The following is a 72,089-nucleotide window of genomic DNA, read 5'->3' on the forward strand; positions in this document are numbered from 1 at the left end:
GGCAGAGGGCCTTCTCAGTGGTGGTGCCCGCCCTGTGGAACTCCCTCCCATCAGATGTCAAAGAAATAAACAACTATCTGACGTTGTAGGCAGCTGTAGGCAGCCCTGTTTAGGGAAGTTTTTAATGTTTGATGTTTTATTCGGTTTTTAATATTCTGTTGGGAGCCACCCAGAGTGGCTAGGAAAACCCAGCCAGATGGGCAGGATATAAATAATAAATTGTTGTTGTTGTTGTTATTGCTCCATTCCTGTCAGGAAGTATTATTTCTTTATGTTTTATGTATTGGGGGGGGGGATACCTTGCTGACCACATTTCTTCAAATGTTAGTTAAAAAGCACTTGGAACTCCTTTTTGTGACACTTTGAAGTCTATTCAAATGAAATATAATTTGGCTCTAATTTTAAAAGTCTTGCATCCCAGCAGGATCTGGGATCCCTCAGAATTTCCAAGCTGTCAAGTAAAAATATAGCAATACTAGTTAATATAAAATGTTTAGTGCTACCTATCTCTGAATTTTATTTCATCCATTAAATGAAAAGGTACCACCACAGTCGAAGTGTGTCGAGGGCTGCCATCAGGGACACAGCAAGATAGTTCGGAAGGGGGAACCACCTTGCTGTTATGACTGTGCTCTGTGTCCAGAAGACATGATAGCCAATGAGACAGGTATGTGACAGTGCACATTTCTTTAGCTTGGGAATATTTAACAGTGAGTGCTTATTTTTAACATTATAAAATCAATCTTTAAATTGATCTGTAATCTCATATCGCTTGAACCCATTAGAGTGGATATTATCAAGTGGTGAACTTAATGTTACATGATAATACACTGAACATTTGATTTGTGGTCATGTAAAATAATACTCACATCTGGGTTAATATATTCAAAAAAGTGGATGTAAGTAATTACACTTTCTATCAAAGAATGGTATTGCAGCATGCCATCCCTGATCTCCAAGTGGTGTAGATTCTAGGGGTTTGAGAGATTTACACAGGATTTTGTTTCATCAGAATGAGGGACAGTGGAGACTGTAGTGTCTTTAGAATTTATGCTTTATGTTGGTTTAATGTGAATGATTTTTTGGAGCCTGAGGTTTTGTTTACTTCTTAACTGATGGTTCTGAATATTTCCTTGTTTAGTATTTGATTATGATTTTTTTTTTCTTAATGGATGTTATGTTATGTGAAATATTAATGAATTATATTATTCCTCCCAATTCCCCTCCCCCAAGGTATGATATACTGTGTATATATATATATATATATATATATATATATATATATATATTGTAATAAGTCACTTGGAACCCTTCAGGTAACAAGCAACTATTAAGTCTAAGAAATGAAAGCAATCACACACACACACACACACACAACCTGAGCCTACAATGGAGTGGCTCACAGCATTCACAGCAATAAGGTCTTGCTTCTCCCATAGCCACAGACTTGGGTGGAAAAAGAAATCAAGCACAGTTCTCCCTCCCAGGCTTCTGCCTGCTTCTTGTTTCCAGATTCTAGCTCTCACTCACACACAACTAGGGCCTTTGTCCTTCTCATCAATAGCCAGATGAGGGAAGGGACCCACCCATTTGTCTTCTGGCATAGAGCTACTTCCTCTGTTACCTTCATGATCCCTATTTAGGCCATTACTTCACCTAGAGGTTGGCCTGGCAATTCCAACAACAGAATGCTTGCTAGATCTAAGAATTAGAAGGCACTTGGTCATATAGCCTATCCCTCCCACTGCAACCACACACACAAATCCCCCAACAACCTCACAACAGTATGGTAATGACTAAGAATTTTCCACACTGGCAAAAATGACTTGTTATCTTAGAAGTAAAAAGGGCAACAGAGTCAAAGCACCTTTATGATGAAGTGGGTACATTGCATTCAATGCAACAGGATTAGTATGTGTGTTTACATTAATATGAGTTTGCAGTAGTCTGAATATATTCTGAATATAGCATTCTGAATATAAATATCCAAGATGTCTTCATAGATCTGTCTATTTAATTTTAACTCAGTTTTTTATTTTATTTTTATTTGTATTCATATAATAAAGAAATGGGACGCGGGTGGCGCTGTGGGTAAAAGCCTCAGCGCCTAGGGCTTGCCGATCGAAAGGTCAGCGGTTCGAATCCCCGCAGCAGGGTGCGCTCCCGTTGTTCAGTCCCAGCGCCTGCCAACCTAGCAGTTCGAAAGCACCCCCGGGTGCAAGTAGATAAATAGGGACCGCTTTATAGCGGGAAGGTAAACGGCGTTTCCGTGTGCGGCTCTGGCTTGCCAGAGCAGCGATGTCACGCTGGCCACGTGACCCGGAAGTGTCTCCGGACAGCGCTGGCCCCCGGCCTCTTGAGTGAGATGGGCGCACAACCCTAGAGTCTGTCAAGACTGGCCCATTCGGGCAGGGGTACCTTAATAAAGAAATAACATGTTAATAGTAATAAGAGTAATAGTAATAATAACCATACCATGCACATGTACCTAAATTGTCAAATATATTAATAAATTAATCAATGTTCTAATATAACCCATTCAGTACATAAGATTGCTTCATAAACTGCAAGACCTGTGCTCCTTCACACTCCCTTTCGTATAGTCACTTTTAACTGTTTGTCCGTTTCTATATTTTAAAGTATATATGATATAATCACCTTTTAATTCCTAGTTTTTATCCCTTACCCCTTTTGGGTCGCATGTGTTCAGTTTATCTGTATGTTTTATCTTATGCTGGTCTGGAACCAAATTAAAGTTTGATACCGATACTGATTGCTTCATAAAAATCATTCTAATTAGATAAATTGCATGCATTTACCAAGAAGGCAGCTTATATGTTTCTAAAGTGGCAACCCCATAAAAGTGAATGGACTTTGACTATGAATAATGTTGTATCTCTACAAAAGGCAAACATTGCTGTATGGATGAATAGAATATATCAAACTGTTTTGGTTCTTTTAGATGCAGATAAGTGTGTCCAGTGCCAAGAAGATCAATATTCCAATATGAACAAAAATGAATGTATTTACAAGTCTATCACCTTCCTAACCTATGAGGAGCCATTGGGGATTGTTTTAATTTTCATAGCTCTTTCCTTTGCTGTGGTCACAGGTATGGTGATATACACCTTTATGAAGAACTGGAATACCCCCATTGTCAAAGCCAACAACCAGAACATTACCATCACTCTTCTCATCTCCATCCTGCTTTGCTTCCTTTCTTGCTTGCTCTTCATTGGCAAACCTGGGAAGGTGACTTGCCTTCTACGGCAAACAGCCTTTGGCATTGTGTTCTCGGTTGCAGTTTCTTCTGTGCTGGCAAAGACCATCATTGTGATCCTGGCCTTTCTGGCCACAAAGCCGGGCAACACAATGAGGAAATGGCTAGGGCAGAAGGTAGCAAATGCTGTTGTTCTCTCCTGCTCCCTCATCCAAGTAGGCATTTGTACTGCTTGGCTGACAGTCTCTCCTCCATTCCCAGATCATGACACGCACTCTCTGGCTGGACACGTCATCGTTGAATGCAATGAAGGTTCAATCACCATGTTCTACAGTGTCCTTGGCTACCTGGGCTTTTTGGCCATCATCAGCTTCACTGTCGCTTTCCTCGCCAGAAAGCTGCCTGATTCTTTCAACGAAGCCAAGTTCATCACATTCAGCATGTTGGTGTTTTGCAGTGTCTGGGTCTCCTTTATTCCAGGTTATCTGAGCACGAAAGGGAAATACATTGTGGCAGTGGAGGTGTTTGCCATCTTGGCTTCCAGCACCGGCCTCTTGGCTTGCATTTTCTTCCCCAAATGCTATATCATTGTTCTAAGACCTGATCTAAACAGCAGGAAGCAACTAACAGGAAAAGGGAATTGATGATCAATTCTTATTCTAACCTTTAAATGCATTTTCGTACTGTTTTCCTTTGGTCCATTTCTCCATTGTCCAATCCAATTTTAAGGCACTTTAATCACTGAGCTATATTTGTAAATTGAGGCTGGCTAGTGAGGTTGGTTCTGGGCAATGGGTGGGCTTAATCACAGTTGACATTTGGTTTCAGCTACAACCATTATGGGATGGTGCTCTTATGAACAGTTAACAAACTTCAGTAATTATAAGATTACTCTTGCAGCCCTTATGAATATATGAATTCCTTTTTATATATTTTAAATCTTTTTTAAACTAATTTTTATAGAAGTTCATTGAAGATGCTACTGAATATCATATAACAAATGAATACCCTATAACAAGATTTATGCTTAATAAAATAAATTGTCAATAAACAGAAAAGATATATACTGTCATCAATCTCATTACTGGAGGTAACCCCACATTGCTGTTTGGGATGCTGGTAGGATTTATTAATGTATGTTGAATCGAAATAATGCAACACCAAATAATCCTATTTTGCTTTACCCTCAATGACTCACCTATGTTAGGTCAAATGTTAGGATAATGCTATGTCTTGGGAAAAAAGTACCACCCCACCTCTGTTGGCATTGAACTCCACTTGCTAGTTCCAGCCACACTGCAGACAGTAAGATCGCTAATAATTCTATTTATCGGATTCTGTGATTATTACCACTTCCAGTTGAAAAGAGTGTCAAAATCAGGTCTAACTGGAGGATTTGCCTGGTAATTTTACCTAGCACAAAACAAAACAACACCTCCTTCCAAAAAAATTGAGCTATAGGGCAATTCCTCCACATAGCATATGGCAGGGACGTTCAACTCCCAAGGGACTGTAATCTACTCACAGAATAAAAAAATCTGGCAGTGATCTTCCCCTTTTTTTGGGGGGGGGGTTGTTTCAGTTGTTGAGCTTTATTTTTTAGGGAGGGGATACTAAAAAATTGAACTTTGTTAAAGGGGGATGGGAAACAATCAGCCTCAGAGCGAAATCCCCATCTTCCATTCTAGCAACCATGCGCGAATGGAGGATGGGGTAAGTGGGGAGGGCCAGATGCTCTTAGGCGACTGCAAAAGAAAAGGGTGACCTGTTGGACATCCCTGGCATATGGAATTGCGGTCATCCTATCAGTCTGTCCTCGGGTCCATAGCTGCTGTTGCTGAAAGCCAGGTCGGCTCTGTGTAAGACCTCCCTCATCCATCTGATTATTGATGAGGAGGCCAATCTGTTCCTTATCTCTGAGGCCTGGGTGGGTGAGCAGGGTGGAGTTGCCCTCCCCCAAATGTGCCCACCCGAGTAGTTGGTGCAGCATCAGAGCAGATTTGAAGGTTGGGGAAGGGGAGTTACCATAATCCACAGATATTCCTCCTCTCTCCCCAGGCTTTCTGTTCATTTTGGAGCAGGGAATGTGTGTTCCTGGCATTGGGCAATTGGGACATATTAGGGATTCTGGTGGTTTACCACCAACTTTGCTGCCCATCAGTCTGTTTGCCAGAGGTGGTCTTGGAGATGGTGTTAAGAACTTCTGGACTTCTGGTTTGGGAGACTTCAGTCTAAAGGGTTTGCAGATTACTCAGGAGGATTTTCTGGCTGATATGAGAGATGCTCCTGTTGAAGCTCTGGCTGACCTCTGGGACATATGAATGGCTTGGGCCATTGACACAATCGCCTATGAGCACCCTCTTCCACTTCATTGAGCCTGTTTGGCTCCTTGCAATAGAAAAACTTCAGTCAAATGCAATCAAACACTGGTCTATACTTTGCTGCTCCCAATGCATCCTCATTGAGTCCAGCAGAGCTTTTCTGGTTATTGCGGTTAATCAGAATTTGGGGGTTAGCCAGAGTTTTGGAGTATACTGACATCAATATGCTGATGGCACAGAGCTCTGAAATTCATTTACATCTGCAGGTGTGGCAGTTGGATGTGCTCCAAGTAAAAAAAAACCTCCTTTCTCAGATGCAGGCTACTATTTTTACAGCAAAAGTTTTAGCTTACAACTCCTTTTCTAGACATTAGGCCAAATGTCAAGTACCAGAAACAAAGGTGTTCAGAGCAATGCAATAGAAGGGAACTTTCCCCGTATTTCCTTAGGGTGGACTTAAAACTTTTCTGTAATGATCTTGTAAACATGATTTTTTCCCCTAGAAGCAAAGAAAGAGATTCAATGAGATCAGGGAGCTGCTTAGCTAGGCTGCAATTTTCAAAATTACTATGATTAATTCCAATTCTTGTAAGAAGAACAAAGAAAAAGCTCGACTTAAAATGATGGGTGATGCAACACTGAATTGTGCTGAAGTCTTTGTTTATCATCAGTTCATCTCCTTCAAGGCTGGGCTAAATATGACTCCTGCTCTTTGGTCCCTTTCTCCACAGTTCTGCTTGTGTGTCTCATATGAGAAACTTTAGCTGTGTGTCTAATCCTGGGAACCGCTATAGCTTGGGGTGTAGTTCAGAATGTTAGCATGCTACTGTGGGCTGATGAGGCACATCCTTGCCCTTCAGTGGGTATTGCTGCTGCTGCTGTTGCTACTACTTTTCCCTTCTATTGTATCTAAAGACATAAAAGATGGATGCAGTTATGACAGAAGCATCCAAGACAATTTCTATCATCCAGGAGATGCTGTAATTGGTGGGATCTTCTCTCTCATATTTCCTCAATTTGATTGGCTCAGTTTTAAAAATCTTCCAGTTAATCATCACAAAGCATATAGGTAAGTTTGTCTTCACTGATTAGAAGTACAAATTCAACATGGAACTTGTGCCAAATATCTAAAGGATCTACTACTCTCTTCCCATTGAAGAGCCTTCATGCTTGTGAGACTAAATGCTTTCTCTTCTCCAGTGACCAAATGCCGATTCTCACACACCCCATATCAAACCCGTTTGTGTGTCTGGAATCAAGAAGTGCCTGATTCAATGGACCACATTCTCTTAGATTGTTCTTTACACAGTAGACTTCACCAACTGATGCTGAGCAAAATATTGGACCTCAAATGAGGGTTCTCCTAGCAGACTGGGACAAAGATATCACTGCTCTAGTAGCTTCCTTTTTAGCCACAATCTTACCCGAAAGGGTTCCCAACAAACCATTTTTTCAGGAAACAGGGTGTAGCAGCATATCTAAGTGCACACGATCAGTGTGATCTTATAACCCTTGACAGCTTCACCCTTGAAACGTTTTATACTGTGATGCCAATAAAAGTATTTGATTTGATTTGAATTCAATTTGCCCAGTTATGATTATGGTTGGCCATTCACAGAGTGATCTGCGCATGACCGCAGTTCATACAGTACACATTTGCATCACACTTGCATTTAAGAAACTCAGAAGTGCCCTGAATACTTTTTTTCTGAATTCCTTTTTGTTTTTTAAGGAAACCTAGAAGTGCAGTGACTATCAGAACATATTATATCAATGCCCAACTCATTTATGGAAATTATGAATAGAAGTGGAATTGCATAAAAATGACTCTTTTTGGGGGGGGAGGGGCGTGGATGAGGGTGGGTGGGCGTGTATATTACATGAACTTTAAGGTTAGCATGTTGTATGCATTGCTGGGAAATAACACTGCAGCAAATAAATGCTATACATATTGACAAATGAATAACAAACATAGTTCGAGTAGATACAGTTGCTAAGCTTTTAAAACAAGATTGAAAGGTGCATTAGCTGCCACACACAAAAAAAATAACTTGCAATTAAGTTTAAAAGTTGGGAGGCAAAATGGTAAGCTTTCGCTGAGAAATGGTTCTGTAAATATACATGAGTCATATACATCTAAATGCTGCAAGTTGAAATGGTTTCCAAGAGAAAAATTGCCATCTATATGCACAGATATCCTGCAGTTTAAATGCTTGTTATACATAAGTTCACTTATTCAAACATGACAAATTAGTACCCAAACCTTGCTATACAAACTGCAGATTCAGATATACAAGCAGCCGGATATGCATCCGGTACTGTACAAAAATAAGCAGTCTTAAAGAAGCCTTACTTTGTGTGTGTCTGTGTGTTGGTCTGCAACAGCCATTTTGCCAGAAGCCATGATGGATGGGAGAGAAGGGGAGGAAAGGGGAGAGACTGGACAAATAAGATAGCGTTTTTTCCCCCTCCTTGTTTGCCGTGGGAAGGTTTCAGAGGGTTCTCGTAGTTTGTCAAGCTTTTCTTCATCATTTTGGGGTCAAACACCTGTGGTCAGGAGCACATTAGAATGGAATTCATCAATGTGTCATGCAGAAGCTCTCCTAACAAGCCACCCTTAGCTCAGTTCGTAGAGCATGAGACTCTTAAACTCAGGGTTGTGGGTTTGAGCTCTGTGTTGGTTGAAAGATTTCCATTACAGGAATTTGGACTAGATGATCCTCGTGCTTCCTTAGAAGTTTACAATTCTACGAACCCCTGATTTCCTAAGAACACATTATATATTCCTTTGTGTATATGTATATATATATATTAGAATAAAAATAGGGTGCACATATGTCTGGGGAAACCTGGACATGTCCTCTTTTGGGGGGCCAACATGCCCATCCAGGTGGATTTTTACATTTTAAAGGAAATGTCTGGGTTTTTAAAAATCATGCTTGCTCATGCTGTTCAGACTCGGGTTCATTTGAGCTCAAGCTTGCTCAGGCTCAGGCTCGCTGGACTCAGGCTTGCTGGGGTGGGCTCACTCGGGCTGCTCTGTACACCGCAGCTGTTGCCAGCCCAAGCAGGGAAAAGAGGCTCACAGGCACAGCAGCAGCAGCCCTACATGCACCCATGTGCCTCTTTCCCCATCTTCGGCTGGCAATGGCTTGGGTTGTCCTCTTTTTTGCTCTTCAGTATATGGCAACACTAATAAAAATGTTGTTCAGTAACATGTATTTGTAGCAGATGATTTAATCTGTAGCACAATTTCATCTGTTATTTTTTTGCCAGTCAGTGTGCTGTCATCTTTTACTTGACATTCATTAATAAAACAAGGGGAGAACAAAGTTCAGTGAAGGGAATGCCAGAGATGATTTGGTGTTTGGGATTTGTAAGAAAAGCATCTGTTATAATTATATTAGTTCCACTTGTAGACTATGAGCCAAAGAAAATTGCCTTATCTTGTAGATGATATATTCCAATTTATGGATGTCTGAACACTAGTAATGACTTTCATGTTGGGCTTTGATTAATATTATTTCCTCATATAATATCAAACCATGAAAAACAACAACAATAAGAGCACAGTTCAGTCACTAATCTCATGGGGAATAGTCAATGCATGCTTATATTTATTTTAGATACCACTTTAGATATACCACTTGATACTAAAGAAAAACCTCAAAGTGGTTTCCTCAAAGGGATTCAATTTCGACAAGCTCACACCTCATCGAATATTCTCCCTATCACTCATGTTTCCACACCTACAGCCAGATTCAGAGAATGATAGAATAGTAGAGTTGGAAGGGACTGCAAGGGCCTTCAGGTCCAACCCCTTTCAATGTAGGAATTTCAGCTGAAGCATCCATGACAGATGGTCATCCAACCTCTGCTTAAATACCTCCCAGTTCCTTTTGTTCCATAACAGCCATTTCATATTCTCATGTGGATCAGGTGGACAGCAAACTTTCTGCATGAAACTGAGAGTGAAAATAATCTATATAATAGCCTATGACTGCTTGTCTATTTCATTGTAGTGCAGTGCTTCATAATTATCAGCAGGTCCTCTCATTGATTTTTGCCGTTCATGAGATCAATAAGAATCCCAGACTGTTGCCCAATGTCACTTTGGGTTTCCACATCTATGACAACCTTTTTGATGCAAAAAGTACATATGAGACCATCCTGGACCTATTGTTCTCAAAGCAAATGAATGCAATTAATAATTATGATATGAATAAGGATGTTTTGTCTGTCATTGGAGGTTTCAGTGTCGAAGATGCCTACCAGATGGCCACCATCTTGGATCAGTACAAGATACCACAGGTGTGTTTATGTGTGTGCATCTCAGCTTGTGCATGCAGGAATGTATAAATATAAATAAGGGTAAGCAATACACTACAGCTCCCAACCTCACACAAATACCACAGAGACTGTGAATTACTGTAATCTTGCTGAATCATGCCAGTTAGGATAGGAAAATTATACCTCATCTTCAAGGGTACTATTTTAACAAAATGTAAAAGTTTCATGTTAAAATAATGATTAAATAATGTGGATGGGGATGTATGGCTGTGCCAGTTACCCTCAAACCCACTAACTATGGGTAGATTCCACACATGTGCAGCTGTCTCATTTTTTTTATATTGCATGAAGGGACAATGGGAATATGCCAACTGGGGCAAAGCCTGGGGCACTGTCTCCAGTCTCCTTATCTACATCTTTTCATGGATGGAATCTGTGACTACGCCTAAGTACAGTGGTACCTTGAGTTACACACACCTCACATTACAAACGCTTCAGGTTACAAACTCCACTAACCTGGAAGAGTTACCTCGAGAACTTTGCCCCAGGATGAGAACGGAAATCGTGTGCCGGCTGTGCAGCAGCAGCAGCAAGAGGCCCCATTAGTAAAAGCACGCCTCTAGTTAAGAACAGTTTCAGGTTAAGAACAGACCTCCGGAACGAATTAAGTTCGTAACTAGTGGTATCACTGTACTGTGAAAACTGAAGATTAGCCAGTCCACACATACAAGTAAGCTTATGCAATTAGTAATTAACAGCACAAATCTTTGTATACATTTACTCAGAAGTAATATGTACTGCATTATGTTGAGCTTAGTCTGCTAGAGCAATAGCTTAGTCTGCTAGAGCTTAGTCTGCTAGAGCAATAGCCAAAAATATTAGGTTGGAAATCCCATACTATGTGTACTTTTGTCTGTGTGGAAGTAATACTGAGAGTATTGAAAATGTTATTTCTAAAGAATATGCTGGAGGAAAAATAGTATTACTAAATATTTGATGGGCATTGTATTGTTATTTCTCCAAGTTCTAATAAGCCATGTTTCCTGCATTAGCTCACTTATGGAGCCTATGACACAACACTGAACAGTAAAGCTCATTTTCCTTCATTATATCGAATGGCACCAAGTGAAACAATTCAGCCTATTGGAATTGTCCAGATACTTCTTCATTTTCAATGGACATGGGTTGGCATCATTGCTTCAGATGATGATGATGGAGAAGGCTTTGTGCAGATTTTAACACCTCTGCTTACCCAGAATAGCATTTGTGTTGCCTTATTGCTCAAGATTGAAAAAGTGGAACTTGCCTATGGTGGGAAACCTACTACACAAATGTCAAGGATTGATGCAGCACTTGAGTCTGAAGTCAGTGTGTTTATTGTCAGTGGAAGTTACCATTCTCTATGGGACTTAAAACTTAGATTACGAGTACGTAAATTGTTTGAAACTGTTGATTTTAGGAAAGTTTGGATTACAACAGCTCGGTGGGATTTCACTAAGGAAACAAGTGTATTCCGTGGTTTTGATGACACATTCAATGGCACCTTGTATTTCTCAGTACAGACAGATCCCGTTCCCGGATTCGAGAATTTCCTGAAGAATTTAAAACTTGATGAATCAGTGATGCCCTTTCTCTGTTTATTCTGGCAATATGCATTTAGCTGTTCACTTTCTCGTGGAAAGTTTTCACGTTGCAAATATGATCGCAGATGTAAAGGAAAGGAAAAAGTAGAACGATTACCTGCATATATGTTTGACATGGATATTACTAGTAAGAGCTATGCTGTCTACAATGCTGTCTATGCAATAGCTCATGCTTTACATGCCATTGATGTGTCAAGTCAAACGCTAATGATGGATAGAGGCAAATTCAAACACTTGAATCTTCAGCCATGGCAGGTAAAGCCCATCATTCTGATGAATTTCTTGCTGCAGGTGGAATTAACTCTGACGCTTACAATTTTAGAACAATCTTGTAACTAAGTTATCTTCTAGAGATCATTGAAAGATCTTCTAGAGATCTTTAAATACTAGGGGTGCACTTTGTATCTGTGTATCTCCAGGTTAAAGGTTGACCTTTTTATGTTCCCAGATTGGGCTATGCCATTAACCAGCTCCTTGAGTTCAATCAGCAATTCCCTGAAGTCCTGTTTTGCTCTGTTTCACAGACTCCTAAATGGCCCACCACACACACACACACAGAGAAAATCAAGCTGACTTGGAAAATGCCCTGAGCTCAAGTGTAGAGGGGCATGAGAGTTGCAGTGTCTTCCATTTGGGTGGACATAGCTAACTTTTAATCTGGTGAACTATTTTCCCATAGCACCTCAATTACTGACATGACATGCCCTTGGGCGGGGGTGGAGGGGAGCTGTGTCCACACAATTACAACATTGGAGTAGAAGTCAACTCCCACCAACACCCCTTGGAATAATGCGGTCTTTTTTGGGTGTGACATTTTCGAACGCAAGTGCTCCGTGAAGATTTGTGCTATTTCCCTACGCCATTTCCTATATGCAAGCTAACTGAGAGATACATCCCAAGAGAAGAGGGTGTATTCCCCAAAACTCCATGGCTGGGGACAGAATCCCATGCCAGCCAATGGCCCAAGGTGTAACAGGTCCTTTGCCGGGTTTTCAAAAATTTCCCCACCCAGTCTTACCTGAGAATCTGGAGGAGACTGCCTTTGTGTGACTGCACTTAAAATACTGTGTACAGTTCTGGCACACTCACCTAAAAGCAGATATTGTAGACTTTGAAAAGTTACAAAAGGGGGGCAACCAAAATGATAAGTGAAGTGTAGCAACTTCCCTATGACTAAAGGATACAACATTTGGGACTTTTTTTATTAGAAAACAAAGGTTAGCAAAAGGTGGCACAATCAGTATCAGCATCAAACTTTATTTCAGTCACAGGCCAGCATAAGATAAAACACAAAGTTTAGAAAAATTATGCATAGTCTGGAGGAAGTGGATGGAGAAAACATTTTGTCCTTCTCTCATAATACTAGAACTCAGGGACATCCAATGATTCTCAATGCTGGATGATTCAAAAAAAAAAAGTACTTCTTCACACATCACATAATTAAATTGTGGAATTTACACTAAAAATAGTTAGTGATGGACTCCAATCTGCATGGTTTTGAAAGGAAATAAGACACATTAATAGATGATAAAGCTATCAAGAGATTGTAGCTATGATGGTCATGTTTTGACTGTGCAAAGGGAGTGCCTCTGAAAATCAGAGAAAAGGATGCTGGACAAAATGGGTCTTTGGCCAGACCCACAGGCCCTTCTTACAATATCATGCTTTAATTGAAAAGTATTTCTCTCTGACTGGATGCTAGTTTAAACAGATTCAATATAATATGCTCAAATTTACAGAAACACAATAACATTTTTCTCACTTTAGGTCAATTCTTTATTGAAAAATATCCACTTTAACAATGGTGCTGGGCAGGAAGTCTTGATAGAAAATGGAGAAGTTTCAGCTGGCTATGATATCATCAACTGGGTTCTTTTTCAAAACCAGTCATTCCTCAAACTCCAGGTTGGAAAAATTTCAGCAAGTCACAGTTTCACCCTCAGAGACGATATAATTAGGTGGAATAGCAAATTGAAACAGGTATGAATTTAACTATTTTTTAAAAAAAATCCCAGAAACACCCCCACGCAAAACACTACAACCAAAATCCTATTTCATGTGCAACACTTATAAAAGTGTGAGTTCTGCAGATCTGCACAGTGAGTGAACATTTATGGAGTAAGGTGATCTTTAAAGCTTACACTATTTGATGGTTGTTGGGTTTCAGTATTTTTAAATGCACAGCTTCAACTCACTTTTCAAAATTGCATCTCCCCCCCCCCCCCGAAAGTATTATCATATGCCACAACCCAATCTCTGAGTAGTTCAAGTTTCCAGGGGGTTCCAGGTGCATTTACAAAGGTCTCTTGTTTTCTTTTGGACAATGAGGCACAGTGGAGACTGTGGTGTCTTCATGAGATATGGTTTATCTAGACATATATACAACCTGAGCTTGTCATGGAGGAGTCAGAGCATCAATATTCCAAGAGGCCCTGCTTCTCCCATAGATCCAGCAGCATTCCTGTCCTGCAACTTGCCTTCTTAGGTCACATAACACCTAACTGACCCTCCTATCTCTCCCTGGACTAAACTTTTGCACACATTATTTCCAAGTGTCTATTCTATACTCCTGTCTTTTGCATACAGGGTGAGAGAGGTCCTCATTCAAAAGCCTTTTCACACTTAGCCCTTTGATCTTGTGTTGTGTTAACAACCCATTTCTCCAGGCTAACACCTCAAAGGAAATTATCTTTTGAAACACATGTTGATTCTCATGGATTGGGAAGTTTAGTGCACAATTCAGGAAGTTTCAGCAATGCTAATTCCAGAGAAATAAAATAATTTAACACATTCCAAATACACACATGGGTCTAGTAATCAGTTTTAACCCACAAACCTTAATTAAATCCTATGACCTACTGCATCCAGAGATTACAGTGGTTCGGCCAAAGTTTCTTCCTTTCGACCAAACCAGAGAGATCAAGAGTGGGGTCTTGTCATATTGTGGCAAACCAGGACCTTCATGCACAATGCCCATGATTCCATCCCAGAGACGCCCCTTTGGTGCTGTTAATATAGCAACAAGAATGCAGTTTCACTTCACCTCAGAGGCACACTCTGCCATCTCTTGCATCAGACAAATACAAAAACAACAACAAATGCTAAACCCACAGGACTCTTGATGCTACATTCAGTTCTTAAACTTTTTGTATGATCAGATACCACCCCAAGCAAAGTGTGTTGAGAGCTGCCCACTTGGATACAGGAAGATGGATCAGGCAGGAAAACAGGCCTGCTGCTATGACTGTGCTCCATGTCCAGAAGACATGATATCTAATGAAACAGGTATGTGATGTCACTCTTTAGGATGTGTATCATATATCTATATCTATATCTAGATCATCTATATCTATTAGATATAGATATTTGTTTCATGGAATGAAACAAAGATATAGAATGGTTACATAAAGACTAATGAATATAAAATGAGATACACTATACAAATGCCAATCTGATCATGTTAGCACAACAACATTAGCAGCTAAAGCAAATATAATCATCCCTGTAAAGTGGGGGGATTCTGAGGAACCAGCAGGGCCAGCGGGGTGCAGACTGGATCCTAAGCCCATTCAGCTGGGTCACATGACCTGGTAACCTGATGTAAGTTAAGCTACCTTAATGAGTATTCAAAAGGCTTGTTTTCCCTCTAAGAGAACAGTTCAGTCAGCAGGAACAAAATTCCAACAGAGCTTGGAAGTGGGGAATTTTGCACTGGCATAACTTGTGCCAGATTTCTTTACACGTGTTTCTGTTGAATAGGTTTGTTTCCGATATTTCTTCCTGGGGGAGGGGGAGGGGGAGGGGACTCCTGTGCATGTACATTTCATCCACTTTAGTAAAAAGTAGAAAATTCATAGTCATTCAATGGGAAACCCAGCTTCATTTTGCATAGACCAAGTGGCTTGGATCCCAAAAAAGCAGACCTAAGGGGAGACAGCACAGATGGATGTGGAAACATATCATTGCTTAAGATTGAGAAATGAGAAATACAGTGTAAAATCCTAGTGTTTGCTGCTCAATTTAAAAGCTTTCATTCTTGACCAAAAATATGTTTCTGGTGTGGTGTAGTGGTTAAGAGTGGTAGACTCGTAATCTGGTGAACCGGGTTCGTGTCTCTGCTCCTCCACATGCAGCTGCTAGGTGACCTTGGGCTAGTCACACTTCTTTGAAGTCTCTCTGCCCCACTCACCTCACAGAGTGTTTATTGTGGGGGAGGAAGGGAAAGGAGAATGTTAGCCGCTTTGAGACTCCTTAGGGTAGAGATAAAGCGGAATATCAAATCCAAACTCTTCTTTCTATCTCTTCATTTTGATATAGATCAAGAAAAGCCAATGTGGTGTCCTGCAGATTTTGTTCCATCGTTCCTGGTCAGGGCTATTTGCGGCTCAGGGAGTCCAACAACACCAGTGGGCAAAATGCAGACATAAGCATATTCAAAGCATTAAGTCTTTTTTCCCCCTAATCTCTGCATGAAATGAACAGTGATAAAGAAACGGGGTGGGGTGGACCTAATGATACTATGTTTTGTCTTTTTAGATGCAATTAATTGTGCCAAATGCCCAGAAGAGCAGTATCCAAATGCAGACAAAAATGAATGCATCTACAAAGTCAAAACTTTCCTAACCTATGAGGAGCCCTTGGGAATCGTTTTAGTTTTCATAGCTCTTTCCTTTGCTGTGGTCACAGGTATGGTGATATACACCTTTATGAAGAACTGGAATACCCCCATTGTCAAAGCCAACAACCAGAACATTACCATCACTCTTCTCATCTCCATCCTGCTTTGCTTCCTTTCTTGCTTGCTCTTCATTGGCAAACCTGGGAAGGTGACTTGCCTTCTGCGGCAAACAGCCTTTGGCATCGTGTTCTCGGTTGCAGTTTCTTCTGTGCTGGCAAAGACCATCATTGTGATCCTGGCCTTTCTGGCCACAAAGCCGGGCAACACAATGAGGAAATGGCTAGGGCAGAAGGTGGCAAATGCTGTTGTTCTCTCCTGCTCCCTCATCCAAGTAGGCATTTGTACTGCTTGGCTGTCAAGCTTTCCTCCATTCCCAGATCTTGACACACACTCTCTGGCTGGGCACATCATTGTTGAATGTAATGAAGGTTCAATCACCATGTTCTACAGTGTCCTTGGCTACCTGGGCTTTTTGGCCATCATCAGCTTCACTGTGGCTTTCCTTGCCAGAAAGCTGCCTGACTCTTTCAACGAAGCCAAGTTCATCACGTTCAGCATGTTGGTGTTTTGCAGTGTCTGGGTCTCCTTTATTCCAGGTTATCTGAGCACGAAAGGGAAATACATTGTGGCAGTGGAGGTGTTTGCCATCTTGGCTTCCAACACCGGCCTCTTGGCTTGCATCTTCTTCCCCAAATGTTATATCATTGTTCTAAGACCTGATCTAAACACCAGGAAGCAACTAACAGGAAAAGGGAATTAATTATTTATCCTTATTCTAAACCTTTAGTTGTCTGTGTTGTGTACATTCGGTCTGTTTCTCCTTCTTCCAATCCTGTATATATGCATTGTAATCATTGAAATGGATTTGTAATACTAACTAGTGATTTTATTTCTGGGAAGTGAGTTGGATTGTTCATGCAACAGGATTGTCCCTTATTTCAGTGGAAAATGCCACATCCTGTGTTGATATAGTTTTGTCCTGTATTTCAGGCAATCTCTCTCTCTCTCTCATTGTTCTAACACATGATCTAATCACCAAGAAGCAACTAACAGGAAAAATAAATTAATGGTTAATTCTTATTCTAAATCTATATATATATTGTGTAAGTAAAGGTAAAGGTACCCCTGCCCGTACGGGCCAGTCTTGCCAGACTCTAGGGTTGTGCGCCCATCTCACTCAAGAGGCCGGGGGCCAGCGCTGTCCGCAGACACTTCCGGGTCACGTGGCCAGCGTGACAAAGCTGCATCTGGCGAGCCAGCGCAGCACACGGAAACGCCGTTTACCTTCCCGCTGGTAAGCGGTACCTATTTATCTACTTGCACCCGGGGGTGCTTTCGAACTGCTGGGTTGGCAGGCGCTGGGACCGAGCAGCGGGAGCGCACCCCGCCACAGGGATTCGAACCGCCAACCTTTCGATCAGCAAGTCCTAGGCACTGAGGCTTTAACCCACAGCGCCACCTGCGTCCCTATATATTGTGTAGTTTACATTTAAACCTATCCAGTTTTAATATACTGTAATCACTGATCTATATTTGTAAATTAATGTTGGCCAGTGAGGTTGGTTTTGGATTAATCACTCCACAGTTGATTTGAATAGAAATGGTCTCAATGACTAATACCACTTCCAATGCAGAAGAGTGTCAACGTCAGATCTAGTTTGAGGATTTAGTTGGTAATTTTGCCTAGGTCAAAAATAACCTCCTTCCAAAATTTTTGAGCTATAGGGCAATCCCACCATATGTGAAGGACCAAACCTTTTTCATCACATTCCCTCCAGCATAGTGGCAGAGTTATAACATATGATAGTTTAAAAGGTGTCCAGCACCATCTGAATATAATTTTTAAAATCAGAAGTGAAAAGGAGCAGTTTGAAGTTGTTTGAATGCCCTTTCTTAGCCGTTTCCCACTGCTTCTTTGTGCAGCTGCTTGCAAAGGGCTTTCAAACAACCCTACACTGCTCCTGCAGCTGTCTGAAGCTTTTTGCAAACAGTTTTGCCATTCTCCTCCTCTAAACTTCTGGTTTCAGAGAAGTATGAAGCTGCTTCTAAGAGCACCGCTGGAACAGATAAGCAATACTCACTGAATGGAAACAACTTTCTCCTCCTTGAGGAGGAGATTTATAAAGGAGGAGATAAACTGAGATTTAAAGGAGCAATGTGGGTGTCTGAACACCCTTTGCAGCAAAGGGCTTTCACAAGCCCTACACTCAATTTTGAAGTGCCAACAAGTAGGGTTTCAAAGCACAGCATCGCCTGATGCCACTGCGACATTATCATATGCTTCAGCAGTCACAATTCTCCCATGGCACTCATGGAATTCAAAAAGCCACCCCATTTTCTGATTTAATCTGGGAATGTTCCAATGCTGGAGGATGAGCTGGTATGCATGGAGAAAGCCAATTTCATGGAAACAAAAGGGTTACCAGTATTAACAGGGCTGTCATTCCTAGAGAGGAAGGGAAGGGTGTCAAAAGAGGACCTTCCAGTGTGGTGTAGTGGTTAAGAGCAGTAGACTCGTAATCTGGTGAACCGGGTTCACGTCTCCACTCCTCCACATGCAGCTGCTGGGTGACCTTGGGCCAGTCACACTTCTTTGAAGTCTCTCAGCCCCACTCACCTCACAGAGTGTTTGTTGTGGGGGGAGAAGGGAAAGGAGAATGTTAGCCACTTTGAGACTCCTTCAGGTAGTGATAAAGTGGGATATCAAATCCAAACTCTTCTTCAAACTCTTCTTCCTGTCCAGTGTCTGTCCTTCCATGTATTTGTGAGATTTACCACCCCAACTTTCTTCCAAATAAAGCTCAGAGTGGTTGTACCCTTGTTTTATCAACCTGTGGGGTGCTGGAGTTTGAGGCGTGTGGGGTGACGAAGTTATGGTGGTCGACGGTTGGCACTGCAGCTAGGTGGGCTTCTAGGGGGAGGGGTTTTCTGCATCATGAAAAACTTAAATAAGAATCTTAACATGCACCATCCCATGACTGTGAGACTGATGTAGAATAGGGAAAAAAATATTTACCCAAATATTCCACATGTTTCTGGATTATAAATAAATTCAGTACATTGATTTTGATGAACCATTTTTTTTTTTTTTAAAGCTCATTAGAAGTAGAGGGGTTTTCACATAGAAGGTGGAATAATCAGGGAGGTTTTTCTCTGTTCAGTTCAGGGCTTGCCCCTCTAAGCCAAAACAGAACCTCCGTTCTCAGATGCAAGCTACCATTTGTATTGAAAAACCTAGCATTTTAGGCCCAAGTTAGGAAGTTAGGCCCAAGTGCAAACAACAGGAGAAATGTGTTCAAAGCAATGCAGTGGAAGTAAACTATCCCCATATTTCCTTATCATGAACCTAAACCTTTGCCATCAAAGAAATTTTGTAAACATGTTTTTCCAGAAGCACAGGGAGGCCATTATTGAAACCAGGGAACTGTTTCACTACCCTGAAATTTTTGAAATCACTGTTATTAATTTCCAATCTTGTAGAGTCAACATTAACATCAAAGGGTTTGTTTTTTTAAAGGCAGAGTAGAAAAGATGGGTCATTCAGTTCTGAACTGTGCAGAAGTCACAGTGTGCACCTCTACTCTGGAATATGCTCCCTAGGGAAATAAGACAAAATCTATCCCCTGTTCTTTAGTTGCTGTCTCAACAGTTGGTGCATTTGTGGTTCTTGTGAGAAATTCTCCCAGTGTGCCTACTGCAGGGAACTACTACAGCTTGGAGGGGAATTGAGAATGTCAGAATGCTGCTGTGGGCTGAGGAGGCATGTTGTTGTGCTTCGGTGGTTATTAATATTGCTGCTGTTGCTGATGCTTCTCCCTTCTCTTGTATCTCAAGACATGAAAGATGGATGCAGTTATTATAGAAGCATTCGGGACAATTTATATCAACCAGGTGATGCTGCAGTTGGTGGGATCTTCTCTCTCATATTTCCTGAATTTGTTTTGCTCAATTTTACAAATCTTCCAGAAAAACATCACAAAGCATTTATGTAAGTTCTTCTGCATTGATTAGAAGTACAATTCCATTAGCCCAGTGATGATTATGGTTGCCATTCACTGAGTGAAGGGTGGGATTTCAGCATGACAACAGTTCATGTATTACAAACTTGGATTTAGGATACTCAGAAGTGCAATGACTATCATAACAGATTACATCAATGCCCAAATCATTGGTGACAATTCTAGATATCAGCAAAATTGCAGAAAATATTATTTTGGAGAGGAAAGGATGTGTGTGTCACATGAGGTTTCCAATTGCATTATTGTACACATTGCTGGGAAATAACACTACAGCAAATAATTAATAAAAGTAGTTTGAGAAATGTGTAGATACAGTTGTTAAGCGTTTGAAACAAGGTTGTAAGGTGTATTCGCTTCCATGAAACTTGCAATAAAGTGAAAATGTTGGGATGCACAAAGGCAAGCTTTTGCTCCTGTAAATGAGTGAGTCATTTCAAACAGAAATACTGCCACACAGATCAGACATCCATAAATTTGAGTAGAAGTTTCATACTGGGTTTTATTAATAGTACTTTCTGGATATCCTCCCAAACCATGAAAAACAAATAAAGAAACAAAATAAACAAGAGCACAATTCAGCTACTAATCTCAACGCGGAACAGGCAAGGGCAGGCTTAAGTTTATTTTAGATATATTTCATACAATTTATATACCATTGGTAGTAAAGAAAAATGTCAAATTTCCTCAAAGGGGGTTAATTTTGACTGGATCATGTCTCACCAAATACAGGGTGACTCAAAAGAAATTCATCACAACAAATTATATGGGTACAGATAACTAACACACAACAAAGTGGCAGTTAAATTTCAGGCTGGCAGTTGGAAAGAATAGTGTGGCAGTTGGAAAGAATAGTGGAGTCAGAAAAAAGGATTATTTTTCCTTACTGATATTGTGAATGATGACAGTGAACTTGAGTCAACAACAAAGAGAGTGAACTCTAAAGCAGTATACCTACTTTTGGGGCACTCTGTATTATCCCTTTTGCTCACATTTCCACACCTACAGCTACATTCCCATATTCTTTTTGTTCTTAACATCCCTTTCATATCCTCATGTGGATCAGGTGAACAGCAAACTTTCTACATGAAACTGAGGGTTATAATAGTCTTTGTAATAGATGGCGCTATGACAACTTATCTATCTTATTGCAGTCCAGTGTATAAAAATTATCAGCATGTCCTCACATTTATTTTTGCCATTCATGAGATCAATAAGAATCCCAGGCTGTTGCCCAATGTCACTTTGGGTTTCCACATCTATGACAACCTTTTTGATGCAAGAACTATATATGAGACCACCCTGGACCTACTGTTCTCAAAGCATATGAATGCAATTAATAATTATGATATGAATAAGGATGTGTTGTCTATCATTGGAGGTCTCACTGTAGAAGATGCCTATCAGATGGCCACCATCTTGAATCAGTACAAGATACCACAGGTGTGTTTGTCTCCAGTCTTCTTATCTGCTCCTTTACATGAATGGAATTTGTGACTATGCTTAAGTTCTGTGCAAACTGATGGTTAGCTCATTCACACATACAATGTAGCTCATGCAATTAACAATGCAAACCTTTATATACATCTAGTCAGAAGTAGCATCTACTTCATTAAATTGAGCTTAGTCTCTGAATTATTCAATTAGAGCAAGAGCCTAAAATATTCTGTTGGAAATAACTTGCTGGATGTGAGTGTGGAAGTAATATAGAAAATCTTATTTCTAAAGAATATTCAGAAAATTTAGTACTACTAGATACCTAATGGGCAATTTCTTGTTATTTCTCCAAGCTCTAATAAGCCTTGTCTCCTGTATTACAGTAGCTCACTTATGGAGCCTATGACACAAAACTGAGCAGCAAAACACATTTCCCTTCTTTATACCGAATGGCACCAAGTGAAACTATTCAGCCTGTTGGGATTGTCCAAATACTCCTTCATTTTGAATGGACATGGATTGGCATCATTGTTTCAGATGATGATGATGGAGAAGACTTTGTGCAGATTTTAACACCTCTGCTTGCCCAGAATAGCATTTGTGTTGCCTTATTGCTGAAGATAGAAAGAGCATCACAAGACCGTGATGAGGCCTTCAATACACAAATGCCAAAGATTGATGCAGCACTTCAGTCTGAAGTCAATGTGTTTATTGTCAGTGGAAATTATTATTCTCTGTGGGACTTAAAACTCAGAGTACACGTTTGTGACCTTTTCAAAATAATTGATATTAGGAAGGTTTGGATTATAACAGCTCGGTGGGATTTCACTCAGGAGATAGATTTATCCTCTGGTTTTGAAAGGGCTTTCAGTGGCACCCTGTATTTCTCAGTACAGAAACATCCTGTTCCCAGATTCCATAATTTTATCAAGAACTTAAAATCGGATGAATCACTCATGCACTTTCTATGTTTGTTCTGGCAATATGCTTTTGACTGTTCGATTCCTAGTGAAGGGTTTATACGTTGTCAAATGTGTGAAAGATGTACCGGAAAGGAGAAACTGGAAACATTGACTGCATCTAGGTTTGAGATGGATATGACTGTTGAGAGTTATGTTATCTACAATGCTCTCCATGCAATAGCTCATGCTTTACATGCCATTGATGTTCCAAGCCAAAAACTAATGCTGGCTAATAAAGGCAAATTCAAACCCTTGAATATTCAGCCATGGCAGGTAAAGTCTATCATTCTGATGAATTTCATTTTGCAGGTGAAATCAACTCTGATGGTTAAATTTTTAGCACACTCTTATAGCCATGATATTGTGGTTCGAGGACCCAACCCCCGCGAAGTAAAATGAAGACACAGGGACACGTGATATAAGGTTAATAGGCTAGAAAAGGCCACAACTTTATTGATTACAGCAATGAAAAGGTATTGGCTTAGGCATTGGATCGCGAAACAAGTGGGTTTATTCACCAGGGGTTCATCACCTGTTGATGAAATCAACTCTGATGGTTAAATTTTTAGCACACTCTTATAGCTATGATATTCTCTAGAGATCTTTTAGTGGAGAATTAAATCCAATGGATGTACCTTGGCTCTGTGAAACGGTGAGGTTTTCACATTCCCAGATTGTATTTTGTCATTAACCAGCTCCTTGAGTTCAATCAACAATTCCCTGATTGCTCTGAGCCACAGATTCTGAAATTGCCCAATATGTTAAAGAAAGGAAGGAAGGAAGGAAGGAGGGAGGGAGGGAGGGAGGGAGGGAGGAAAATCAAGCTGACTAGGTAGATGTCCTGAGCTCAAGTGGAGAGGGATAGGAGAAGTGGAGTGTCTTCCATTTGGATTGACATATTTAAGTTTTAATCATGGTGAAATATTTTCCCAGAGCACCCCAATCACTGACATGCCTTCCCCTGGAAATTTTATTTATATCCTACCCTCCCCAGCCGAAGCCAGGCTCAGAGCAAGCTTTGCTGAATGGGAGAAGGCTCTCATAAGGCTGGAGGAAATGTCCTAAATTCTACATTTTGGCCTGATCCAGCAGGCTCTTCTTATAATATAAAATGTTTGCCTCTGACTGAATGGTAGCTTAAACAGATTCAGAATAATAAGCTCAAATTTACAGACACACAATAATGTTCTTTCTCAGTTTAGGTCCATTCTTCACTGAAAAATATTCATTTTAACAATGGTGCTGGGCATGAAGTCCTGATAGAAAATGGAGAAGTTTCAGCTGGCTATGATATCATCAACTGGGTTGTTTACCGCAATCGAACTGGTCTCAAACTCCAGGTTGGAAAAATTTCAGCAAATCATAGTTTCACTATCAGAGGGAATATGATTGTGTGGAATAACAAATTCAAACAGGTAGGAATTTATATATTTCACAATGTTTAGGAAACAGCCATTAAACATGCCCCAGTTGATGTTCAAAACATAAACACTACAAATTCCTCTCTCATGCAGAAGGACATTTTGTGACACTTGTAAAAATACCAGATTCTTCAGATCTACACTGTTAGGAGACATACAGAGTAAGCTGATTTTAAAGCTGACATTGTCCCCCATAACCTCTGAGTGGTTACAGATTCCACTTAGTTCCAAGCATGCTGTGTTTCCTTCTGGACGATGAGATGGTGTCTATAGTATATATCATTTATTTACACATAAATACATAGGCACAGTAGGATCTCTGCCCTGTAGCTTGTCTTCTTAGGTCACATAATGCGTAACTTACCCTCCTAACACCTCCTGCACTATGCTTCTGCACACATTATTTCCAACTCTCTATTCTAAACGCCAGGCTTATATATGCAGAGCAGGAAAAGGTGCCCCATCAGGGATTGGAAGCCATTATTTCATGCCTCAAAAAGAGAAATTATAAATGTACTAGTTGGTCTGAAAAGATTGATGCCACCTTCATTTTCAAAAACTTTTTGTTTGAGCAGACACCACCTCAAGCAATGTGTGTTGACAGCTGCCTCCTTGGATATAGAAAGATGACGCAGGAAGGGAAACAAGTTTGCTGTCATGACTGTGTCCCATGTCCAGAAGACATGATATCTAAAGAAACAAGTATGAGACATCAATTTTCATTGGGATGTGTGTCGGGGGGGTGAGGAGAGAGAGAGAGAGAGAGAGAGAGAGAGAGAGAGAGAGAGAGAGAGAGATTCATTTTTTCTAATAAAGTAACAACATATAGAACAGTTAGATAAAGACAAATGAAAATGAAATGAGATACATTGCACAGATTCCAATCTGATTACCAGTCAAAGCAAAAGATAATCACACCAGCAAAGGGGGAATTCTAAGGAACTAGCAGGGCCAGTGGGGAATAGGATCCAAAGCCCATTCAGCTGGGTCACATGACCTTGCAACCTGGTGTAAATTAAGCTAGCAACAGTGGCGCCAACTTGGATCCCAGATTATGGGTGCCCAGGGTGGTGCTATGATGTCATGATGTCACATGTGTGCGCCGTGACATTATGATAGCACATTGCACGAACTGTAGTGGCAAGTGGGCCTGGCCCAGACCCTGAGACGTGGACACGAGCAGTCTCCATTTTTCAATCTCTGCAAAAATAAATCCCTTCACATGGCCCTAACTCCTAGGCTCCCCTACCCACCCATATAGGATAACTGTTATTCCACACACCTACAAAGAAAAGTCAATGAAGGAAATCCAGGCATGCACATTTCATCCACCCTGGCAAAAAGGAGAAAATTGACAGTCATTAAATGGAGAACACAATATCATTTTAAATATACCAAGCAGCTTGGGTACCAAGAGGAGACTCGGAAGCATGTCATTCTTAAAAATTAAAAATAATGAGAAATACCGTATTTTTCGCCCTATAGGACGCACCAGCCCATAGAACGCACTTATTTTTTTTGGGGAGGGGGAAATAAAGGGGAAAAAATGACCCCTCTCGCTCTCCAGGCTTCAGCGAAAGCCTGCATTCGCCCCATAGGACGCACACACATTTTCCCTTCATTTTTGGAATATATATTTTTCGCCTATAGGGCGAAAAATACGGTACAATATTTATCATTACTTCATTATCTCCATACACTATACAATGACATGTGAATGGGGTAGACTTAATGATGTTATGTTTGCCCCTTTTAGATGCAATTAATTGTGCCAAGTGCCCAGAAGAGCAATATCCAAATGCGGACAAAAATGAATGCATAAACAAAGTTAGAATTTTCCTATCCTATGAGGAGCCTTTGGGGATTATTTTAGTTTCTCTTGCTGTTTCCTTTGCTGTAGTGACTGGTATGGTGATATACACCTTTATGAAGAACTGGAATACCCCCATTGTCAAAGCCAACAACCAGAGCATTACCATCACTCTTCTCATCTCCATCCTGCTTTGCTTCCTTTCTTGCTTGCTCTTCATTGGCAAACCTGGGAAGGTGACTTGCCTTCTACGGCAAACAGCCTTTGGCATCGTATTCTCGGTTGCAGTTTCTTCTGTGCTGGCAAAGACCATCATTGTGATCCTGGCCTTTCTGGCCACAAAGCCAGGCAACACAATGAGGAAATGGCTAGGGCAGAAGGTGGCAAATGCTGTGGTTCTCTCCTGCTCCCTCATCCAAGTAGGCATTTGTACCTCTTGGCTGTCAAGCTTTCCTCCATTCCCAGATCTTGACACGCACTCTCTGGCTGGGCACATCATCGTTGAATGCAATGAAGGTTCAATCACCATGTTCTACAGTGTCCTTGGCTACCTGGGCTTTTTGGCTATCATCAGCTTCACTGTGGCTTTCCTTGCCAGAAAGCTGCCTGACTCTTTCAATGAAGCCAAGTTCATCACGTTCAGCATGTTGGTGTTTTGCAGTGTCTGGGTCTCCTTTATTCCAGGTTATCTGAGCACGAAAGGGAAATACATTGTGGCAGTGGAGGTGTTTGCCATCTTGGCTTCCAACACCGGCCTCTTGGCTTGCATCTTCTTCCCCAAATGTTATATCATCGTTCTAAGACCTGATTTAAACACCAGGAAGCAACTAACAGGAAAAGGGAATTAATTATTTATCCTTATTAAAACCTTAATTGTTTGTTTGTGTGTGTGTGTTGTGTACTTTCAGTCCTTCTCCATTTTCTATCCAGCTTTCATGCAATGTATTCATTGAACTGTATTTGTAGATCAACGTTTCTAGTGATGTTGCTTCTGTGTAATCTGTTGGATTAATCATGTCACAGTTGACGGTTTGCTTTCAGAGGAATTGTGGGGTGGTGCTTTGAATAGAAGTGAAAATAATAGCTGTTCATCCCTGCTGATATAAAACATCAAAAAATTCCATAGACATAACAACACTTTTGCAGCCTTCATGAATATATGGTTATTGAATTTTTGTGGGTGTGGCGGGGGATATGTTGTATGCTTGAGCCTCTTTACAATTCCTGGATGCAACACGCATCCAATTCCTGAAATATCCAAGCTATCTTCTTGGTGAGATAATGGCCTTTTAGGTATGGGCCATTAAGATAACAAAGGGAGTGGTTCTGTGGCATATGGCAAATGGGTTGAGCCGTCTTCCTCAACTCACTGCTTAATAGAAATACAAAGGCCATGGTTGAGAGTTGAGTCTTGGAAGCTATAGAATCTGGAAACTTCAAGTTGGGCAGCTGGGAAAGACAGATTTCTGATTTCTGTTGAAATCCCAGTATGTGGCTCTGGGAGCAGCAAGACCCTCTTGGAGTGTTAATGCTGTGAACCCATCCATTGTAGGCTAAGGTTCTATAGATGTGCAAATAAACCCCTTGGCCTAAAGACACCACAGTCTCCACTGTGCCTCATTCTAAAGGAAACAGAGATCCTGGGTAAGCACCTAGGACCCCTGGAATCTTGCAACACTTGGAGTGGTATGCAACAATATGGATCTGGAGTGGTGATTGGAGTGGTATGCAACAATATGGATCTGTCTTACACTTCTTAATATTTTATTTTATTTTATTACTTATTTTGCCAAACTGTCTGAACAGACAGACACTCTCCCCTTTTTCTTGAGGAAGTTTCAGGAAACTTACTCCTAAAGGGAGGGAATACAGCTGGATATGGCTAGCCTTCCTAGCCAATCACAAAGGAGACTGGCATCCTGGCATTCAAGTTTGAAACATCTACTCATTAATCTTCCTTCTTCTTGCAACATCCAGGCTCCCAGAATTTAGGTGGCCTAAGCTGGGTGGATGGGGTGGTTGAGTAGAATTTTTTTTTTTTTAGAGGGGGCTGCCTCTGTCTGTGTTGGAGAAAGAGGTTTGCAAGAGAGATTCCTAATCTCCAGGACAGTGATACCTCGAGTTACAAACGCCTCAGGTTAAAAATGCTTCAGGTTACAAACTCTGCTAACCTGGAAGAGTTACCTTGAGTTGAGAACTTTGCCCCAGGATGAGAACGGAAATTGTGTGCTGGCGGTGCAGCGGCAGGAAGAGGCCCCATTAGCTAAAGCACGCCTCTAGTTAAGAACAGTTTCAGGTTAAGAATGGACCTCCGGAACAAATTAAGTTTGTAACTAGAGGTACCACTGTACAATTGTGATTGCTACCAAGTACATAGTTAGATTTATACCTGCCCCCATCCATCTTTAAACAAACATTCCACATGAAAATACTCAGGCTAGAATAAATCACAGGCACTTAGCTTTGCAAATAAGTGAATTGTTGCTGTTGTAGTTGTAGTTGTTGTTGTTTATATACCACGATATACCTACAGGTCTCAGGGTGGTTTACAGAATAAAATCAAAAAATAAAACCACAAAAAAAACAACAACCCAGTAACACCCCCTGTGGTTTACTCACAGAGTTTCCAGCAGTGGCATGAAACAAATTTTCATCAACTGGGAGTAAAACAAAGAAGAAGAAAGGTTCCAAACGTCTTAAAAAGAAAAGTACTTGGTTTCTTTACAAAAAGGATCATGTAGTCTTTGGGTTAGCAAAGCTTATAAAATCCTTTCTTAGAGAGATTCTTCATTTCACGTGCAGTATTTGCCGAGTTGGGAGCCAAACTATGGCTCCTTCTTGTATTGGTCCAAGAAGCACACAAAGACTGAGAAGGGGGAATTGGAGGCTGCTGAGAGCCTGCTAAGCCACAGCCACTTTAAACATGAGCTCAGGGCTCAGGTTAATGCTTTTTTTATATATACAAATAGAATGCTCCACACAATGGAGACCCCTGATAAAGCAGAATACTTGATAGTGTGAGGTGTTCTATTCACATTAAGATAAATGGATGTGGATGCCCACTGCAGTGGGTGGGATTTCGTGCACAAGGATGTTGAGATGGGGTGTCCATGTACAATCTTTGCCTCCATTCATGGATACAATGTCCGTATGCTTAGGCGAACTGGCAATTATCATAAAAAGATGAGCAACCTTGGAACCCCTATGGTTAGGTAGAAAGGCAGCATACAAATATTTTAAATAGGGAAATAATTATTAGCAAAAGGTTGTCTCCAACTAAGTTCTACTCTAAGTAGCCCCATTGAAATTAATAGTTGGAAGTGTGTTATGTCAATTCATGTCAATGACTCTGCTCTAAATGTGAAAGATATTGGACACAACCCTAGTAGTCTTCCATCTGAGGTCACCAGGCAAAATTCATTTCTATTTTTTCTGAGACATTTTCCGCAAAGCACCTTGGATCTCTTTGTTTCTCAGGCTATAAATTATGGGATTCATCAGAGGTGGCAAAATGGCATACAAAACAGCAGCCAACAAATCGAGAGATGGAGAGGACAAAGCCTTTGGTCTCATGTAGGATAGCATAACAGTAGAAACAAACAAAAAAAATATGGTCAAATGTGGGATACAGGTGGAAAAGGCTTTATACCTTCCCTGTGCTGACTGAATCTTAAACACTGCAGAGAAGATATAACTGTAGGACACCAAGACAAGCAAAAAGCAGAACAACCCCACACAAAAGACACTGGCAAGCGTGAAGCGCTCACTGGCTTCCGTGTTTGTACAAGATATCCTATATAACTGAGGGATATCACAGAAATATTGTTCAATCACATTAGACTGGCAGAAATGTAGCCTAAATGTGTTTACAGTGTGGATCACACCATTGAGGACACTGCTGAGCAACGAAGCAGCTGCCATTTGAAGACAGGCATTCCAGTTCATAATCAGCATGTATTGTAGAGGGTGGCAGATTGCTACATAACGGTCATAAGCCATAACAGTGAGAAAGGACAGCTCAGCCCCTGCAAATGTGACAACCAAGAAAACCTGGGTGACACAGCCAGAGAATGAAATCACATTGACATTAATCAAGGAATTGACCATGGATTTGGGCACAGTGGTAGAAATGTAGCAGGCATCAATGGAGGATAGGAAAGCCAGGAAAAAATACATGGGAGTATGAAGATGTTGGATTCGGGTTATGGTTACGATGATGAGGAAGTTCCCCATTAAGGCTGCTAAATAAAGAGAGAGAAACAACACAAAATGTAAGATCTGGAGCTCTCGAATATCAGAAAACCCTAGAAGGATGAATTCTGTCACAGATGTTTGGTTTACCATTCCTTTGGTTGGAAAATATTCTGTGGAGAGAACAGGAGGAAATGTTGGCAAGAAAACAAAGATTTTGCAAGTTTCTTTGTCACCATTGTGTGTTTAGCAAACCCACTATGAGCTTTTATTTTTTGGTAAAACACAAAGTGTAAAGCAAAGATGTGTAAGCGTGGCTATATAAGGTGGTTGGGAGAAGAACATTATCTAACTGAATGGCTTTGACATACAGTGGTACCTCGGGTTACATTCGCTTCAAGTTACATATGCTTCAGGTTACAGACTCCACTAACCCAGAAATAGTACCTTGGGTTAAGAACTTTGCTTCAGGATGAGAACAGAAATCGTGCGGCGGCGGCATGGCGACAGCAGGAGGCCCCTTTAGCTAAAGTGGTGCTTCAGGTTAAGAACAGTTTCAGGTTAAGAACGGACCTCCGGAACAAATTAAGTACGTAACCAGAGGTACCACTGTACTCTGGATTCCTAATTCACAGTTTGTCTGTGCTTGGGAGATGGAGGGTCTTCCCTGTTAACAGAACAACTTGAATAATTAAAATAGAGTCCAGAGATAAAATGAAACAAAAACAGTGCATAATTTGAGCAGAGGGGGAAACAGAGGGATTTTGTCTTTTTTATGTCAGGCCTTGTACAGAAAAGGCAGATGTTCAACAAACATACAGTGGAAAATTCCGTCAAAGCTAACAAGACAATAATAACTCATGTTATATCAGCAAGGATCATGCCATTCTGATGGGTAGGTACACAACATCTCCTCCTCCACCACCACTGTCAGCAGAATTAACCCTTGAGTTACCAGCTGAATGATCCCTGCTGTTGTTCTTCCAACAGTTCCTAGATATTTTATGCTTATACTTTAAGTAGCAAACCAGGAGTTCAGAGATGGCAAACCAGGCACCATTAAGAGGTTTGTGGATTACAGCTCCCATAAACCCTGTCCATTTACCATTGTGGCTGGGTTGATGGGAGTTGCAGAATCTGGAATCTGGAGGGTCACAAATTTCCCATCTATGTACTAGTAGAATATACATATAATTGTAAGAAAAGAAAGAAGAGATCATGAATCAAGGAAAACTGTCTTTCTTTTCTACATTGCAACTTGTTCATTGAATTAGCTGGTTATATTGTCAGTCTTAAAAGAATGTATTATTCTGCTTTTCAAATCTCATTTGCCACATTTCTCTCCTACAATGTACATCCTTCCTTTTTATTTAAATTTTTGAATCACAGTTTCTTATCAGTTTGCAGGTCTTCTGCATTCACAATCTAGAATGGTTTAAAATTTAATGGGGAGGCTGTAGCATTACTGTCACACTACTGTGACTAATGACTAGTAAATACATCCTTATAAGCAATCTACATGTTTTCAATTACAGTTGATGAAATTTGGGCACCAGTAAGCCACACGTTTGTTTTCTAGTTCCTCATTGAATTGTCCCCAAAATGCAGCAGGTATGGGCAGAAGGAAAACTTCCCTTTACCTCCTACTATAATTGTTCAAATGCACAATTTATTCAAATTTACTTAGATTTCAGTGAATTAGCTAGAGAAACAAAAACCATAAAATCATTTCCAAACCTTAACTTACCTGTTAATTTCTCTTAAGAATGCCTTTTTGATATAATAATGCAATCACTGTGTTTATTTGGAGACGATTGATCTATCTCTGCTCGTGTTCAGATTTCAAGAATCTGTTCTTCAGAAATCTGCATATGTAGCAGCAGAGACCCAAAGGGAGAAATTAAAACAGAAATTGAGTAGCATGGACTTACCCACAAGGGTGTTGTGGATGTCTACAGGGCTCTCACCACAAGAACCTTGGAAGATAAAGCAACTGTCTAATAACCACTTAACAGAACACAAAATAATGAAACATTTTCATTTCTTTAAAGCTCCACTTATAGTTTTTGTCTCCCTGGTTTACTGCCTTTTTGCCCCTTTCCTTTTCAGGGGCCTTGATATGCTCTAGAAGGTCATCCTCAATCACTGTTTCCATTGACATTCTGTGGAGAACTGTACAGTTCTATTCAAAGTGCATGAAAACAAAACAAAGGGGTTGAGAAGCTATGGAGAACAAGGAAGGAACAAAAAGGAAATGGGTATAAGTGTGGCTCTCTTTTTTTAATAGCACAAAAAGGTGGAAGTGCAATAAGTCTTTCCCTTCCTTCCTTCCTTCCTTCCTTCCTTCCTTCCTTCCTTCCTTCCTTCCTTCTGACAACCTGGAGGTGTGGTGGAGAGGCTTATCCAAGATGTTTAATATGGTAGTGACAGCCTCCTCCAAAAAACACATATCAAGGACATTTATCTATGGAATGCCTGAAAGAATGGACTGTGTGGAATTTTATGAGGATTTGCACATTGCCAATTAAAGAGAGCTCAACTTTGATTTATTATGGTTTTGATGAGACACCAGCTCGTTGAAAGCAAGGAGATGAATATTGGAAGTGGTTCAGAAGTCACAGCCGGACCTGGACTGCTTTTAATTTCAAAGCAAGATGGAGAGTTGTGGCATACTTGCAAAAGAGCTCTCGGCGGAGGAAAGAGAACTGATTCCAACATGAACAAAAGAAGAAGGAAAACAAATACAGTGGTACCTTGGGTTAAGTACTTAATTTGGAGGTCCGTTCTTAACCTGAAACTGTTCTTAACCTGAAGCACCACTTTAGCTAATGGGGCCTCCTGCTGCTGCCACGCCGCCGGAGCACGATTTCTGTTCTCATGCTGAAGCAAAGTTCTTAACCCGAGGTACTATTTCTGGGTTAGCAGAGTCTGTAACCTGAAGCGTATGTAACCTGAAGCATATGTAACCTGAGGTACCACTGTATTCCACACAGCTACATGAAATAAATTCTCTCTGCAAGGTAACTGATATGGATTTATAGAAACATCTTTGAAAGTCATTACATCAGTGGCTGCAAGAACAAAGGATTAGATCGGAATAGTGGAATTTGGATTAATTAAAAGAATTGGCGCAGGATCAAGGGAACAATATCAACTCCTGACAGCCGGAACACAGGAAGTCAGCCAAAATGTTTAATTCAGACTGTTTAATTGGCTTGTATTGAGATTGGGCATTATTTGGAAATGTATTCATGTGGTTACCATTGGATTGTTATTAATGAAAAATTAATAAAAAGTATTTAAAAATATAAGCATAAATAATGCTTGTGTGTGGTCTACTTCATCACTAGGGCTTCAGGAATGAAACTGCATTGAGGAGAAGCCAGCCACAGAACCCGTGGCTCCACGCTCAGTCTCCTCTGCCCCCTGAACTGTTAGCATTTCACTGCTCCATTGCTGGATGTGTAATTACGGAAGCTAGTCTTATCTCTTCCACTCTGTTGTACTGCTGTACTTTCTCTCTCTCTTTTGGAAAAAGAAGAGAGGAAACGCCATGATTCCTTTGTCCTGTATATATTGTTTAATAAATACTTAGAAAGCACACACCAAGCTCCACTTCATTTCTGCTATACTCTGCTGAGTTGAGTCATTGAGTGTGCACGTAATCATCTGATATGTGTTGCTGGGAGCGTGCCAGGACTGGAGATTTATGGACGTCCCAAGCTGCGCATCACCAGGAAGGCACCGGAGAGGCACCCCCCCTCATGGGGGGGGCCCGCCCTCAGCCCTAGCTCAATAATTATTTGAGGGCCACAAAGAGTTCACCCCCCCCCCCCGGGCTAGGACCCATGTCTCCTGCACAGTTCACAAGTTGTTATTAATAAAGTGGCCCTAGTTTAAACCCACATCTTTTGTCCTGCCTATTTTTTCCCCACCTGTCTCCTCATGAAAACAAGACAGTGGTGGCAATCTTGGTGTGTGTGTGTCCCCAAACCTTCCCCTCCCAATTCTTCATCAATCTCTGTTCTAACTAAAAGGCCAGTGCTGGGAATCTTTTTTCCTGGATCATCTTGTGGAGGCCATTGAAGGCCCATATGTATCCAACCTGTGGTCTTTTGTAGAATGGGTTTGACAGTGATGGTGGGGGGTGGGTGGGCTGGAGGGTTTCCTTGCAAAGCATATGCCAAGAAATGTGAAAGGGATTTGCTGGTGAAGACCAGTAACATTCCCAACATGCTTCCCAATTAAGTTTGTCACTTACCATAATATATACCATGGTTTCACCACTGATGAATCCAGTAACTTACAGCTTGAGAAGCAAGGTGGTAAAAGGTGCTTTGTCAAAAGTACTGGGTTTGAGGCACTCTTCTATGAATGCCCTCTCTAGCTTTTTTCTTCAAATGTGAAGGGCCTGGATATGTTTTGCTTAGTTTTCTCTGTTGCTCCAGATGGAAAGACCTGCATCAAGTGGTTGGATTTACAACAAAGGACATTTTTATGGAACATTGCATTGGCAGTAAAATAGGTTTTGTCAAAGGGTGATGAAGTCCTTTTTAAGGACTTGGTGCTAACAACACCAAGGTCATGGGTTTGGCTTCTTTTTGGGCAAAGACTTGGTGCTAACAACACCAAGGTCATGGGTTTGTATGGGCAAAGAGGTCTTTGATTCTTGCATTGCAAAGGGTTAGACTAGATGACCCTTGGTGTCCCTTACAACTCCTACAATTATATGATTCTATGATACTTTTTTAACAAGACAGTTAGTGTGTGAGATAGCATCTAGGTGTAGGGCAAAAGCATCAGGAACATTCAGGCATTCTGGAGAGCCAATGCCAGTGAGTGTAAAAAATGCTGAGCTACATAGACCAAGGGTCTGATTCAGTACAAGACAGCTTTCTATCTTCCTGTAATCTGTAATTCTCATGAACTTTTGTCAGTCTTTACTAACCATATTAGCAAAAAACAGAATTAAAGTTGCTTAGTATGCCTTACTAATGAGAAGTCTTGGATTCCCAAGAGAGCAGATCTCCAAGAATGCAAAAGGGACATGATTGTCCCTTTCCACATTAACAAATTGATATTGTCATCATAGATCCACACGCAGGGTTTTATAAAGTGTCATGTATGGCTCAACTGATACATGTTCAATACTTCCACTGAAGTGGGGGGGGGGGAGAATATGAAGCTGAGAGAAATTTGTGAAGAAAAAAAGGTATGTTATTAGGTGCTTACATTTTTCTTATGCTCTTAGTAGTCAACTGCTCTCAGTATAAAAACAATGCACTCTCCTTCCTTTCCCCTCTCTCATTCTTTTCTTTCCCATACATTTGCTCCTCCCCTAGCACTCTCTATTGTCAATGAAACTCAAACAGAACAGAATATTACAGTTCATTTTAGATGCTTAGAATGGGTAAAGAGTCTGTTGTGCAGTCTTTGATAAGGATGGATGAATCTCTCAATTTAGATTTTTCTCCATTTCTCATTTTTACAATCTTACGTTCTCTTTGCACTATTTCCACATCAGTTTGTGTGTGTTTCTTGCTGAATAATCTGAATGAATATTCATACAAATTGCCATGCACATTTTTTTCTTAAAATATTCATTTTCACACAATTATATCCAGTACATACATTTTACAAGAACTTTCCCCAAACACAATATATCTTTCTACATTCCCCCCACTAACATTCACTGTTGTGTGCATTTTTATTGCAGTTTCCCTTAATATACACTATACAAACATTTTAATGTAAATTTTTTTTTGGGGGGGGAGGAGATTGCAGAACTGCACTGCAAAATACAGAGAAGTGGAGATTTCCAAGTATTTCCTAGATTTCCTAGAACCTTAAGGTTGTTAAATTTAGGATAGACAAAAGAAAGTACCTGTACTTCTTCACATAGTGTATCCTTTAGCTATGGAATTCACTTCCACAAATTGTAGTGATGGTCACCAACTTGAGTGGCTTTAAAAGAGAATCAGACTAATTTATGAAACAAAGTGCTAATGGCATCTACTGGCCATGATGGCTCTGTTCCACCTCTAGTGTCAAAGACAGCAGTCTGCCTCCAAATATCAGTAAAAACTAGTGATTGCTCTTCAACTCAGGCTTCTCATAGGGATCTGGTTGGTCACTGTGAGAACGGGATTCTAGAGGTCTTTTGCCTGATCCAGGTGAGGTCTTCATATGTGTTTAGTTACATACTGGCAAATCAACCAAGAATGCAGCGTGCTCCAGGTTGCCTTCCTAAATATATCAGGGGTGGGCAGCCCCCTATGCCCTTTCCCCAATTGGTTTGTGGGTAAGGCCTGCCCATTTTGAAGGTCTGGCACAGCAAGGTGGAGGGTGGTATTAGGCAACCATCCCCCTCCCCCAGCCATGCAGGTAGGTGGTGATTTCCCCTGTCTGGACATGGCCGTGCTGTGTGGGAACCCCACCCCTACCTCAGCCCCAGGTGAATGGATATTTTTGTGGATTTGGGGCTCTACTATAATTTTTTTGCACTAAGGAAAGTATTGAGAAAGTGCACCTCTCAACAACCAAATCAGAATGAATGTTCAATAAACAATGGCTATTATATCACCTTTTTGTAAAATTTGAACAAACAAATCAGGATGAATTCTTAAAAAAGAAGTAGAAGTGATCTAAGTCAGTGTTTCCCAACCTTGGGCCTCCAGCTGTTTTTGGACTACAACTCCCATCATCCCTAGCTAGCAAGACCAGTGGTCAGGGATGATGGGAATTGTAGTTCAAAAACAGCTGGAGGCCCAAGGTTGGGAAACACTGATCTAAGTCAATGTATACTCAATTACAGCAATCACCTATTCTTCCCCTGCCTGACCCTGTCTCATTACCAATTCTAAAGTTGCTTCCATCTGCATATTTTAGATTATACCACTACCTTGGTGTACAGACCTAGCATAACTTCTTTTTCCAAAATACATGATGTATAGCTGTAACTATTATTGCAATTTTAAAATCAAAAGTGCAAGTACTGTTGGTCCACTCCTTACAATGTTTCAATTTCCTCTTAACACCTGTCCTGTTTCCTTCCACAGACAGCATGGATACTAAGGAGCAAAGCACAGTTAATCAATCCTCTCTGTCAGGATTTATTCTAATGGAATTTTCAGAAGTAAGGGAACTACAGATTCTACACTTCTTTATGTTCCTTGCTTTTTATCTGGCAGCACTTACAGGAAATCTTCTCATCATCTCTGCAGTAGCCTTTGACTCCCACCTGCAAACACCGATGTACTTCTTTCTCGTGAACTTAGCTATACAGGACCTTGGTTCAGTTTCAGTGATTATGCCCAAATCCATGGCCAATACCCTCTTAAATATTAGATACATTTCTTACCCAGGATGTGTTGCTCAAGTCTTCTTCTTTCTCTTCTTTTTAATATCTGATTTCTTTCTCCTCACGGTTATGGCATATGATCGATATGTTGCCATTTGCAAACCGCTACAGTATGAGATGTTGATGAATATGCAAGCCTGCATCCAAATGATTATTAGAGTATGGATCAGCAGCTTTCTTTGTGGAGTTTTACACACTGGGTGTACCTTTTCTTCCTCCTTTTGCTCCAATGTGGTCAATCAGTTTTTCTGTGAAGTCCCACATTTGCTTAAGATGGCCTGCTCTGATTTGTACCTTTTTGAAATTGGAGCTATTGTGTTAGGATCTGTCACTGTGTTAGGCTGCTTTATCTTCATCATTGCAACCTATGTGCACATCTTCACCGAAGTGCTGAAAATCCCCTCTGTTGAGGGAAGGCAAAGGGCCTTCTCAACGTGCCTTCCCCACCTCATTGTTGTCTCTATATTTGTGTTCACTGGCTGCTTTGCTTACCTCAAGCCCACCTCTAACAGTCCATCACACTTGGATTTGGCATTTACCATGATATATTCCATGGTTCCACCACTGATGAATCCCATAATCTACAGCATGAGAAACAAGGAGGTAAAAAATGCTTTGTCAAAACTACTGGGTTCGAGGCTCTCTTCTATGAATGCCTTCTCTATTTCTTTTCGTCAGAGGTGAAGGGGCTGGCTATGTTTAGCTTGGTGTTCCCTTTGCTCCAGATGCCAAGACCTGCACCAATAGGCTGGATTTGCTACAAAGGATATTTTGATGAAAGATTACTTTGACAGTAAAATAGAGTGATGTCAAAGGGTGATGAAAATGAGTCATTTTTTAAAGGCAAATGCTGGATGGCCATCTGCTAGGGATGCTATGATAGGGGTTTTCCTGCATCAGCAAAATGACATTTTAAGTCACTTTCTCTGATTTCTGTGAAACTCACCATTTATTTTATGGGTACATTTGGGTGTGTAGACACAAAATTCTCTATGTGTTCACAAAGTCACCCTCCATCCATTCCTTCAGGTCAGTTGCACCATTTACACCTTTGTTGTCTGCTCAGGTTGGCTGGTGTTCACCATTGCTTCTGTCTTGACTGGATTTATCTTCAGTTGCCCTTCCTCAGTTAAACAAAATTACAGTGCAATTTTGTCCATGTCAGATTGTACATTGTCACCACTGAATTCAATTAAGTTTACTTCAATAATTAAATGGCTAAAGATTGTACCCCTGACATTCATTTAATTTGGGTTCAGGGCTCTGGCTCAAGGCACAAGAATATTTTTTCTGTGTCTAATGTGTTTATAATCTCACAAGCTTTTCCTATAAATGTGCAGTATTTGTTAATCCCAATGGGGAACTGATATTTTTGTGATGTTTACACTATGTGCACATATTTAAGCTGTAAAGTTTAGAGTATTAGTTTTTTTAAATTATTAAATGCTGCCTAATTACTCACATTTCCTGTTTAATTTATAATACATTTTGCACCTGAAATATATTTCAGAAGTTGCGAGTACTGTAAATTAGACATGTTAAGGTTTGAAATACTCTGTAACTCAACATTATTCTGAAGTGTTCATAAGTAAAGAGGCATTTATACTACTTTTCTCTTTATATGTTAGTTTACTGTTTGCTCTGTTGACATTCTAATTCTTATAAATGTAAGCTCATGGTCTGTGTAATCCATACTGGATTGATATCACTCTTGTTTATTGTACTCTGAAAAACAAATCTCTGTTATTTAGAAGTAGGGAGGCTAACAGCACACTATTTTTTCAGACCTAGCCAAGACTTTTCTGAATTTGACAAAAAGTACAAAAGAGAATGTTGATTCCATGTTTGGATGAGACCAGCACCCAGTCCCTAGTCATCATGGTGATCGTTTGATGAGTAAAGTGGAGAAATAGCCCTACTCTTCAGCTCATCTCCATGAATCAACTGAGAAGTAGTTGTTCTTTGAAATGTGTGCCTCTCTGTTAGATTGTGGGGTGACTGCACCCATCACCCACATTTCACCCCTGGAGGGTTAACCAAGGGTAAAAGAAGTCCTGGTTTAGCACAAATATTGTGAAATCCAATTCAGATACCAACTAGGATAAGACTATTCACTTAGAAGGCATGTTGGAAGATGAAAGTCTTCAACAGATGCCAAAAAGGCAATATAGACATCGCCTAATATATAAGTAGAAGGATTTCCACAGGGTAAATGCCACCACACTAAAGGCCCAAATGGAACAGATCTGCTGATGAAATGGTATCTGCAGGAGACCCTCTGTTTACAGCAACCTTCTCCCCCCCCCCATCCCTGTGTATTATTTTGGTGTGCCTGTGTGTTGTTTTGGAGTGACCATTAGCTTATTCTGGCTGTGGCTGATAGGAGTTGGTCCAAAACATCTGAAGGGCACCAGTATGGGGAAGTCTGTTTGATCAAATTGAAATGGGTTCAAATTCCCACTCACACAAAAAGTTCATTGTTTGACCTTTGGCCTTACCTAGTGTTTTCCTTACAGTTCCTATGAGGATAAAATGAGGGAGCAAATGTTGTAGGTCAGTTGGAGCTGTTTTGTGGTGGGATGAGATACAGCTACCTCTTTGGAATTATTATAATAGTAATATACTATATTATTAATATAGTATATTATATAGTATATTAATAATAATATACTGCCCTGTACCTGGAGGTCTCAGGGCAGTTCACAGAATAAAATGCTATCACCATTCACTTCCTATGAATGGAGGAGAGGGATAGATAGATCAAAAAAAGATACCTTCCTCATTTGAGAAAGGGAGTAGAGCTAACTTGACTTTCCCCCAAACACCTCATTCCATAAATCTATGTCCCTGATACTAATTAAACATGCAGCTGTAGCCATTCACCTTGCTGCAATTCCTGTTGTGGGTGCTTCTAAAAATGGGCATATGTCCATCCTAAACTGTTGTTTCTTTGAATTGTCATATCTGAAATAATTTTGTTTCTGTACAGCTCTACTACTGAGAGGCTTTCAATTCCTCTGAAACCAAATCTCTAGGAACAGAAATGAGTTATTAATAAATCTCCTCCCCATGCTGACAAATTTTATTGCCCTTATAGTTCCAAGTGTAGGAGTATTTTTATATAATTGCATGTGTAGCTGGTATGATATGCAATCGTTTATTTTCACTGGAGGAGAAAAAGTGGAAAGAATTCTACAAAGAAAAATAGTAAGCTGTTTAGTGTGTTTTTTTGTTGGTTTTTTTGCAATTGCACTCTATATGAAAATAATGAATCTCCCCTTCCCCTGTCCCTGTCTCTCTATCATAGTCTTTCCTCCACATACTGTATAGGTGCTGTGTCCTGAAAATTTCTCTGTATTCTTGAGTCTGGAATTGCACAAAGCACTTCAGTGTATGCAGTTTGTCTATTTTCTTGAAATATTCAGATATTTTCACACAACCAAGTGAATTGCAATGTGGATTAAATAAATCTGCTGTATAAACTCCATCTTGGAGGGCTACAGGTTATCGATAGCAAGACTGAATATTAGCATTTAATGTCAACTAAAAATTGAATTGGACACTACAACAGTGTGGTGTTGTGGTTAAGAGCGGTGGACTCATAATCTGGTGTACCGGGTCTGTATCCCCGCTCCTCCACATGCAGCTGCTGGGTGACCTTGGGCTAGTCACACTTCTCTGAAGTCTATCAGCCCCACTCACCTCACAGAGTGTTTGTTGTGGGGGAGGAAGGGAAAGGAGATTGTTAGCTGCTTTGAGACTCCTTAGGGTAGTGATAAAGCATGATATCAAATTCAAACTCTTCTTCTTCCTCACCTGAAGTATCTTAAAGAGAGGACTTTTCTACATTAAAGAAAATCCTTGGAAGTTTGCTAAACGTAGTCCAGTGTTCCTGAGGAAGGATGTGTACATCTCAGGTAGACGTTTTCTGAAGTATTGGATATATATTGTGAATGAAGCCTGGATACCTCAGTTGGTTAGAGCATGGTTGCAGGGTTGATCCCCGTATGGGACGGCTGCATAGTCCTGCATACCTACTAGATGATCCACAGCATTCCTTCCAGCTCTATGATTCTATTATTCTTTTGTGTCAGATTGCTGAAGAACTTCACATTATACCATGTGAAGCCTGGATTACAAAATAATAATCCATTAATCCATTTCAACCCAGCTAATAATTACATCACATATAATTTTGTGATGTCAGAAATGTTGTGTTTCTAAGACAGTTACTTTTTATTTGTGCCTGTCATACAGCTATCAGGTTCAACAAGTCCAAATTCCTCTCCTTGCCCACATTCTCATTCTTCATTTCCCTTTGGCTGTTCTATAAACATTCCTCAACCATTTATATGCTTCCTTTCTTTGAAACCCTTTTCTCTTTGGTTGAAAAGAGGCAACCAAAGGGCTTCCAAGGGAAGGGGTGGGATAGCTGGAAACACCCTTCCTATGATGAGCTGGGAGAGCTCAGTCAGTAGAGCATGAGGCTCTTAATCTCAGTCATGGATTTGAGCCCCATGTTGGAGGAAAAACTCCCAGCATTGTAGGGGGTTGGACTAGATTTCCCTCTTCCAACTTTACTGTTCTATGATTCTATGATATTACTCACAGTCCTTCTCCTGCAGCTTTTTGCAAGGCTTCAAAGGGTTCATTCCTATCTTCATGTAAAGCTCAGGGAGTGGGGTGAAAGAAAACCTGTCTGAAACCCTGGAAAGCCACTGCAAATCAGTGTAGAAAACCTCTGTAGGACACTACAGTGTCTGGTAGCAGCTCTCCAGGATGTCAGACAGTGACATTTTTCAGTCCAACTTGGAGGTGCCAGGGAGTGACTTGTGTAAGCATGAATGGAAGCACATATCCGTGAATGGGGGAAAGTATCAGTAAGTTGGAGGCATACTCTGATTTTACTAAGCAACTGTGCCTGATGAGAAATCAAGAAACACAATGGATCAGTAAAATCCCCCTAGTTAATTTGCCAAATGTTAAAGATGACCAGTTTGGAATGGTATGAGTTAGTTCTTTTTCCTTTTATAATTGAGCTACCACATTATTTTCACACTGTTAGAAAGGCAACATTATGATCGTCTATTTAGGCGGTGAATGTGGACAACATTCTCGGGTGTGTGAAATGCTTACACACTCAGGGACTCGGTCACTGGAAGGTGGGATATTTAGCAGTTGATTTATGGAAACTTCAAACTGTTAAATGACATTAGTTACATCAAACTAGTATAATGAGTTTGCAAGCATCAATTCTAATAATACATTACACATATTACAGTCATCAACATCAGCTTTTCTTCCTTAGAACATTGCCTTATTCTAAAATAATTTAGATATAATAATAATAATAATAATAATAATAATAATACTCTCATTTTTAACAACTGTTCTTCTGTTACCTTCCAGAGGCAGCATGGATGTCAAGGAGGAAAGAATAATGAATCAATCTGCTCCATCAGATTTTTATCTGCTGGAATTCTCACAGATTCGGGAACTGCAGATTCTACACTTCTTTGGATTCCTTGCTTTTTATCTTGCTACAATTACAGGAAATCTTCTCATCATCTCTGCAGTAGCATTTGACCACCACCTGCACACTCCTATGTACTTCTTTCTGATGAACTTGGCTATACAGGACATTGGCTCAGTTTCAGTCATTATCCCCAAATCCATGGCAAATTCCCTCATGAGTACCGGACACATTTCTTACTCTGGCTGTGTTGCTCAAGTCCTCTTGTATGTCTTCTTTGTAGCATCAGATTTCTCTCTTCTCACAGTCATGGCGTATGATAGGTACATTGCCATTTGCAAACCATTACATTACGAGATCCTGGTGAATAAGGAAGCTTGCATCCAAATGATTGTTAGTGTATGGATCATCAGCTTTCTCTATGGAGTGTTACACACCGGAGGTACCTTTGCACCTAAATTTTGCTCCAATGTGGTCAATCAATTTTTCTGTGAGATCCCACATTTACTTAAGATGGCCTGCTCTGATTTGTACCTCATTGAAATGGGAGTTGTTGGGTTAAGTGTTGTCATTGGGACAGGAAGCTTTATCTTCATCATTGTATCCTATGTGCAAATTTTTACTGCAGTTCTGAAAATACCTTCTACTGAAGGAAGGCAAAAGGCTTTTTCAACTTGCCTTCCACACCTATTAGTTTTCTCCCTATTTATATTCACCGGATACTTTGCTTACCTCAAGCCTGCCTCTAACACCCCATCACATCTGGATTTGGCATTTGCCATGGTCTACTCCATAGTTCCACCCTTGATGAATCCAATTATCTACAGCATGAGAAACAAGGAGATAAAAAATGCTGTGTCAAATCTATTGAATTTGAGGTTATTTCCTTTGAATGCCTTCTACAGTCTTATGCTGCTGCAAAGGTGATTTCTATGTATAACTCTTATGATAGAAAACTGGATGTCTTATAAGGATCAGTTGAAGGAATTGGATATGCTTGGTTCAGTGTTCTCTGTTGCTCAAGAAGGACAAGAGCCACACAAATAGGTTCAAATAATAAGATTTTGTATATTTTGTAAGTAGATTTTGATTTGGAATAAGTTCCTGATAGAACGAGTTGTTTGGCAGTAGAGCAGACTTTCTCAGAAGTGCGTTTCTTGAGAAGCCTGGGTGGCTGTTTGTCAGTGATGTGGTAGTAGTGGACTTCCTGCATCGGCAAGAGATTGTACATGTACAAGATAACCTTTGAAGTAGCCAACCAGGCAGTCATCTAGGTCATCAAGGTTAGGGGGGCACCAAGCTGAGCTCACTGGCTGGGATTTTTTTAATATTATGTACTGACTGCAGTAAGCTAGGGTGGCAAAAAGCAAGTGTTTATAACCTTTCTTTCAAGATTCTGTAAATTGTATGGGCACTAACTTCAAAAAATGGTCTTCCTTCAATTAGCTTTAAAGTAAGCTTCTGTTTCAGTGCTAGGTAAAAGAATCAATACAATGCAGCTTTACTTTGAGCAGTGGCGTAGCGTGGGGGTGCAGGGGGGGCCGGCTGCACCGGGCGCAACATCTGGGGGTTAGGGTTAGGGGCGCAAATCCACAGGTTAGGGGGCGCAAATCCACGGGCTAGGGGGTGCAAATTACTTGCCTTGCCCCGGGTGCTGACAACCCACGCTACGCCACTGACTTTGAGGCCATGTTACCAAGCACTTAGAATTTCAAATGAGGTAAATACGATAAATATTATATAAATAATAACAAATTAAAGTTGTAAGCTTTAATAATTCAGCTGGGTACTTTTTTATATATAAATGTTTATTTATCTTTTCAAAGATAAATATAATGAATATTCTAAAATAAAGGACGCTAACCAAAAGATAGGAATCCCAACAAAATAAAACAAAATACTGCAAGTAATAGTTCTGTTGTGTTGCGTAGTGCACTGTCACTGCTCAGAATGGGACTTCTTGAACTTTGGATTGTGCAAACTGTAGCACAGTGGCTGAGAGACCAAGGTTTAGGACAATGTTGTTTTCAATGGATAGTGTAGCAATTGTATTTCTTATCTGCCGTAGCAGATAAAGCCCTATACGGCCTAGGACCCTCGTACCTACGGGACCGCCTCTCCTGGTATGCCCCACAGAGAAACCTACGATCTGTAAATAAAAACATCCTTAAGGTCCCAGGCCTTAGAGAGGTTAGGCTGGCCTCAACTAGAGCCAGGGCCTTCTCGGCTGCGGCTCCAATCTGGTGGAATGCTCTGTCACAAGAGACTAGGGCCCTGCGGGACCTGACATCTTTCCGCAGGGCCTGCAAGACAGAGTTGTTCCACCAGGCCTTTGGTCAGGGCGCAGCCTGACTCCCTCCTCTGGCAACCTGCACAGTATTTTGGTTGCCATCAATTTGATTTTAATTAATTTTTATAATGAAATATTTTAGAATGTGTGATTATTCAACTATTTGGTTATTTGATTGTTGTTAGCCGCCCTGAGCCCAGCTTCGGCTGGGGAGGGCGGGATATAAATAAAATTTATTATTATTATTATTATTATATAACAAAGACATTTTGATGAGATGCAGTAACAAGAAGCTTTGTTTACCACTGGCAACCTAATCTTAGCATGTAATCATGCCATACAGGGATTTCTCCCTGGCCACAACAAAGTGTATATTTCACATACTTCTATATAAAACAGAGTAAATGCTCAGTTAAAGCTTAAGTCATTGTTTAAAGCATTGGTGTTCATTCAGTGTAGTAATGAACAGGTTAAATAAATTTTATTTGTCTCCTTTGCTAAAACTTAAGTTGGCTGTAAAATGTATCCTTGGAAGGCTGGAGGGGGCCCCCTCCTCCTCCTCCTCCTTCATTGAATTTTTATACCGCCCTACACCTGGCGGTCTCAGGGCAGTTCACAGAAAAAAATCACAACAAATATTAGCTATCCCAATCAAGGTGAGGTAAAATCTTTATGTCTGTGCAGCAACAGAAACAAGGTTGGTAAGGCAGGCTGAGGATTGACCAAGAAGCCCCCCTTCTGGATTGACGCAACAGCTGAGCGGGGGTGTGGGTGTGGATGAAAGCCATTGCATAGCATCACCCACATGCTGCAGGATTGCCATTCAGCTCAACAGGTGATGAGCAAAGGGGTTGATCCTGAGATGTGGGTGATGATCTACAAGTGGTTTTCAAGGTGCTTATGAAGCATCGCTCCCCCAGGCAAATACCAGTTGACAGCTATCAATTTCGGGGTGGAGATGATGTACTGCAAGCAACTTTCCTTTAGATGGTGATATATCAAATGGTGTATAAGAATTCTCAACTTTTACCAGATCTTGTAGAGCTATGCAGATAATATCCAAGGGATCTAAAGAAAAATGTATGGGAAACTGGAGATTGAGAAAGGTAGTCTATGAGTATCATCATATATATATATTCATATCACACACACACACATATATATATGTATATATATATATGTGTGTGTGTGTGTGTGTGTGTATATGTGTGTGTATATATATATATACACACACACAAACACACACATATGCATACATACACCATATAGATACCATATATATATAATACACCATATATATCCTGTGTGATTCCTGCTAGCACACACACTTGGGCTCTTGCTCCTTCCACCTGCCCCTCCCAAGCCCTCCAAATTTGGCTCTCGGTTGGGTTAGAAGAACTCTCCAAATAGTATGTGGGAGAGAAGGGGAATTGTTTCATCAGTAAGCTTCATTACTGATTGGACATTCACAATATCACAATGTTAATTTCTACCCAGATATAAAAACAATTCCAAATCCAATACAGATACCTATTGGGATAAAAATCTGCACTCAGAAGGATTCTTGAAATATTAAAGTTTTCAACAGGCACCAGAAACATTATAGAGATGGCAGTTCTCTGATGTGTAATGGGGGAGGGGCCCTTCCTGTTTAATAGAGGCTTGCTGGGATTTTACCAAGTATCTGTGCTTGATTAGAAATTAAGAGAAGTTGTGATATGCATGACTGACATCAGCTTGGCAGCAGGCTCCCCTCCCCACATACTCCCAGAACCAGGAGAGGGGGAGCAAAGGCAGGCCATATGCAGGTGCAGTCTCCAATTGTTTTCAAAAAGCCCTGGAGAGAAGGAGACACAGATAGCTGTGGGGAGGCACGAACTTTCAGTGTGGGCAACAGATTTCATGTAGTCAGAACTACTGATTTCATGGAGTCAGTCATGAGCTGCTGTGGTCATTAGGCATGAAACTCAGATCTCTCTGACTAATAAAGAGATAACGCCAGCTTGAACTGTGTGATTTATTGACCAGCTTGCCTTGTGACCCAAGGCTTTATGTGGTGCTGCTCATCATTAACACTGGCATTTAGAGGTTTCCATGCCAGAAGAATTCCCCTCTTAGTTTTGTTATTCTCATGCTACCCTAAACAAACAGGCTTCCCTAATCAAATTAGCAAAACTGACCAAACTATATTATTGTTTCTGTACAACCCTAATGCTGAGATGTGTTGAATTCCCATGAGAACTAATCTCTAGGAAGACAGAAGATATATTAATAAATTTCTTCCCCATGTTGATAAATGTTTATTGTCCTATTAGATACCAATGTAAGTGGATTCTTATAAAATTGCACGTTTGGCTGGAGTGGCATTTAGTCATTTAATTGCAATGGAGAAGTAAAAGAATATGAAGAAAAAAAGTAAGATACTTTCTTTGAATTTTCTGAAAGAAAGAAATGAATTGGTCACCCTCCCTTCATCATCTCTATCTGTCATATTCTCTCCTGCACCAATAGTCACTCTCTCCTGGAACTCTCTACCTCTGTTCACGGTTCTGGCATAATACAAGGTACATCAACATGTGTTGCATCTATTTTCTGGATATTTTCACATGTTTTCATACTAGGAAGTGAATTGCAACTTTAATTGAATTAATTTGCTGTAGATTTCTAACTCAGAGGTCTACAGTCAGCAATGGGACTAGTCACTGATATTGAATGTAAATTCACATTTAAATTGAATATCCATTTTTCTCATCTGGGAAAATATCTTGAGGAGTTTTAAAAACAGGATTTTATATTTTTTTTAGTTCTTAAAACCCTGGTGATGTTGAGCCCTGTCAAATATTTAGGGGAAAGGTATTGTATATCTTAGGCAAATATTAACTGAAATAATACTGTGACTGTCTGGATGATTTTGTGGCAATTGTGGTGCAGCTTCACATTATACTCTGTGAAGTCTAAATTTATTTTCATTTTGTCCTAGCTGATGATTATATGATGTGTATTTTACTATGTTATTTTCTCTCTCTTACTTTTGAATTGTAACTGACATGTTATTTTTTTCTTTGGACTGGTTACAAGTCCAAACTTCCCTCTGCCCATATCACCCGTCATATTTCTACCACTGTTCATCTGCAGCCATTTGTTGGACACCAATTTCTTTCCCATTCTTTCAAAATCCTCCATCCGGTGGAAAGGAGGCAACCATTGTCACATAGGAAAGTGCCTCATGCTGAGTCAGACCATTGATACCTCTACCTCAGCACTGCCAGTAGGGAAGGTCTGCAGCTTGGTGGTGGAGCATCCATGTTGTATGCTGCAGATCCCAAGCATTTTCAGCTAGGGCAGGTGGGAAATAATGTCTGATTGTCATTCACTGTAGTCAAAACAGAGCTCCATGTACCACTGGTTTTGACCCAGTATAAACTGGATACCTATGTTGTTATGTACACCAGCCTCCCTGAACCTGCTACCTTCCTTAGGTTTTGGACTACAATTCCTTTGACCCAGGCAGCACAGCCAGTGCTTAGGAAGTTCTAGTCTGAAACATCTGAAGGGCACCAGGCTGGGGAAAGGTGGGCTACCCTGATTGGCAGCAGCTCCACAGGATGTGAGGCAGTGATCTTTCTTAGTCCTCCTTGGAGATCCCAGATGTTGACCTGTGTAAACATGTGCTCTTTCCCTAAGCTGGGACCCTTCCCATTAAATTAGAAGCTTACTGTAGTTTTACCAAGCATCTGTCCCTGATGAGAAATCAAGAGAAACAAAGGAATAGTAAAAGCCCTCCTTAGTAATTAGCCGGATGTTAAAGATGATGACTATTGACTGTGATGAGTAAGCTCATGTCAGATTCACATTGTCATCATGGTTTCTAATAAATTATGAAATGGCCTTTTGCCTTCTAAAATTGAGCTATGGCATTATATTAGGGGGGCCAGAATATCAGGCTAGTATTGACTGGAATTTGACAATGTTATTGTATATGTATCTGATCCACATTCAAAAGATTCAGTCAGCAGAAAGTGGGATATTTGGCACCTAACTCCTTCAAATAGTCAAGCTCTTAAGAGAAATAGTGAATCAGTGGTATGAACAAACAATAATGACCTTGCAAACATAATTGCATTGCTAATAATAATAGCACTAGTATTCACAACCATCATCATCATTTGCGGGCTCATCCCCCCCCCCAAAAAAATATTACTGACTCCTTTAGAACGTTGCTGCCTGCTACAATAACTAAACACCATCATCAGCAACAAAAACTTAAATGAGAGGGGTAACCGTCTCAACAGCGGTATTTCTGCTTCCTTCCATAGCAACATGAATGTGAAGAAGCAGAGCATGGATAATCAATCATCTTTTTCAGAATTTCTCCTCCTAGAATTCTCAGAAGTCCGGGAACTGCAAATTCTACATTCCATTATATTCCTGGTATTGTACTTGGCAACTGTCACAGGGAATCTTCTCATCATCTCTGCAGTAGCCTTTGACCACCACCTGCACACACCCATGTACTTCTTCCTAATGAACTTGGCCATGCAGGACCTGGGACAAGTTTCAGTCATTAATCCCAAATCCATGCTCAATTCCCTCATGAATACCAGGTACATTTCCTACTCTGGGTGTGTTGCACAAGTACTATTGTTTATATCGTTTATGGCATCTGATTTCTTTCTTCTCACAGTCATGGCATATGATCGGTATGTTGCCATTTGCAAACCATTGCAGTATGGGGTGCTGATGAATAGGCAAGCCTATATTCAAATGATTAGCAGTGTATGGATCAGCAGCTTTTTCTATGGAGTGTTACACACTGGAGGTACCTTTGCATCCCCCTTTTGTTCCAATGAAGTCAATCAATTTTTTTGTGAAATCCCGCAGTTACTGAAGCTGGCCTGCACTGATTTGTATCTAGTGGAAATAGGAGTTCTTGTGTTAAGCGGTGTCATTGGAGTTGGCTGTTTTATCTTCATCATCATAACCTACGTGTACATCTTCAATGCCGTGCTGAAAATCCCCTCAACTGAAGGAAGGCGAAAGGCTTTCTCAACCTGCCTTCCCCATCTCATAGTTTATGCCCTATTTGTATTTACTGGATACTTTGCATACTTCAAGCCTACCTCTAATACCTCACCATATCTAGATTTGGCATTTACAGTGATGTATTCCATGGTTCCACCCTTGATGAATCCAGTAATCTATAGCATGAGAAATAAAGAGATTAAAAACGCTCTATCAAAGCTACTGCGTTTGCCTCACTCCTCTATGAAAAACTTTTCCAGTCTTATTTTATGAAGGATAATATCTGTATAGAGTATAACACTAATTATAGAAAACCTGAAATTCTATGAGGAAACTTTGAAGCAGCTAAATAGATTTAGCTTTGTTTTCTCAATTGATCTAGAAGGGATACATTGCTTATATTGCAAATTGTGAAAATTGGTGTGGTGGTTAAAATATCCGTCTTTGCCCTGCAGCCCTCTGCATGCTTTTTTTAATGATCTTTATTGGTTTTACAGATTTTACAAATTTGACCATCATAATACATAATACATAGCTTATTCCTTTTAACCTTAATACTTTAACTCTAAACAAGTTTGTACTTCCTTCCTTCCTTCTAGGTTTCTCTATATTTTCTGTATATTTACGCATTTGTCATGCTTACATTCTATGTGTACTTAATACTATGGAATAATACTATTCAAAATTTAATTGAATATACATCCTTCAATTGTTGTAATATATTTGTTCAATGTTCTTAAATCCAAAATGAATGATTTTTAATAAACATTATAAGGTTTATTTCAGTCCCACGAGTGTCTATTTCCAAACCCTTCTAAAACTAGTAAATCGGTGTTATCCAATTTTATCCAATCACCCAACCATGTTATACAGGCAGCCTCATATTAAAGTTTAAGTCCCTCCACATGCTTTGGCTTCTAGCTCCCATCATAAGTGACTTTGGGCTATGCTGCCCAGGCCTTGGGTTAATTCAATAATCTACGGCCTTTAAAAGTGGGTGGGGTTGTTGTTTTTGTCTGTTACTCTATTGTGTATTTTTGTGTTTTTATATTGTAAACTGCCCTGTGATCCGCAGATGAAAGGTGGCATAGAATTGCTGTGGTTGTTGTTTTGCTTAATCTGAATTTTATTGTATTTCACTTAAGGTGTAATAACTTTAATAAGTTGAATGAATGAATTTTCTATGGAAAAGTGAAGCAATGGGAATTACCGCTCACACCTTTAGCAGTGGGCGGGGTTCGCAACCCAGCTCAGGCTTCCTGTGCCAGGGTGATGCCCCTCTGCATGCAGGCCATCGTTCTACTCCCTCCCTGGCTAGCCAATCAGCTGCAGGCTGGGGGGTGGAGCAAGGGCCAGGTAAGAAGGGCTCCAACTGACCTTCCTCCCAGTCGGTCTTTGGAGTAAAGCAATGGGAAACATTTTAACCCACACTTACACCACTACACCTAATTGTGGTTCCCTATCCACCACTGGACCTAACGGTCAGGGCTACCTTTACCTTTACCCTCCAAAATGTCCCTATTTTCATCAGAGGAATGTTGGAGGGTATGTGTTTTCCCTGACTTTTGCCTGGCTCATGTTAATGGTTCAGAGTGTTTGTCCTGCTTGCACCTTTGATACAAGAATCAGCTCCTGGTGAACTATGTATAGCTCTTGATATAACATCTTTCTTGTCCATTGCAATGGAAGGCAACAGTCTTTCTCTTTTTTGTAATAGTATTTTGTTCTTTTTTCCATATCCAAAGTTACATTTATTACTCAACAATTATATTCCAATCCAGCAAAACTAGTGACTTCCCGCTCACCCAACATCAATGTTTATAACTCAGATTACATACAATTGCATTTTAAGGTTTCGTCTTATCTAATTTAATTCCCTCTAACATGTTTGTACATATATTCAGCTGTTTTATTACACTTCAGTGCCATCAATTCTGCCATCTCTGCATATTCCAAGATTTTCATCAACCATTCTTCCTTCATTTCATTTCTGCTGCTATAGTCACATATATAAATATCATTGAGGGATTCCTTGGGATTTCATTGTCTAATATCCCTAACAGAAAGGATTCCTGCCCCCCCCCCCTTAATTTCATTATGTCCCCAAAAGCCTTTGAAATGGCAACAGACTTCCTAACTCCAAATGTGCAGGGAGGATCAGATGAACACATTGCAAACTGACGGGAAAAATTGGAGTCACCATTAACCTGTAGAGGTACTCTGCTGCACAGGAACACTGAGGATTGCATTTTGCTTAAATTTATGACTTAGAAACCAGGAAGATAAGACTCCCTATGCCCAGCATTTCAGAAGTTCTCATCTTCATCCCAGCTTTATCCCACAGAAGCAGCAGAATAAATTGCATATTTCAAAAAACCATTTTCTCTTTAGTTTTGTTTATTGGCTGACAGCTCAAAGGAGAAACAGAAGGGCAGTGATAAACACACAATCTGTATACAATCTTCATCCTCTGAATCTTGCCTGTCTGCAGAATAAGGCATAACCTTTCCTCTACCATCTACTGGTTATGTTCATCCCTTAACATTCCAGGGAGCTAGGATCACTTTCATCTCTATATTAGAGAGGATGGATGTATCAGTGATTGGTTGTGGCCTGCACTTGCTGACTTTGCAACAGACTGTCTAAAGTTGAACATATCTTTCTTGAATAAACAAATCTTTGGTTATTTCTAGGTGTGAGTTCTTTAGTGGATACAAGGGTTTACAATAAACAAAATAAGGCACATTTATGTCTCTACTCAAAATTCCTTGCAGAACTACTCATGTAGAGTTGACATGCAGGTGGGACTTGCTTTGATAGTTTCATTCTCACTTTAACCTATTATAGGCTCAGGTAGCTCCTTTTGTGATTCAAGGACCCGCCACCCACTTGAGGATGATCCGACGAAAACCAGCAATGCAATGAAGGGGGAATGCTGCTGTGGCGGCATTTGAGCAGCTAAACCCCGCCCCCAAGCATCTACCTGATTGGTTGGCTGCCAGGGGGCATGGCGTGGCAGCTGGGACAGCTAGGCAGGGGCCAGAACGCCCCCTGCCAACGCGGGAAATGGCTCCTGCTCACAACTCCTCCCCTCTGTAAGAAGGAGAGGCTTTACAAAAAGGTTTATAAAATGTGAAGAAACTCCATCTGGGTGCAGTGCAAAAGCATCAGGAACATTCAGACATACAGTTACTACCTATCCCACAAGTGCTGGTTTTAAGAGGCACTCTTTGCCAATGAGTGGTATTCCTCATGGTCATGATCACACCTGCCCAAAGCCAGAATTTCCAGCCTGAGTTAGACACCAGCCAGCAGCAGAGAGGCTCGGATTTCTCTAAGGCAGAGGAGAGCTGGCACCTGCCGACTCCCCCTCCTCTTGTTGAAACTAAAAGGAATGCAGATAAGAAAGTAGCTAGAAGCAGGCTGGAACAAGCCAAAGCTCTCAGGCAGGCACAAAGAGCAAGAGAGAGAGCTTTTCTTCACCAGAAGAGGAGTTGGTTGACACACTGAGCCCAAGAAGCTGATGAATGGGAAGGGTTTTAGACAGAAAACAAACCAAGAAACACAAGGTTCATATATTCTGCAGACACTGGAAGCATTCCTCAGAAGGGTCAACTTGGGTGTACTAATGGACTCTCGGTGAGAGGGCCCTGAGGATAATTGCTTTGTTTGCAATAAATCTTCAAGTTAATTACTCTGGTGTACTGTGTTATTAAGTCAGCTGCCTGGACTCATTACACTCATTATTAACATTGATAGTTAGAGCTATCCATGTCAGAAGAATTTCATACAGATGGGTATATCTGATATAGCTGTTGTGGAATGATTAGTTCCCTTCATAGTTTTGATATTATTATGATAACCAAAACAAACAAATTAGCAAAACTAAACAAAATGCAGTATTGTTTCTATACAGCCCTAATGCTGAGATGTGTTGAATTCCTGTGAGAGGAAATCTCTAGAAAGACAGGAGAATTATTAATAAGTGTCTTCCCCATGTTGATTCATGATTATTGTCATCATAAATCCAACTGCTGGAGGATTGCTATAAAATTGCAGGTATGGGTGGAGAAATATGCAGCCATTTAATTTCACTGGAGAAGCATACTGGAGAGAACCCTATGAAGAAGAAAAAAGTAAGATACCATTCTATATTTTTCAATTGCACTTACAATGAAAGTAATGTATTGGTCATCCTTCCTTTCTTCTTTCTCCCTAATTGTCATATTCTCTCCTACACAGATAGTCACTCTCTCCAGCAACTATCTACCTTTGTTCACAAATCTTGCATAACACAAAGTACCTCAGCATGTGTTGCATCTATTTTCTGGATATTTTCAGATACTTTCACACTAGGAAGTGAAGTGTAACTTGGATTACATGAATTTGCTATATTTTTTTAACACAGTGGTCTACAGTTGGCAACAGTAAAGTGGATGAAAAATAATAATAATTATAACAATCCTAAATAAAATAGAGGCTTGCTGGGATTTTACCAAGTATCTGTGCTTGATTAGAAATTAAGAGAAATTGTGATATGCATGACTGACATCAGCTTGGCAGCAGGCTCCCCTCCCCACATACTCCCAGAACCAGGAGAGGGGGAGCAAAGGCAGGCCACATGCAGGTGCAGCCTCCAATTGTTTTCAAAAAGCCCTGGAGAGAAGAAGACACAGACAGCTGTGGGGAGGCACGAACTTTCAGTGTGGGCAACAGATTTCATGTAGTCAGAACTACTGATTTCATGGAGTCAGTCATGAGCTGCTGCGGTCATTAGGCATGAAACTCAGATCTGTCTCACTAATAAAGAGATAACGCCAGCTTGAACTGTGTGATTTATTGACCAGCTTGCCTTGTGACCCAAGGCTTTATGTGGTGCTGCTCATCATTAACACTGGCATTTAGAGGTTTCCATGCCAGAAGAATTGCATGCAAATGAGTACATTTGCGAAAACTGTGGTGGAATGATTAGTTCCCCTCTTAGTTTTGTTATTCTCATGCTACCCTAAACAAACAGGCTTCCCTAATCAAATTAGCAAAACTGACCAAAATATATTATTGTTTCTGTACAACCCTAATGCTGAGATGTGTTGAATTCCCATGAGAACTAATCTCTAGGAAGACAGAAGATATATTAATAAATTTCTTTCCCATGTTGATAAATGTTTATTGTCCTATTAGATACCCATGTAAGTGGATTCTTATAAAATAGCACGTTTGGCTGGAGTGGCATTTAGTCATTTAATTGCACTGGAGAAGTAAAAGAATATGAAGAAAAATAGTAAGATACTTTCTTTGAATTTTCTGAATGAAAGAAATGAACTGGTCACCCTCCCTTCGTCATCTCTGTCATATTCTCTCCTGCACCAATAGTCACTCTCTACCTCTGTTCATGAATCTGGCATAATACAAGGTACATCAACATGTGTTGCATCTATTTTCTGGATATTTTCAGATGTTTTCATACTAGGAAGTGAACTGCAACTTTAATTGAATTAATTTGCTGTAGATTTCTAACTCAGAGGTCTACAGTCGGCAATGGGACTAGTCACTGATATTGAATGTAAATTCACATTTAAATTGAATATCCATTTTTCTCTTCTGGGAAAATATCTGAGGAGTTTTAAAAACAGGATTTTTAAATTATTATTTCTTAAAACCCTGGTGATGTTGAGCCCTGTCAAATAATTAGGGTAAAGGCTTTGTATATCCTGGGCAAATATTGACTGAAATAATACTGTGACTAACTGGATGATTTTGTGGCAATTGTGGTGCAGCTTCACATTATACTCTGTGAAGCCTAAATTCCTATTTTTCTTTAGGACTTTCTTTTCATTTCGTCCTAGCTGATGTTTATATGATGTGTATTTTACTATATTTTCTCTCTCTCACTTTTGAATTGTAACTGACACACTATTTTTTTCTTTGGACTGGTTACAAGTCCAAACTTCGCTCTGCCCATATCACCTGTCATATTTCTACCACTGTTCATCTGCAGCCATTTCTTGGACACCAATTTCTTTTCTATTCTTTCAAAATCTTCCATCCAGTGGAAAGGAGGCAACCATTGTCACATAGGAAAGTGCCTCATGCTGAGTCAGACCATTGATACCTCTACCTCAGCATTGCCAGTGGTGGAGCATCCATGTTGTATACTGAAGATCCCAAGCATCTTCAGCTAGGGCAGGTGGGAAATAATGTCTGAATGTCTTTCATTGTAGTCAAAACTGAGCTACACGGACCACTGGTTTTGACCCAGTATAAACTGGCTACCTATGTTGTTATGTACACCAGCCTCCCTGAACCTGCTGCCCTCCTTAGGTTTTGGACTACAATTCCTTTGACCCAGGCAGCACAGCCAGTGCTTACGAAGTTCTAGTCCAAAATATCTGAAGGGCACCAGGCTGGGGAAAGGTGGGCTACCCTGATTGGCAGCAGCTCCACAGGATGTCAGGCAGTGGTCTTTCTTAGTCCTCCTTGGAGATCCCAGATGCTGACCTGTGGAAACATGTGCTCTTTCCCTAAGCTGGGACCTTTCCCATTAAATTAGAAGCTTACTGTAGTTTTACCAAGCATCTGACCCTGATGAGAAATCAAGAGAAACAAAGGAATAGTAAAAGCCCTCCTTAGTAATTAGCCGGATGGTAAAGATGATGACTTTTGACTGTGATGAGTAAACTCATGTCAGATTCACACTGTCATCATGGTTTCTAATAAATTATGAAATGGCCTTTTGCCTTCTAAAATTGAGCTATGGCATTATATTAGGGGGGACAGAATATCAGGCTAGTATTGACTGGAATTTCACAACATTATTGTGCATGTATCTGATCCACATTCAAAAGATTCAGTCAGCAGAAAGTGGGATATTTGGCACCTAACTCCTTTAAATAGTCAAGCTCTTAAGGGAAATAGTGAATCAGTGGTATGAACAAACAATAATGACCTTGCAAATATAATTACATTGCTAATAATAATAGCACTAGTATTCACAGCCATCATCATCATTTGCGGGCTCATCCCCCCCCCCAAAAAAAATAATAATTACTGACTCCTTCAGAACGTTGCTGCCTGCTACAATAACTAAACACCATCATCAGCAACAAAAACTTAAATGAGAGGGGTAACCGTCTCAACAGCGGTATTTCTGCTTCCTTCCATAGCAACATGAATGTGAAGAAGCAGAGCATGGATAATCAATCATCTTTTTCAGAATTTCTCCTCCTAGAATTCTCAGAAGTTCGGGAACTGCAAATTCTACATTCCATTATATTCCTGGTATTGTACTTGGCAACTGTCACAGGGAATCTTCTCATCATCTCTGCAGTAGCCTTTGACCACCACCTGCACACCCCTATGTACTTCTTCCTGATGAACTTGGCCATGCAGGACCTGGGACAAGTTTCAGTCATTAATCCCAAATCCATGCTCAATTCCCTCATGAATACCAGGTACATTTCCTACTCTGGGTGTGTTGCACAAGTACTATTGTTTATGTCATTTATGGCATCTGATTTCTTTCTTCTCACAGTCATGGCATATGATCGGTATGTTGCCATTTGCAAACCATTGCAGTATGGGGTGCTGATGAATAGGCAAGCCTATATTCAAATGATTAGCAGTGTATGGATCAGCAGCATTTTCTATGGAGTGTTACACACGGGAGGAACCTTTGCATCCCCCTTTTGTTCCAATGAAGTCAATCAATTTTTTTGTGAAATCCCGCAGTTACTTAAGCTGGCCTGCACTGATTTGTATCTAATGGAAATAGGAGTTCTTGTGTTAAGCGGTGTCATTGGAGTTGGCTGTTTTATCTTCATCATCATAACCTATGTGTACATCTTCAATGCCGTGCTGAAAATCCCCTCAACTGAAGGAAGGCGAAAGGCTTTCTCAACCTGCCTTCCCCATCTCATAGTTTATGCCCTATTTGTATTTACTGGATACTTTGCGTACTTCAAGCCTACCTCTAATACCTCACCATATCTAGATTTGGCATTTACAGTGATGTATTCCATGGTTCCACCCTTGATGAATCCAGTAATCTATAGCATGAGAAATAAGGAGATTAAAAATGCTCTATCAAAGCTACTGCGTTTGCCTCACTCCTCTATGAAAAACTTTTCCAGTCTTATTTTATGAAGGATAATATCTGTATAGAGTATAACACTAATTATAGAAAACCTGAAATTCTATGAGGAAACTTTGAAGCAGCTAAATAGATTTAGCTTTGTTTTCTCAATTGATCTAGAAGGGGTACATTGCTTATATTGCAAATTGTGAAAATTGGTGTAGTGGTTAAAATATCCGTCTTCGCCCTGCAGCCCTCTGCATGATTTTTTTTATGATCTTTATTGGTTTTACAGATTTTACAAATTTCACCATCATAATACATAATACATACCTTATTCCTTTTAACCTTAATACTTTAACTCTAAACAAGTTTGTACTTCCTTCCTTCCTTCTAGGTTTCTCTATATTTTCTGTATATTTACACATTTGTCATGTTTACATTCTATGTGTACTTAATACTATGGAATATTACTATTCAAAATTTAATTAAATATACATCCTTCAATTGTTGTAATATATTTGTTCAATGCTCTTAAATCCAAAATGAATGATTTTTAATAAACATTATAAGGTTTATTTCAGTCCCGTGAGTGTCTATTTCCAAACCCTTCTAAAACTAGTAAATCGGTGTTATCCAATTTTATCCAATCACCCAACCATGTTATACAGGCAGCCTCATAGTAAAGTTTAAGGCCCTCTGCATGCTTTTTCTCTAGCTCCCATCATAAGTGACTTTGGGCTATGCTGCCCAGGCCTTGGGCTAATTCAATAATCTATGGCCTTTAAAAGTGGGTTGGGTTGTTGTTTTTGTCTGTTACTCTATTGTGTATTTTTGTGTTTTTATATTGTAAACTGCCCTGTGATCCGCAGATGAAAGGTGGCATAGAATTGCTGTGGTTGTTGTTTTGCTTAATCTGAATTTTACTGTATTTCACTTAAGGTGTAATAACTGTAATAAGTTGAATGAATGAATTTTCTATGGAAAAGTGAAGCAATGGGAATTACCGCTCACACCTTTAGCAGTGGGCGGGGTTTGCAACCCAGCTCAGGCTTCCTGTGCCAGGGTGATGCCCCTCTGCATGCAGGCCATCGTTCTACTCCCTCCCTGGCTAGCCAATCAGCTGCAGGCTGGGGGGGGGGGGTGGAGCAAGGGCCAGGTAAGAAGGGCTCCAACAGACCTTCCTCCCAGTCGGTCTTTGGAGTAAAGCAATGGGAAACATTTTAACCCACACTTACACCACTACACCTAATTGTGGTTGCCTATCCAGCACTGGACCTAACGGTCAGGGCTACCTTTACCTTTACCCTCCAAAATGCACCTTTGATACAAGTATCAGCTCCTGGTGAACTATGTATAGCTCTTGATATAACATCTTTCTTGTCCATTGCAATGGAAGGCAACAGTCTTTCTCTTTTTTGTAATAGTATTTTGTTCTTTTTTCCATATCCAAAGTTACATTTGTTACTCAATAATTATATTCCAATCCAGCAAAACTAGTGACTTCCCGCTCACCCAACATCAATGTTTATAACTCAGATTACATACAATTGCATTTTAATGTTTTGTCTTATCTAATTTAATTCCCTCTAACACGTTTGTACACATATTCTGCTGCTTTCTTACACTTCAGTGCCATCAATTCTGCCATCTCTGCATATTCCAAGATTTTCATCAACCATTCTTCCTTCATTCCATTTCTGCTGCTGTAGTCACATATATAAATAGCATTGAGGGATTCATTGGGATTTCATTGTCTAATATCCCTAACAGAAAGGATTCCTGCCCCCCCTTAATTTCATTATGTCCCCAAAAGCCTTTGAAATGGCAACAGACTTCCTAACTCCAAATGTGCAGGGAGGATCAGATGAACACATTGCAAACTGACGGGAAAAATTGGAGTCACCATTAACCTGTAGAGGTACTCTGCTGCACAGGAACACTGAGGATTGCATTTTGCTTAAATTTATGACTTAGAAACCAGGAAGATAAGACTCCCTATGCCCAGCATTTCAGAAGTTCTCATCTTCATCCCAGCTTTATCCCATAGAAGCAGCAGAATAAATTGCATATTTCAAAAAACCCTTTTCTCTTTAGTTTTGTTTATTGGCTGACAGCTCGAAGGAGAAACAGAAGGGCAGTGATAAACACACAATCTGTATACAATCTTCATCCTCTGAATCTTGCCTGTCTGCAGAATAAGGCATAACCTTTCCTCTACCATCTACTGGTTATGTTCATCCCTTAACATTCCAGGGAGCTAGGATCACTTTCATCTCTATATTAGAGAGGATGGATGTATCAGTGATTGGTTGTGGCCTGCACTTGCTGACTTTGCAACAGACTGTCTAAAGTTGAACATATCTTTCTTGAATAAACAAATCTTTGGTTATTTCTAGGTGTGAGTTCTTTAGTGGATACAAGGGTTTACAATAAACAAAATGAGGCACATTTATGTCTCTACTCAAAATTCCTTGCAGAACTACTCATGTGGAGTTGACATGCAGGTGGGACTTGCTTTGATAGTTTCATTCTCACTTTAACCTATTATAGGCTCAGGTAGCTCCTTTTGTGATTCAAGGACCCACCACCCACTTGAGGATAAGAAAGACACAGGGACACAGTATATTAGGTTAATGGGCTAAAAAAGACCACAACTTACAGCATGTGAGATGTATTGGCTTAGGCATTGCATCAAACAACAGAGCGTGACTCCCCTCCCCCCTCAGGGAGCTGTGAGTCTAACCAGGGTTAACCACCAGTGGGAGGAGCCTGTTGATGCAAATACAACTGAAAGCTCCCCCTGATGTCACCGGGGGTCATGCCATGGCCCTAGCCACCAGCAGGGGCATCAGACAGGATCCACGACTACCAGATTCCTTTACTGGAATACCCGTAAAGTGGAGGGGTAGGCGGTGGCCATACCCTGCCCTCCAAATACACAAACATATTCCAGTGCCTAACCTCCAATACCTAAAAAGTTGTGACGATTTGCTACAAAGTAGACGAAAGACCAAGTGGCCGGTGCCATTTTGACAGTTGGATAAAAATTCCTACCAGGCCCCTTGGACAACCAAGGTGACCAACCAAAGGTCCATAGCAATGTCAAGAACCAAGGAATGAACTGAAGGGAGGGTGGGTGGGTGATCCGACGAAAACCAGCAACGCAATGAAGGGGAAATGCTGCTGTGGCGACATTTGAGCAGCTAAACCCCGCCCCCAAGCATGCACCTGATTGGTTGGCTGCCAGGGGGCATGGCGTGGCAGCCGGGACAGCTAGGCAGGGGCCAGAACGCCCCCTGCCAATGTGGGAAACGGCTCCCACTCACAACTCCTCCCCTCTGTAAGAAGGAGAGGCTTTACAAAAAGGTTTATAAAACGTGAACAAACTCCATCTGGGTGCAGTGCAAAAGCATCAGGAACATTCAGACATACAGTTACTACTTATCCCACAGGTGCTGGTTTTAAGAGGCACTCTTTGCCAATGAGTGGTATTGCTCATGGTCATAATCACACCTGCCCAAAGCCAGAATTTCCAGCCTGAGTTAGACACCAGCCAGCAGCAGAGAGGCTCAGATTTCTCTCAGGCAGAGGAGAGCTGACACCTGCCGACTCCCCCTCCTCTTGTTGAAACTAAAAGGAATGCAGATAAGAAAGTAGCTAGAAGAAGACTGGAACAAGCCAAAGCTCTCAGGCAGGCACAAAAAGCAAGAGAGAGAGAGCTTGTCTTCACCAGAAGAGGAGTTGGTCGACACAGTGAGCCCAAGAAGCTGATGAATGGGAAGGGTTTTAGACAGAAAACAAACCAAGAAACACAAGGTTCATAGGTTCAGTATATTCTGCAGACACTGGAAGCATTCCTCAGAAGGGTCAACTTGGGTGTACTAATGGACGCTCGGCGAGAGGGCCCTGAGGATAATTGCTTTGTTTGCAATAAATCTTCAAGTTAATTACTCTGGTGTACTGTGCTGCCTGGACTCATTACACTCATTATTAACATTGATAGTTAGAGCTATCCATGTCAGAAGAATTTCATACAGATGGGTATATCTGATATAGCTGTTGTGGAATGATTAGTTCCCTTCATAGTTTTGATATTATTATGATAACCAAAACAAACAAATTAGCAAAACTAAACAAAATGCAGTATTGTTTCTATACAGCCCTAATGCTGAGATGTGTTGAATTCCTGTGAGAGGAAATCTCTAGAAAGACAGGAGAATTATTAATAAGTGTCTTCCCCATGTTGATTCATGATTATTGTCATGATAAATCCAACTGCTGGAGGATTGCTATAAAATTGCAGGTATGGGTGGAGAAATATGCAGCCATTTAATTTCACTGGAGAAGCATGCTGGAGAGAACCCTATGAAGAAGAAAAAAGTAAGATACCATTCTATATTTTTCAATTGCACTTACAATGAAAGTAATGTATTGGTCATCCTTCCTTTCTTCTTTCTCCCTAACTGTCATATTCTCTCCTACACAGATAGTCACTCTCTCCAGCAACTATCTACCTTTGTTCACAAATCTTGCATAACACAAAGTACCTCAGCATGTGTTGCATCTATTTTCTGGATATTTTCAGATACGTTCACACTAGGAAGCGAAGTGTAACTTGGATTACATGAATTTGCTATATATTTTTAACACAGTGGTCTACAGTTGGCAACAGTAAAGTGGATGAAAAATAATAACAATAATAACAATCCTAAATAAAATGGGCTCCCCTTTTAACAGCTGGTTTCTGCTTCCTTCCATAGCAACATGAATGTGAAGAAGCAGAGCATGGATAATCAATCATCTTTCTCAGAATTTCTCCTCCTAGAATTCTCAGATGTTCGGGAACTACAAATTCTACATTTCATTATATTCCTGGTATTGTACTTGGCAACTGTCACAGGGAATCTTCTCATCATCTCTGCAGTAGCCTTTGACCATCACCTGCACACCCCCATGTACTTCTTCTTGATGAACTTGGCCATGCAGGACCTGGGACAAACTTCAGTCATTGTTCCCAAGTCCATGCTCAATTCCCTCATGAACACCAGGTACATTTCCTACCCGGGGTGTGTTGCACAACTATTCTTCTTTGTCTTCTTTGTGGGATCTGACTTCTTTCTTCTCACAGTGATGGCATATGATCGGTATGTTGCCATTTGCAAACCATTACAGTATGGGATGCTGATGAATAGGCAAGCCTATATTCAAATGATTAGCAGTGTATGGATCGGCAGCTTTTTCTATGTAGTGTTACACACGGGAGGAACCTTTGCATCCCCCTTTTGTTCCAATGTAGTCAATCAATTTTTTTGTGAAATCCCACAAGTACTTAAGCTGGCCTGCACGGATTTGTATCTAGTGGAAATAGGAGCTATTGCTATAAGTGCTGTCTTTGGGATTGGCTGCTTTATCTTCAACATTATAACCTATGTGTACATTTTCACTGCGGTGCTGAAAATCCCCTCAACTGAAGGAAGGCAAAAGGCTTTCTCAACTTGCCTTCCCCATCTCATTGTATACTGCCTATTTGTATTTACTTCATACTTTGCTTTCTTCAAGCCTGCCTCATTACATCTAGATTTGGCATTTACAGTTATGTATTCCATGGTTCCACCCTTGATGAATCCAGTAATCTATAGCATGAGAAATAGGGAGATTAAAAATGTGCTGTCAAAGCTATTGCGTTTGCGTTACTCCTCTATGAAAAACATTTCCAGTCTTATTTTGTGAAGGAAAATTCTGTATGCGGTATAATACTAATGATAGGAAACTGGAAATTCTATGAGGAAACTTTGAAGCAGCTAAATAGATTTAGCTTAGTGTTCTCAATTGTTCTAGAAGGGTTATATTGCTTATATTGCAAATTGTGAGAATTGGTGTAGTGGTTAAAATTTCCTTATTTGCTCGGCAGCTCTCCACATGCTTTGGTCTCTGGCTACCATCATAGGTGACTTTGGGCTTTGCTAATTAAACAATTTATGGCCTTTTAAAGTGGATGGGGTTATTGTTTTTGTCTGTTATTGTATTATGTATTTTTGTGTTTTTATATTGCAAACTGCCCTGTGATCCGCGGATGAAGGGTGGTATAGAATTGTTATGGTTGTTGTTCTGCTTAATCTGAATTTTATTGTATTTCAGTTATGGTACATTGACTATAATACGTAAGTTGAATCAATGAATTTTCCATAGAAAGGTAAAGCAATGGGAAACATTTTAACCCACACTTACATCACTGTACCTGACTGTCGTTGCATACCCTCCAAAAGTCCTCAGATAAAAACGTCCCTATTTTCATCAGAGGAATGTTGGGGTGTATGTGTTTTCCTTGACTTTTGCCTGGCTCATGTTAATGGTTCAGTTTGTCCTGCTTGCACCTTTGATACAAGAATCAGCCCCTGGTGAACTATGTATAGCTCTTGATATAACATCTATCTTTTCCATTGGAATGGAAGGCAACAGTCTTCCTCTTTTTTGTAACAGTATTTTGTTCTTTTTTCCATATCCAAAGTTACATTTGTTGCTCAGCAATTATATTCTAATTCAACAAAACTAGTGACTTCCCGCTCACCCAACGTCGATGTTTATAACTCAGATTACATACAATTGCATTTTAAGGTTTCGTCTTATCTAATTTAATTCCCTCTAACATGTTTGTACATATATTCTGCTGTTTTATTACACTTCAGTGCCATCAATTCTGCCATCTCTGCATATTCCAAGATTTTCATCAACCATTCTTCCTTCATTTCATTTCTGCTGCTGTAGTCACATATATAAATAGCATTGCGGGATTCCTTGGGATTTCATTGTCTAATATCCCCAACAGGAAGGATTCCTACCCGCCCCTTTAATTTCATTATGTCCCCCAAAGCCTTTGAAAAGGCAGCAGACTTCCTAACTCCAAATGTGCAGGGAGGATCAGATGAACACATTGCAAACTGACGGGAAAAATTGGAGTCACCATTAACCTGTAGAGGTACTCTGCTGCACAGGAACACTGAGGATTGCATTTTGCTTAAATTTATGACTTAGAAACCAGGAAGATAAGACCCCCTATGCCCAGCATTTCAGAAGTTCTCATCTTCATCCCAGCTTTATCCCATAGAAGCAGCAGGATAAATTGCATATTTCAAAAAACCATTTTCTGTTTAGTTTTGTTTAGTGCCTGACAGCTCGAAGGCGAAACAGAAGGGAAGTGATAAAAACACAATCAGTATATTTTTTGTAATAGTATTTTCTTATTTTTCCCATATCAAAAGTTACGTTTGTTACTCAACAATTATATTGCAATTCAACAAAACTAGTGACTTCCCGCTTACCAAACACCAATGTTTATGATTCAGATTACATACGATTGCATTTTAAGGTTCCGTCTTATCTAATTTAATGCTCTCTAACATGTTTGTACATATATTCTGCTATTTTCTTACACTTTAAACCCTGCTGTGATCTTCACATATGGGAAAATAACTTTTTATATAGACTAGAAATGGTTCCAATCTATATAATAATCATAATAATCATAATAATAATAATAATACATTCTAGAGGGTTAAGATCACTGTCATCTCTAGATGAGAGAGAATGGATGTATCAGTGATTGGTTGCAGCCTGCACCTGCTGACTTTGCAATGTACTGTCTAAAGTTATGCATATCATCCTTGAATAAACAAATCTTTCTAGGTTTGAGTTCTTTATTTTATACAAGGGTTTTCCATATTCACCTAAAAGCAAGGCACATTTATGTCTCTACTCAAAATTCCTTGCAGAACTACTCGTGCGGAGTTGACATGCTGGTGGGGCTTGCTTTGATAGTTTCATTCTCACTTTAACCTATTATAGGCACAGGAAGTTCTTTTTACAAAAAGGATTATAAAATGTGAAGAAAATCCATCTAGGTGCATTGAAAAAGCATCAGGAACATTCAGACAAACAGAAATAACAATAATTAATTATTTATACCCTGGCCATCTGACTGGGTTGCCCCAGCCAGTCTGGGTGGCTCCCAACAGAATATTAAAAACACGAAAAAACATCAAACATTAAAAACATCCCTAAACAGGGCTGACTTCAGATGTCTTCTAAAGGTCAGATAATTGTTTCTTTCCTTGACATCTGATGGGAGGGCATTCCACAGGGCAGGCGCCACTACCAAGAAGGCCCTCTGCCTGGTTCCCTGTAACTTTTCTTCTTGCAGTGAGGGAACTGCCAGAAGGCCCTTGGTGCTGGACCTCAGTGTCCAGGCTGAATGATGGAAGTGGAGACGTTCCTTCAGGTATACTGGGCCGAGGCCATTTGGGGCTTTAAAGGTCAGCACCAACACTTTGAATTTTGCTCGGAAATGTACTGGTAGCTAATGTAGGTCTTTCAGGACCGGTGTTATATGGTTTCAGCGGCCACTCCCAGTCACCAGTCTAGCTGCTGCATTCTAGATTAATTGTATTTTTCCAGGTCACCTTCAAAAGTAACCCCATGTAGAGCACATTGCAGTAGCTCAAGCGGGAGATAACTATAGCATGCACCACTCTGGTGTAACAGTCTATGGGCAGGTAGAGTCTTAGCCTGCATAGTAGATGGAGCTGGCACATGATTGATATATGAATATTTCTCCTAAAAATTGTATTTTCCCACAATTATGCCTAATACATGCATTTTGCAAACAAGCTTTATTTCTAATATGTGTTTAATTCCTGTGGGAGCAAATCTCCAGAAAGACAGAAGAGTTATTAAGAAATCTCCTCTCCATGTTGACAAATGTTTATTGCCACAGTAGATCCAAGCGTAGGAAGATTCTTATAAAATTGCATGTATGGCTGCATAGATATGCAGTCATTTCATTTCAATGGAATGAAACAGAATCTGAAATGGAGAGAAATTTATGAAGAATAATAGTAAGCTGCTTATACTCATTTCCTCAATTGCACTTGCAATGAAAACAATAAATCCCTTCAACTCTCTGCCCCTTCTCCTCCTCTCTATTTCTCTGCCATATTCTCTCTTCCACATATAGTCACTTTGTAACTCTCTCTTTGCGCAACCCTCTTTCTCTTTTCAACACAAAGTACATCAACATGTGTTTTGTCTGTTTTTGTGTTTCTGTACTTTTCATTCATGCCAGTCACAAGCTACTTTTTTATTTGTGCTGGTCACAAGTCCAAACTTCCCTATGTTCATATAATGTTATGTTCTCATTTTGTATTTTTATTCTAGAAACTCTGCAAACTTCAAAAATAAATAAATAAAATCATTTGATAGCAGTGTACCACAAAATGCCAAGTTTTGCCTATCAATAACTCTGACCAAAGCCTAATTTTTGTTGCTTGTTCATATTGTTGGCATGGTTGGGATTCCTCTAATGTGAATTTCTCCAATGTTCTTCCAGTCTTTTAAACCCACTTCTTGCAGGGTTGGTGCACCATCTAGCTATCTATCATCTATCTATCATCTATCTATTGATGAAAAACTTACAGACAGCACAGGTCTTCACTGCTCATGCAGTGCATAAGAGAAAATCTTGATTTTTTAATTATTATTTTAGTCTTTTGTAAAATCATATGATACATGTGATCTATGTTGTCACAAATTATCACTGCAATAGGTTGACTAGTTAGAAGGGACACTGCAAATCAAGTCAGGAACAATACCATCTTCTTTTGCAGACAGTGCAGGACTCTTTCTTGACATACTTTTCTTTTTTCTAATTCCCTTTAATCACTTTGTTCTGCTTTCTTCCACAGCGACATGATTGTGATGGAGCAAATCATAGTTAATCAGTCCTCTCTGTCAGGATTCCTTCTTCTAGAATTCTCAGAGCTTCGAGAGCTACAGGTTTTATACTTTGTTGTGTTCCTTGCTTTTTATCTGGCAGCACTTACAGGAAATCTTCTCATCATCTCTGCAGTAGCCTTTGACCATCACCTGCACACCCCCATGTACTTCTTTCTGATGAACTTGGCCTTACAAGACCTTGGCTCAGTTTCAGTCATTATGCCGAAATCCATGGCCAATACCATCTTAAATACAAGGTACATTTCAAATCTGGGGTGTGTTGCTCAAGTACTCTTTTTTCTCTTCTTCATAGCATCAGATTTCTTTCTCCTTACAGTCATGGCATATGATCGGTACATTGCCATTTGCAAACCGTTACAGTACGAGATGTTGATGAATAGGCAGGCCTGTACCCAAATGATCATTAGTGTATGGGTCATCAGCTTTTTCTATGGAGTGTTGCATACTGGGGGCACGTTTGCACCCCCCTTTTGTTCCAATCTGGTCAATCAGTTTTTCTGTGAAGTCCCAGAGTTACTTAAACTGACTTGCTCTGATTTGTACCTACTTGAAATTGGAGTTCTTGCATTCAGTTTAGTCATTGCGTTAGGCTGCTTCATCTTCATCGTTGTAACTTATGTGTACATATTCAGCTCAGTGTTGAAAATCCCTTCTAGTGCAGGGAGGCAAAAGGCCTTTTCAACTTGCCTTCCACATCTCATTGTTTGCTCCCTATTTGTCTTCACTGGATACTTTGCTTACCTTAAGCCCATATTTAATAGCCCACCATACCTGGATTTGGCTTTTACAGTGATATATTCCATGGTTCCACCACTGATGAATCCAGTAATCTACAGCATGAGAAATAAGGAAATTAAAAATGCTCTGTCAAAGCTGTTGGGTTTAAGGCACTCCTCTATGAATACCTTTCCCAGCAAATTCTGTAAATGTAAATTCTGTATATAACTCTAATGATAGGAAACTGTATGTCTGATGAGGAAAGTTTGCATGAGTTACATATATTCAGCTCAGGGCTGCTTTACAAGGCAAAACTGAACTAACATATTCAAATTAGAAGAGCACTTTTTATTATTAAGCGTTATGAATGTTCCTAATAGTATCAACTGTTCAAAAGTCATACAGATGTTTTTCAGCAGGTGATGAACAAGAGTCTTAGATGTTTTTATGTACAGACTAAATGTTCATCCATCACGGATGCGTAGTAACTGGTTTCCTGCTACAGCAAGACATTGAACAAGATAACCTTTCAAGTCACTCCCTGCTCTGATTCCTTGATGCACACCAATGCAGAATCAAAATTCCCTTTGTTACATGAAAACAGGCTCATTCTGTTACACTAGCTCAGCTGCGCCAATCAGTCTTTACATAGACATTGAATTATGTATGCAAAATTGAAGTTTAAAATAAACTGATTGCAAAGCAAAAAAGCATCACATTTGTATGTAAGTCTGTTTGCATTTATTTATTATTTAAAAAATTGTTTCCTACGAAGCATTTCAAATCTACTTCACCATACAACAAAACACACATATAAAATGCAGGAATAAAGTGCATCACAGACTTGTGAAGGAAATGCCTTTGCACTGCAAAATTTGGGGACCCAAGCCTACAATAGAATGATGGGAAGTTTTGCTGTTGATTGATTGATTGATTGATTTTAAATGTACCAAAGTTTGCCAGCTCTGTTTACTGTATTGGCTGATGGTTGCTGACTTGCCCTGTCAACTTGCCTTGTACGCAAATATGAAACTTGTGTTTGTGTAAAGTTGGCAATGGCTGAACAGTTATAACAAATGCTATGTATCCATGTGTTAGGATGTACCAGGCTTTGGTATAATTTGTTAATTAAATTCTAATTACAGAAATGTATAAAAGACTTTGTACTTTCCTTGTTTGGGGTGGTACCTTTGGGTTGTCACCTGAAGTGCAGCAGAAATAAAGAAGAGAGCCAATTTTGGCTTGGCTTTCTTTGAATATTCCTTAGTTGCGTTTTCATTCAAGAAGCTCCCTATCTGGGAACAGACAGGCTTAGCATAACCAGCCACTCCATTGACAAAATGATTCCATATATAAAAATAAATTTGAAATGCAATGCAGGAACACGTTCCTCTTCAACCAAGTCTTTGGCTGATTAACATCCTATATACTTTTATATGTGTTTGTGGGAGGGTATTGGTGTGTTTTGTTTTCCTTCTTATTTTTATTATGTATTTGTGTTTCTATCTTGTATTTTTATCCTGTGAACCACCCTGAGAGCTTTGGATGAAGAGTGGTATACAAATTTCATAAATAATAATAATAATAATTCCAAAGGCTTGTTGAAGGATGAACAGGTCCTGAAGAACAATAGAAGTGACACCTAATATATAAAAGGAAGAACTTCCAAAAGGTAGGTGTCTTCACAGTAGAGACCCATTTCCTATATTGTATAGGAAATGGGTATCCTAATGAGCTGGTATCTTCAGGATACCCTCTTCTAAAGAGCACAGTGACCCATCAGGAATGGGACATTGTGTCCCACAGCTGCATAGGCTTTGTCTTTCCATATCTGTACCAGGACCTTAGCCTGTATAATGGTTGTGAGGGGTTACTTGTGCGTAAATGGCCTTAGAAGTAGTTAGCTTGCTTGCCCAACCATGCTTAGGGTCAGAGCTCGCCCTCCGTGACCTGTTAGTCACTTGCAGAATCCGTCAGTGGGCGTTTCTTGAACCTCTTCCAGCATAAAAGCTGTTTGACCCCGAGTCTCCTCCTATGTTCCCTGCGCGGAACGCGTCTGCGCAGGTAAGGGGAAGGCAGGGGCGTGCCAGCGCTCTCTCCACTAGTTTCGGGTGAAGGGTCTTGGAGCCCTGTCACCAATTCCTCCATCTCCCTCTCTTCTCTATTGGTGCTACCCTGAATTCCTTCCCCCCTGCTGGTCCCCTCTCTGGCATCGCTCGGGAGCCCTGCCTCCGCTTCTCGCTCTGATGTCAGTTCCCTGACATCCTGGTAGATAATTTGCAGCAAGAGCAATTCCTTCAGCAGCTGTTTATTTCTGCTTCAGTGAGCCGTCAAGTTTAGAAATTTTTCTGAAGCTTCTGAGTCAACCTCATGGGCAACCTCACATAGAACACATTGCTGTAATCCAATATGAAGGCTACCACTACATGGACACCAGTGGTCAAGCTATCCCTGTCCAGAAGTTACCATAGCTGACTTAACACCTAAAGTTGTTATAAGGACACCCCTAGCCATGGAAGTCATTGGTCTTCCAGTGACCAAGATGGATCCAGGTGCACTCCTCCAAGGGAGTACAACCCCATTTCAAATAACTCTTCCTCAACATCAGTATTAAAATGGTGAGGGAAGATGTCACTAGTATGTGAGGTGATACAAACCCGTTCTCCACAAGAGCCTGTTGCATTGGACAGTCTTGTCACTTCCTACTTCTTTGGAATAAAATAGAAAGGGGGAGGTGAGATAGGACTTATCCTAATGGCCTTCTGGGGCAAATCCAAAGAGGGGAGAATGGGAGCACATTTTATATGGTGCTTTGAGAAACTTCACCAAGTACAGAATGTGGTGCCCTACCTTTTGAAGAGCAGCAATCCATTCATCACTACTTCACCTATCCAGAAGCAGCTTTATTTGCTATAACCCCCCAAACAACAACAACAACAACAACAACAACAACAACAACACAGACTGAATTCAAAGTGTTAGTTTTGACCTACAAAGCCCTAATGGTAGATTGTGGTTATGATAGGGAAAACCTCTAAAGATGAGGGGTGCAGAGCAGGAAAGGTTTGATATCTGTGGTTTCTTTATGAGAAAAAAGAATATCAAGGTTTTGTGGTAAAAGTTCTCCTCCAATGCCCTCAAACATTGTGTGGCACAAGGTAGGTCATGCATATCGCCATTTTGCAAGTTCCATGGGAAAGCGTGTTCTCCTTCCTGGAGAGCACGTGTTGCGGTGGGGGCTGACAAGACACCTCACTGCTGCTGGGCAAAAGAGTTTGGCCATCTTTAAGCAGGGGCGGGCTGTTACTGGGGAGATTTATATGTTGCCATTTATTGATTGACAGCCCTGTTTGTTAAAAACACTGCACACAGTGA

At 40.3% G+C, this 72,089-nt stretch overlaps 7 protein-coding genes across 7 annotated transcripts; 6 read left to right on the top strand and 1 right to left on the bottom strand.

Annotated features, from left to right (window-relative positions):
• Positions 1-29,221: 29,221 nt before the first annotated feature.
• LOC114583051 (olfactory receptor 14C36-like) lies at positions 29,222-30,142 on the bottom strand. The gene has a single exon (XM_028716139.2). It carries the CDS (start codon positions 30,140-30,142, stop codon positions 29,222-29,224), a length of 921 nt encoding a protein of 306 aa, XP_028571972.2.
• Positions 30,143-37,052: 6,910 nt separating this feature from the next.
• LOC114583050 (olfactory receptor 14A16-like) lies at positions 37,053-38,033 on the top strand. The gene has a single exon (XM_028704396.2). The coding sequence runs from the start codon at positions 37,053-37,055 to the stop codon at positions 38,031-38,033; it is 981 nt and encodes a 326-aa protein (XP_028560229.2).
• Positions 38,034-42,765: 4,732 nt separating this feature from the next.
• LOC114583049 (olfactory receptor 14A16-like) lies at positions 42,766-43,764 on the top strand. Its single transcript, XM_077918330.1, has one exon. The coding sequence runs from the start codon at positions 42,766-42,768 to the stop codon at positions 43,747-43,749; it is 984 nt and encodes a 327-aa protein (XP_077774456.1). The 3' UTR covers positions 43,750-43,764.
• A 5,668-nt stretch (positions 43,765-49,432) lies between these two features.
• Positions 49,433-50,407, top strand: LOC114589704 (olfactory receptor 14A16-like). Its single transcript, XM_028716143.2, has one exon. The coding sequence runs from the start codon at positions 49,433-49,435 to the stop codon at positions 50,405-50,407; it is 975 nt and encodes a 324-aa protein (XP_028571976.2).
• Positions 50,408-57,301: 6,894 nt separating this feature from the next.
• Positions 57,302-58,276, top strand: LOC114583048 (olfactory receptor 14A16-like). Its single transcript, XM_028704395.2, has one exon. It carries the CDS (start codon positions 57,302-57,304, stop codon positions 58,274-58,276), a length of 975 nt encoding a protein of 324 aa, XP_028560228.2.
• Positions 58,277-62,972: 4,696 nt separating this feature from the next.
• Positions 62,973-63,938, top strand: LOC114583047 (olfactory receptor 14I1-like). The gene has a single exon (XM_028704394.2). It carries the CDS (start codon positions 62,973-62,975, stop codon positions 63,936-63,938), a length of 966 nt encoding a protein of 321 aa, XP_028560227.2.
• A 4,011-nt stretch (positions 63,939-67,949) lies between these two features.
• LOC114583045 (olfactory receptor 14A16-like) lies at positions 67,950-68,942 on the top strand. Its single transcript, XM_028704392.2, has one exon. The coding sequence runs from the start codon at positions 67,950-67,952 to the stop codon at positions 68,940-68,942; it is 993 nt and encodes a 330-aa protein (XP_028560225.2).
• Positions 68,943-72,089: the final 3,147 nt, after the last annotated feature.

Source organism: Podarcis muralis, chromosome 13, assembly GCF_964188315.1.
Source record: "Podarcis muralis chromosome 13, rPodMur119.hap1.1, whole genome shotgun sequence".
Lineage (NCBI taxonomy): Eukaryota > Metazoa > Chordata > Lepidosauria > Squamata > Lacertidae > Podarcis > Podarcis muralis.

Bases quoted from the DNA above. Each gene is read 5' to 3' on its own strand.
- LOC114583051 (XM_028716139.2), bottom strand. From the start codon at position 30,142: ATGGTAAACCAAACATCTGTGACAGAATTCATCCTTCTAGGGTTTTCT.
- LOC114583050 (XM_028704396.2), top strand. From the start codon at position 37,053: ATGGATACTAAGGAGCAAAGCACAGTTAATCAATCCTCTCTGTCAGGA.
- LOC114583049 (XM_077918330.1), top strand. From the start codon at position 42,766: ATGGATGTCAAGGAGGAAAGAATAATGAATCAATCTGCTCCATCAGAT.
- LOC114589704 (XM_028716143.2), top strand. From the start codon at position 49,433: ATGAATGTGAAGAAGCAGAGCATGGATAATCAATCATCTTTTTCAGAA.
- LOC114583048 (XM_028704395.2), top strand. From the start codon at position 57,302: ATGAATGTGAAGAAGCAGAGCATGGATAATCAATCATCTTTTTCAGAA.
- LOC114583047 (XM_028704394.2), top strand. From the start codon at position 62,973: ATGAATGTGAAGAAGCAGAGCATGGATAATCAATCATCTTTCTCAGAA.
- LOC114583045 (XM_028704392.2), top strand. From the start codon at position 67,950: ATGATTGTGATGGAGCAAATCATAGTTAATCAGTCCTCTCTGTCAGGA.